General features: G+C 35.5%; 2 protein-coding genes across 3 annotated transcripts; one reads left to right on the top strand and one right to left on the bottom strand.

The window, feature by feature from the left end:
• The first annotated feature begins 26,399 nt into the window (after window positions 1-26,399).
• LOC107647597 (uncharacterized) lies at window positions 26,400-29,125 on the top strand. Its single transcript, XM_016351665.1, has 3 exons — window positions 26,400-26,837; window positions 27,727-28,663; window positions 28,974-29,125. The coding sequence occupies exons 1-3, from the start codon at window positions 26,400-26,402 to the stop codon at window positions 29,123-29,125; spliced, it is 1,527 nt and encodes a 508-aa protein (XP_016207151.1).
• Window positions 29,126-44,353: 15,228 nt separating this feature from the next.
• On the bottom strand, window positions 44,354-50,228 carry LOC148562964 (uncharacterized). 2 transcript variants are annotated; one of them, XM_088492125.1, is made up of 21 exons: window positions 49,927-50,228; window positions 48,916-49,191; window positions 48,300-48,802; window positions 48,004-48,227; window positions 47,820-47,897; window positions 47,667-47,732; window positions 47,520-47,588; window positions 47,370-47,444; window positions 47,243-47,296; window positions 47,000-47,086; window positions 46,851-46,919; window positions 46,704-46,769; window positions 46,526-46,621; window positions 46,337-46,402; window positions 45,769-46,252; window positions 45,595-45,681; window positions 45,352-45,480; window positions 45,127-45,261; window positions 44,879-44,991; window positions 44,715-44,808; window positions 44,354-44,629 (listed from the first exon to the last, which is right to left on the bottom strand). In XM_088492125.1, exons 1-21 carry the CDS (start codon window positions 50,111-50,113, stop codon window positions 44,456-44,458), a joined length of 3,132 nt encoding a protein of 1,043 aa, XP_088348251.1. In that variant the 5' UTR covers window positions 50,114-50,228; the 3' UTR covers window positions 44,354-44,455. The 2 variants fall into 2 exon arrangements, with proteins under 2 accessions (XP_088348251.1, XP_088348252.1); XM_088492126.1 differs by lacking the exon at window positions 46,851-46,919.
• Between the last annotated feature and the right edge of the window lie 21,861 nt (window positions 50,229-72,089).

Consider the following 72,089-nt stretch of genomic DNA (forward strand, 5'->3'; position numbering starts at 1 on the left):
GGATTTATTTGGTCCTTCCAGGACTATGAGCTTTGGTGGCAATTACTATGCTTTAGTTATTGTTGATGATTACTCTCGATTTACATGGACCTTGTTTCTAGCAAACAAGAGTGATGCATTTCGAGCATTCAAAAGATTAGCCAAAGTTATTCAAAATGAAAAGAATTTGCATATATCATCTATTAGAAGTGATCATGGTGGAGAATTTGAAAACAATCTTTTTGAAACTTTTTGTGAAGAAAATGGCATTGAGCATAATTTTTCCTCTCCTAGAACACCACAACAAAATGGTGTGGTTGAAAGGAAAAATCGTCATTTAGAAGAAATGGCGAGAACTATGCTCAATGAGGCTAATATTCCTAAGTACTTTTGGGCGGATGCGGTTAGTACCGCGTGTTATGTTATGAATAGGATTATCATTCGACCTATTCTTAAGAAAACACCGTACGAATTGTACAAAGGAAGAAAGCCAAATATTTCCCACCTTCACGTCTTTGGCTGTAAATGCTTTATTCTAAATAATGGAAAAGATAACTTAGGCAAATTTGATGCTAAGGCTGATGAAGGAATCTTCTTAGGCTACTCTTTAACTAGCAAAGCTTTCAGAGTATATAATAAACGCATCATGACTATGGAAGAAAGTATTCATGTCACTTTTGATGAAACTAACCGTTGTTGTGCTAGAAAAGATTTTGATGAAAATGTAGAAAACTTTGATTCACTAAATTTGAATGGTGAAGACAAAGAAAAAGATTTAAATGAAGCCTCTATAACAAAGGATAGTGTTCAAGTTGAAGAAATTGAACCATCACAAGCACAAATAAATGCACTTCCAAAGGACTGGCGTACTTCAAAGGATCATCCTCTAGACAACGTCATTGGTGATGTTTCGAAAGGGGTAACAACTCGATCTACTTTTAGAAATTTATTTACATATAGTGCTTTTGTTTCTCAAATTGAACCATCTACCATTGAGTCCGCAATTGATGATGAACATTGGGCTATGGCAATGCAAGAGGAGCTTAACCAATTCAAACGAAATGACGTTTGGGAATTGGTGCCTAAACCAAGTAATCAAACAATTGTAGGAACAAAATGGGTTTTTAGAAATAAACTCGATGAAAATGGTACAATTGTTAGAAACAAAGCTAGATTGGTAGCTAAAGGTTATAATCCAGAGGAAGGCATTGATTATGATGAAACTTATGCTCCCGTAGCTAGATTAGAAGCTATTAGGATGTTACTTGCTTTTGCATCCTCTTATAACTTCAAACTTTATCAAATGGATGTTAAGAGTGCCTTTCTTAATGGTTTCATTCAAGAAGAAGTATATGTTGAACAACCTCCCGGTTTTGAGGATTATGAAAATCCTAATCATGTTTTTAAACTCAAGAAAGCTCTTTATGGCCTTAAACAAGCTCCAAGAGCTTGGTATGAACGTTTGAGCAAGTTTTTAATAGAAAAGGGTTTTAGAAGAGGGAAGGTTGATACAACTTTATTTATCATGATTGAAAACAAAAATATCCTTTTGGTACAAGTTTACGTCGATGACATAATATTTGGTTCAACTAACGAATCACTTTGCAAGTTTTTCTCAAACCTCATGCAAAGTGAATTTGAAATGTCCATGATGGGCGAACTCAACTTCTTCCTTGGTCTTCAAATCAAACAAGGAAAAGAAGGAACTTTCGTTGGCCAAACCAAATATTGCAAGAAATTGCTCAAAAGATTTGGAATGGACAATGCTAAGGCAATGGACACACCAATGAGCACTACTTGCTACCTTGACAAAGATGAACAAGCCATTGTTTTGTAGGTTTATGAGTTGATGAATGAGTGATTAATCTTGAGGTAGATTGAAGAATTTGAAGATTATAAACAATGGAGGATCAACAAATTGAAGATTTTTTTAACATCAAGTCACTTTTTATTGCTTTATGTTTATTTGATTATATGAATTGTTAAACTAACTCCTAGTAAGCTAAGGATTTCTATTATGGTTTTAATATTTTGATATGCTCTTCATAATTTTGTTTAATGATTAATGCTTGTATGCTTATTTGGTGAATAACTCAAAATAGGCTTGGTACCCCTATTTTAAGTTAATGAGCATGCTTTAATATATTTCACTTATTTAGGGGGAATTATGCATGCTTGTTTTATATATAAAAAGAGGAAATCAAATTCTTTTTGAAAGGGGGACATATCTATTTTCATTGTTTTATGCATGCTTCTATGACACATTTCAAAATCCTTTCTTTTTGATAATGTCAAAAGGGGGAAGAGAAGTTTGAGGATATTTGAAATTTTAAACTTTTGAAAAAGAAGAAGTTTAAGGATTTGAAAAGAAGAAATAAGTTTGCGAAACAATTTTTTCAAAAAGACTTCCGCTAAGCAAAAACTTTGATATCTAAATTGTTTTCTTTGATAAACGCCCATTAAGGGAACAAATGCACATATTTAGGGGGAACTCCTGCAAAATTTTTTTGTGAAGTCTTCTCCAAAGCTTTCTATAAAACAAAGTGCATTATTGTTGCTTTCAAAAATCATTTATAAATGCATATCCTCAAAATTGGTTTGTCATTATCAAAAAGGGGGAAATTGTAAATCATGTTGCTTGTATGCGAAGTTTGTATTCATAGGTTTTGATGAATGACAAACCAACAAACGACATGAAAGACAAACCAACAAACAACTTGAATGAACAAGCATATTGAAAGATCAACCAACATTCAACGTTGAGGAATGAAGAGTTGAAAGCAACACAACAACAACAAGAAACTCAAGTCCACAACATTTGAAGACAAGTATAGTGTCTTAGGACTTAGGTAACTTCTTGTTAAGAACCAATTGCTAAATCTCTCAACACACACTCACAAAATGTTTTGATGCACATCTTGCAATTCGATGCTAGCCAAATGGTTTAAAAACTTGTTTTCAAAGGTACAAAAGCATAGGAATTGACTCCAACAAGTTTGAGATCAATCCTAAGTATTTTGAAGTGATTTTAAGCCATTCTTTAAGGTTTGCATCGATGCACACTCATCTTGCATCGATGCAAAGCATGCAACGACTTGTTGCATCGATGCAAAGATGTTTGCATCGATGCAACCTAGCTGAAAATTCAAATTTCAGCTTCAAAGACACATTTGCATCGATGCAAAGTGTTATGCATCGATGCAAATGATTCAAAAACATAAAAAACGGCTAGTTTTAACAAAACGGCTCCATCCCATTAACTCCCAAACGTTTCTAAGGTTTGGGAAGTCTATAAATAGATGGATTGAAGCCTTATTTCAAACACGGAAGTATTTGCAAACTATCTTGTTCATATTCTTTCATTCTACACTTTTTTAAGGTGTTATAATACACAATTTGAGAGAGCAATATCAATTGGTTCAATAGTGCTAAACTTGTAATCATACACTCTTCTAGAGAGTACTCATTTCATCTCAACAATTCTTTGAGAATTGTTTTCTTGTAACACTTTGTAAATTGGAGTGTGATCTCCAAGGTTGAGTCAAGAGTTATAAACACTATAGTCGGTGAGGATACCAAAGAAGTATACTAAGTACTCAAGGCAAATCTTAGAGGAGGTATCTCTAAGTGGAGTGGGTTAGTATACGAGTGGTGATCATATACCGTGAGGTGTTAGAAACTAAGGACTCGAATTGTAAAAGGTTTTGCGCGAGCACCTTGAAGCTTGGCAATAGTGGAACTTCTCAATAGCGATTGAGAAAGAAAGTGGACGTAGGACAAGGATTGTGCCGAACCACTCTAAATAGCGTTTGCATCTCTCCAAACTCATCTCTTCAATATTATTGTCTTTTACCTTTGAGCAAATAAATTGTGATCGAAAAGTAGCTTCGTAAGTACTTAAGGAATAGCTTAAGTCCGATTGGTGAAAAGCTTGATCAATTTATTTGAGTTGGTGTCTATTGGAAAGTAAAAGCTCCTTATAAATGCTTAGCAATTGAGTTAAGCTCTTGGAAAAATACTAGTACAATAACACTTTTATATATTGTCTTTAACTTTTGCAAAAAGATTCATTGTTGTTGCAATACTCAATTCACCCCCCCTCTTGAGTAATTGTGCATAGGTTCTACATATTTCTTTATGAAAACGCATGGACAGATATCATCATTCTTGAATCCATTTTTGGCCAGATACTCAGTAGGACGATTATACCACATTCGTCTAGATTGCTTCAGACAATATAAAGATCTTTGCAATTTGACTGAGTATAACCCTTGCGAATATTCATTGGATGGTTTATATATCTTTAATCCTTCAGGGACTTTCATATAGATATCACGATCTAATGAGCCGTACAAATAGGCTGTTACCACATCCATTAAATGCATATGCAGTTTATGATATGCAGATAAACTGACCAAATAACTTAATGTTATCGCATCCACTACAGGGGAATACGTTTCTTCATAATCTATACCAGGCCTTTGTGAAAAACCTTGTGCCACAAGTCGGGCTTTGTAGCGCACAACTTCATTTTTCTCATTTCGTTTTCTCACAAATACCCATTTGTATCCAACAGGTTTTACATCTGCAGGTGTACGGACTACAGGTCCAAAGACTTCACGTTTTGCAAGTGAGTCTAACTCAGCCTTCATGGCTTCTTTCCATTTTGGCCAATCATTCCTTTGTCGACATTCTTCGACTGATCTTGGCTCAAGATCCTTACTTTCATGCATGATATTTAATGCCACATTATATGCAAATATTTCATTGACAATTATCTTATTTCGGTCCCATTTCTCTCCTGTAAAGACATAATTTATCGAGATCTCATCATTTTCACAATTTTCAGGTACCTGAACGTCTTCTGGCGTTAAAACTATATTAGAATTTTGGACAACTGCAGGTGTCTTTACAATGTCTTTTTCAGTAGGAATAGTATTTACCTCTTTTCTCTTTCGAGGATTTTTATCTTTGGAACCGACAGGCCTGCCACGCTTCTGGCGTGTATTTGCTTCAGTGGTTATTTGTCCTACTGGGACATCAATTCGAATTGGGACATTTTTCGCCCTGCCACGCTTCTGGCGTGAGTTTGCTTCAGCGGCTACTTGTCCTACTGGGACATCAATTCGAATTGGGACATTTTTCGCTGGTATATAAGATTTGGTTATCCTCTTTGTATCAAAAAATGTATTAGGCAATTCATTTGCTATTCTTTGCAAATGTATAATCTTTTGAATTTCTAGTTCACATTGCCCTGATCGAGGATCTAAATGCATCAATGATGATGCATTCCAATTAAGTTCCTTTTCAGAAAGCTTATTCTCTCCCCCTAATGTTGGAAATTTTGATTCATCAAAATGACAATCCGCAAACCGGGCTTTAAACACATCTCCCATTTGTATCTCAAGATACCTCACTATAGAGGGAGAATCATATCCAACATATATCTCCAATTTTCTTTGGGGTCCCATTTTGGTGCGATTAGGTGGTGCAATGGGAACATATATCGCACACCCAAATATTCTTAAATGGGAAACATTTGGCTGCTGGCCAAAAGCTAATTGCATAGGAGAGAACTGATGGTAACTCGTTGGCCTCAAACGAATAAGTGATGTGGCATGTAAAACTGCATGCCCCCAAATCGAGGTTGGGAGATTTGTTCTCATAAGCAAGGGTCTAGCAATTAATTGGAGGTGCTTAATAAGTGATTCTGCTAACCCATTTTGTGTGTGAACATAAGCTACTGGATGTTCAACACTTATTCCATTAGCCATACAATAAGCATCAAAATCTTGGGAAGTAAATTCACCAGCATTATCAAGGCGAATTGCTTTGATTGGATTTTCTGGAAATTGTGCTTTTAATCGAATAATTTGAGCCAGTAATCTTGCAAACGCCAGATTGCGAGAAGATAATAAGCACACATGTGACCATCTCGAAGATGCGTCTATCAGGACCATAAAATATCTAAAAGATCCACATGGTGGATGAATAGGTCCACATATATCACCTTGAATCCTTTCTAGGAATTCAGGGGACTCAAATCCAATCTTTACTGGTGATGGCTTTAAAATTAACTTCCCTTGAGAACATGCAGCACAACAAAATTCACTAGATTTAAGAATCTTCTGGTTCTTTAGTGAATGTTCATGAGAGTTTTCAATAATTCTCCTCATCATGGTTGTTCCCGGATGACCCAATCTATCATGCCAAGTTATGAATTCATTTGGGCTAGTAAACTTCTGGTTTACAATGGCATGTATTCAATTGTACTAATCTTGGTATAATACAATCCAGATGAAAGTGAGGGTAATTTTTCTAATATAACTTTCTTATTTGAATCATGAGTTGTGATACATAAATACTCATGATTTTCCTCATTCATTGTTTCAATATGATATCCATTTCGGCGAATATCTTTGAAACTCAACAAGTTCCTCAAGGACTTGGTAGATAATAGTGCATTATTTATTATAAATTTTGTTCCTCCAGGAAACAAAATTATAGCTCTTCCGGAGCCTTCTATCACATTGCCTGAGCCAATAATAGTATTAACATATTCTTCTTTTGGCACAAGATGGGTAAAATATATATCACTTTTAAGAATAGTGTGCGAACTTGCACTATTCGCAAGACAAATATCTTCAGAATATGTCCTTGCCATTTTTCTTCAAAAACAAATAATAATTATAAAATGAGTAGAGGTACATGCACAGTCAAATTATTCACATGAATACTTAACAAACACATACACATATCAAACTATTCCATCATTGATCAAATAGCCAATATTAGCTTCAGAATCCTTAAAGATATTAGATACATCATAATGAGTGGTGGAATTTTCATCATTTGAAACAAAATTTGTTTCCTTTTCTTTGTCATCCCTTTTCAATGATGCTTGATAAAGATCAACTAGGTGCCTTGGGGTACGACAGATACGTGACCAATGGCCCTTTCCACCACAACGGAAGCATTTATCCTCAATTGATATACTTTGCCCATTATTTCTTTCTTTATCCCACTTCTGGTGAGATTTTTCTTGTGAACATAATTTTTTTTTCCTTCCATAATTTTCTTGTTATCAAAATCTTGCCATTTACCTCTTCTGGGGTTATAATTTGTCGCATTTGCTTCAGGAAATGGGGCGGCGCCATCTGGGCGCGCTTCATGATTTCTTAAGAGCAACTCATTGTTGCGTTCAGCAACAAGAAAGCAAGAAATTAGCTCAAAATATTTTTTAAATTATTTTTCTCGATTGCTACTGTAGGAGCACATTCGAGGCATGGAAGGTTGATAAAGTTTTCTCTAACATATCGGGCTTGAAGAGGTATCACCGTCTTTTGATGATTGTACCTTTCTTCAAGGTCTTTCCACAGATCTGCAGGATCTTTTAATGTGGGATATTCATTTTTCAATTATACGTCAACATGATGACGAAGAAAAATCATGGCTTTGGCTTTATCCTTCTGAGATGCATTATATTTCAGCCTTAATGGTATCTTCAAGATCCATTGAATCAAGATGGATTTCAGCATCTAATATTCATAATAAATAATTGTTTCCAGATATATCAAGAGCATTATATTCAAGATGAAAGGGTTTCAACATAATAAAAATTTGTTACCTGGAGTCTTCCTAAAATTTGATCAGAGTCTCGTGCTGATAACGTGTTGTAAAACAACTAAATAAATAAATAAGGAAGATATAATATAAAATAAAGAAGTGTTGATAGAAGACTCTAGCATTAATATAATTAGCTCAATAAAAATTATTCATATATTTATATGTAGTAATAAAAGAGAGAGAGAGAAACTATGTATAAAGAGAGAGTGATATTTTATTGCTTCTGTGTGTGTTGTACGTAAGGCTATGAAACCTTATTTATAGCTGTACAAATTCAACCTTTATTAAAGATTGGTCTTTAAATTTCTCTTTTGAAAACTTCAGCCTTGTGGGAAAATGGGCATCCACCTAGGCTATCTTATCACAACAACTTTTTTATTTTCTACGATATTTTTTGATTGAACCGACTAAAAATTAATTTATCATAGATTTAAGTTTTATTTAAAAATTATCATTGACTAATGAGTTACTCTATATATAGGGTAAAATTTAAATTTTTAATATTTATTTAAATAAACGAATAAACTTAATCATTTCACTAACCTAAATTAATTAAAAAAAATCCTTTTTTTTTTACAATTCTCAGTTTAATTTGTACAAATATTTACGAAACAAATTAAAGATAGCAACATAATTAATCATCAGCATCAAATAGATCTAGCTTTAATTTCTGATAATATTTGGTCTTTTAACTCAACTTGATCATATTAATATAAGCACCAAAAAAACTAGAGAACATATATTTATAACATCAACATCATGATGACACTTATTATGTTAGCTTAGACTATTAATTGTTTAGCAGTTCTCCCTCAGATATACGTATATATTTTTCACTACATGTTATATATCATCTTAAGTTGCGTGGATTGGACATGTAGTATGGCATTGTATATATACACACGCGTGTTGTATCGATGTTATCTTAGTATAGAAGATATCTATGCGTTAATATGGATTCTAAGGATTACATAAAAAATAAAATGGTATAAATTTAAATTCTTAAAAGTTGTTAGCAAAATTATATAAAAATTGTTGAGATTGAGTTAATCTAATTTTATATATATATATATATATGAATGCTACTCAATCCTTTCTAAAATAACGTGTAAGTTACCCTTCATTATGTGTCACATTATAATTGGTCTTTATCTTAACCATAGTTGGGGCGCCAACGTCATCGCCATTTACTCCCTCCCACACAACCTCTCTTCCTAGTATAGCCAGCGCCTTTTTTTTTTTTTTTTTTTGCCATGGATCACTTCTTACCCACATAATTAATAGTTAATTTGGTTATTAAATTTTTTTATTAAAAAAACATATCTTTATTTAATTACATGATGGAACATATATTTATATGTAAAATATAATTAAATAATAAAGTACGAATAAATTAAAAATTAAAAAAATAAAAATACTATAAAAAATACTTGTAAGAAAGTTAGATTTTATCATTTTAAACTTGTGTTATTAATTTTAACAATTTATTTTTTTAAAAATAATTTATGTACGATAAAAAATATGTTTTTTTCTGATTTTAATGATACTTTTAAGTACTCTAAATAGAGTTATTATATTATATTTTACATATGAATATATGTTCTATCGTGTAATTAAATAAAGATTTGTTTTAATAAAAAAATTTAATAACCAAACTAAACATTACTTAGGTATGTATTTCATATTTATCTCTTAAATATTTATACAATTTATTTTTTAAACTGTTATATTCGTCTCTTCTCTAATATAATACAAAAAATAAATTTTCATAAAAATAATTTGTTTAATTATTAATTAAATAATAAAGTACTAATAAATTAAAAATTAAAAAAATAAAAATACTATAAAAATACGGTAAAAAAGTTGAATTTTATCATTTTAAATTGCTGTTATTAATTTTAATAATATATTTATTTTTTAAATAATATATGTATGATAAAAAAATATGTTTATTTGTTTGGAGTACAAATTTTATTATTATATTTGTATGTTCATGATTTTAATTATACTTTTAAATACTTTGAATAGATTTATTTTATTATATTATATTTTACATATAAATATATGTTCCATCACGTAATTAAATAAAGATATATTTTTTTAATAAAAAAATTTAATAACCAAATTAACCATTAATTATGTGGGTATGAAGTGATCCATAGCAAAAAGAGGCGCTGGCTATACTGTGGCGATGACGTTGGCGCCCCAACTATGGTTAAGATAAGGACCAATTACAATGTGACACATAATGAAGGGTAACTTACATGTTATTTTAGAGGGGATTGGGTAGCATTCACCATATATATATATATATATATATATATATATATATATATATATATATATATATATATATATATATATATATCCAAAAGTTGAGTGTATGTTTTCTGTACCTGCAAATAATTGTGGAATGGGATCTATTAGAAAAGATAAAAGACAGCAATAGAAAAAGATTTTGTGTTTATTCAAGTTGTGTAAAATGATACAATATAAAAAAGGTATATATAGGTGTTAAGAGTATCGAAATAGTAAAGACATAATATCTTATAATAAATATTTAGATATGTTAAATAATTATAATAAATACTAATTTATCTTAATATGTTCTAACATCTCCCCTCAAACTCAAGTGACAACTTGAGTTTGAAATTTATTTAAAACCACAAAATAAAAAAAAACTGCATAAACTAATAGAAACGGGTACAGACGGAACTGTCGGAAAGAAGCGCAGACAGAACTGCCACAAGGAAACGCAGACGCTGCAAGGAATGCACAAACGAAGCTGCCGTAAGAAAGCGCAGACAAAATTGCAGCAATAAAAGCGCAAACGAAGCTGTCGCAAGAAAAGCGCAGACGAAGCTACCGCAAGAAAAGCGTAGACGAAACTGTCGCAAAGATGGCGAACTGTCTGAAAACTGCTGAAAAGTGGTAAAACTGTGAAGAGATGGTAAAATACCGGAGGATGATGAAAAATATTTACTTTCTCTATGAGAATAGGTAAGCAGCAAATGACAGTAACGTTTGATTCATTAAACTTGAAAAGACACAAGACGAAAATGATAGACTAATTGGTGAGGTAAAAAAAATCAAAGGAGTGACAAAAAGTAAAAAAAAAATGACATAGAAGAAAAGTGTAAAGATTACGATGATTTCACCAGAAGAAAACAACATATCCTCTTCAAGAAGGATACCATGGCTCTGATACCATGTTAGAAAGGATAAGAGAGAGCAACAGAAAAAGAATTTGTGTCTATTCAAGTTGTCGAAAATGATACAATATAAAAAGGTATTTATAGGTGCTAAGAGCATCAAAATAATAAAGACATAATATCTTATAATAAATATTTAGATATGTTAAATAATTCTAATGAATACTAATTAATCTTAATATATTATAACGGGATCTGAATAACATTCACTACAACAATTCCAGCAGATAGCGGCGAAAATTTTGCGGCCGCAAAATGACAAACTACGGCGCATATCGCGGCGGTTAGGGGTGGGGCTACAATCAGCCTTGTATTTAGCGATGGTTTTCCTAGAACCACCGCTATATGTACCGTTGGGTGAATTATCGTTTTACATTTTGCGGCGGTTTTCTTCCAAACGCCGCAAAATGTGTATAACCACATATTTCAATGTTTTCTTTAGTAATAACCATGTGGGTATAATCTAGTTATTAACACTACTACTTTAAGCTACATAAGTTTAAATCATTGTTACTTAAACTCGTAACACTTTTTCTAGATTCGTTTTACGTAAAAAATTTCACAAGTTAAATAAGCTATATATGTTAACTCATGTGAACAAATTTACCAATAAGATTTTTTTGTTTACTTTATTGTCATTTAAATTTGCATTCAAACATAAATGTAAAATAAGAAAATAAAGTCATAGTCTGAATTTATAAAGTTAAAATAAAGTTCTAACGAGCATAAACTAAAGTTACTCCTCTTTGAAGTTATGCCTTACTAAACCTAAATAAAAAAACTCTAAAAGTAGATAAACATGTAAAATTGCAACCCAAATCATTAAATTAAGGGAATCAACGTAACTCTTATAATAAAAGATCAAAATTTCTCTTCAACATTGTATTGACCTGGCGAAAAATACTCTGTCAAGAATCTATGGGCTTTACGTTTTACAGGATCTGATATTTTATCTCCATACCATGGCTTTTTATTCAGATTAAAGCACATTTTCTTAACATGTATATCATTTTCTCTTTGTTGGTTATCAGCAGTATCAGGTGAACCTCAATTAACATAAATGAATCAAAATTAGTTTATTTTTGAACAAACAGTAAAAAAGACTCAATCATCAACAAAAACACATACAATTTATTTCTGGATCCAAATGAACTTGAATTAAACTAAGAAATGAACCGAAATTACTTAAGGAATAAAAAGTTTGGTCAATACTTATCAGCAGCATCAAGTGATCAAACTGCATGGATCTGCCAATTCTAACAGAGGAGATATCATCTAAATTGTCTTCTAAATCAGACTCTTCCCTATCTAGACTATCAGGAACTATTTCTCCAAAATATTCAGGTAATACTGAAAATATCAACATACATACCACAAAATAAGTATACCCAGAAGAAACTGAGAACTCCCAAGTCATTAGATACTGACTTAGAAAAAAACGGACGGCAATATGCCAAGACAATTTTAAAACTAAACGCAAATTATCGACAATTACCATTTTCTTTGTTGGTAGTTTGGGCAAATTTCTTAGACAGAAGCTCTGTAGCGAATGTTGTGCTTGTAGAGGATGATGCAAAGTCCTCAATTTTTATTTTTTCTGTTTCACTGTCATATTATGTTCACTAATGTTTTAAAAACATAACACTATTGGAATTGATTTTGAATATTAGATATCAAGATTATCAAAACTGCAACATTAAGAACAACAACAACTGCAGCATTAACGTAAACTAACTTTTGACGAAAAAAACCGTTCAAAGAAACGGAAAATCTGCTTTTACTCATGAAAATTCACAATACAATAAATACTTAACTGCAAATCGAAAATACACCAAGTTTTTTGTAACCAAAGAAAACAACGTACAATGTTGAGTTTATTTAACTTAGTTCATGACACAAAGATCCTTTTAAAATTACGTTAAAATTTTTCATATAAGCATCACGCAACATCATCGATATTCTCTGAAGCATTTTCTGTGGGGTCTTCTATATCATCCTCCCTTGTCAACTGTAAATCTCCAATGTCACCTTCCGCTGACATGTTCAACCCTGGCTGTGGAGAAAAACCAACTTCAGTTTTTTCATTCTCTTTTCTCATGTCATACAAATCTCGTGGTTTCACATGAACCACAATACTCCATTCCTTAGCTACTTCATCATCCAGATAGTATACAAGCTGAGCTTCTGAGGCCAATATGTACGGTTCATCTTCTTCTCGATCACCAGTGTGTATCGGACGAGAGAAATTAACATTGGTAAGGCCTAAATGGTCTTGTTTGATGCCTCTACTGGTAGTGGTATCAACCCAAACACATTTGAACAATACCACCGTGAAATGACAGCTATAATTCAATTCAACTATGTCTACAATTTTTCCGTAATACAGAACACTACCAACAGACACTCTATTATCACGCATGCTTACATAACTTCTTGTATTAAATGATACATATACTCTACTATTTCAGGTTTTCAACCCGTCTTCCTTTGTGATAGTTCTAAACTCGTACCTGTTAACGTTATACGCCCCAAAATGCCTTGCCTGAATCACGGGACCGCACGCAAGCAACTTCATTTCTTTCGAATGAAGCGTACTTTCCATTGGAACCTAGAACCACATAACATTCATGCTTTATATTAAAATCGGATTTCATAAAGTACTAATTCTAGGCTAAAAACACATTGGTCAGGTTAATACTCTATCAATCTCATGCTTGAACCACCGAGGAAATTCCGCATGCACAACACTGTCTATCTTAGCTTGCGACCTTGTCTGAGCCCGCAAGCTCTGCTTTTTCTTTTCCCTAAATGTACTTTATGAGAGAAAAGAAAATTAGTCCAACTAGTCACTGGGAGAAAAGAGTTATATTGGTGTTTTAAAAATACATGTGTATACTTACTCAACAAACGGAACCACGGTATCGCATTTGACTAGCACATGATGATGTGCTTGATATTTTTCTATTGGAGTGAGTTCGAAATGCGAAATAGCCCCTAATGCCTTTCCAATAGCTGGGATCATAGTTTTCTCGGAATTATGTGTAACATCAACGGGTTGATCATCAACTCGCCCTGGTCGGTTGATTCTAGTCTCAATATTATCCAAATATCTAGAACAGAAAGTCAAGATTTTCTCAGATAAATAGCCTTTTGCAATTGAGCCTTCTGATTGTGCCCTATTACGAACATATTTCTTTAAACGTACTAGATCCCTATAGTTTCACCGAATTTTCAATTAGGTCCCTATACTTTTTTTCTTTTCAATTGGGTCCTTGTACCTTATTTTTTTTTTAATTAAGTCCCTGCCGTCAGTGTACCGTTTCAGATAACAGAATATTCTTCATAAAAAAGGAATATTCTTGGCAATTAGCTGTAGAGGCATGGTGAAGTAATCTGAATTTTTCCCTAATACCCAAATAACCCCTCACATTTCATTCCTAAGAAAAAAAGAAACCCTAAGTTTCTCCTATCTTCTTCGTCTCCTGCCTTCGTCGACGGCGTGTGTGTCTGCCATCGACTGCAACAGTCGGTTGCTGGTGTCTGACGAATGGATTTTTGACGGTTTAGAAATTCACTAATAAAATCTCGTTGTAAAGTATAGTTTCTAAACCAAGCAATAATCCTTTCATACAAAAAGTTGTTTGTCACTAGTACAAACCCCTAAAATTTATAAACCGAAGTATTGGACCTCGGGTCGTTCTCCCTAGGAATTACAATAAAGTGTCTCGTTATTGGTTGTGAGTTATTTTGGGGTTTTGGATAAAAGGCATGAAAAGTAAATGGTAATGAAAATAAACTAACAACTAACAAGGCTCTTGGCAAGATGTGAGAACTAGAAGTCCTATCCTAGTTATCCTTCTCAATTGTGATGAGAATTGTTCATTGCTCCCACTTAGTCAACCTCTAACCATGGAGGAAAGTCAAGTGGATGAATCAATTTGATTCCTCAAGTCCTAATCAACTCCTAAAGGAATGGCTAGCTTTAGAGGCATTCGAATCAATTAGCAACTTCTAATTATCAATCAATCAAAGGAATTAGATAACTCAAGAGTCACTAATTACTCTACCAAAGCCAAGAGGGACAAAACCTACACTAGAATCCAAACAAGCATTTTATCAAACACTTGGTAAGCATAAAAGAAAAAAACATAGTAAATCAACAACAAGAATGAAGTCTAACAACGATTATTGGAAGGAGTTAACAACAACAATCAAAGGGAACACATTTATTATGAATTACCTTTATTGAATTGAGAGAGAGTAAAAGGAACAATACTAGATCTATAACAAAATACAAGAACAACATAAAGGAAATTGCAATAAAAGAATGGAAGAAGAATCAATGTAACTACAAGGAATTGAGATGTAGAAGTAGAAGAACATGAATCTAAATCTAGATCTAAGAACTAAACCTTATCCTAATCCTAATTCTAGAGAGAAGTGAGAGCTTCTCTCTCTAAAACTCTAAACTAAAAGTGATTATTGGTTGAAAGTGATGATGATCCCCCTTCCCCTTAATCCTTCATCCTTTTATTTCTTTTCCTTAGCAATTTGGCGCCAAAAATGGGTTCAGAAAACCTCTCAAATCGCCAGGCACGTGTTGCATTAATGAGGTCATGTGCCATCATCGGCGCGTGCGCGCATGGTACGCGTGCGCGTCCTTGGCCTGTTTCGCAATGTGCGCGCAAGCGCCTTGTGCGCGTGCGCGTGCATGGCTCTGATTTTGCTTCTTTGACTTTTAATGCTTCTCTCCACTTGTATGCTTCCTTCCTTGCTTCCTTTGATCCATGCCTAGCCTATTTCATCCTGAGATTACTAACAAACACATCAAGGCATCTTATGGAATCAAAGAGGAAATAGAATTCATCAAAATAAGGCTTAAAAAGCATGTTTTTACACTTAATCACAAATACGGGAGAGATAACAAAATCATGCTAATTCCTAGGCTAAATGTGACAAAAGGTTATCAAGATGCTCTAAATTCAATACAAAACAAACCGTCAAATTGGGGTTTGTCAACCTCCCCACACTTAAGCCTTAGCATGCCCTCATGCTAAAATAAGAAGGTACTAAGGGTTATGATATGGAATGCAACTAAACTACATGAATCCTATCTAAAGGCAACTACCTAAAGCAATTGGAAGTGCTTAGTTCAAACAAATCAATTCCCAAGAGAGCATGTGTAAGCATAAGAGCTAGACAATAGGGATTAAGTCCAAACCACAATTGCATTGAATTATCAAAAAGAGTTCAAACTTGCAAGAATATAGGTAATATAGGTGAACACATATGATTGAACTTTTGAACCCTCACCGGATGTGTATCCGTTCTATTCACTCAAGTGTTTAAGGGTTAATTCACTCAATTCTCTTCTAATCATGTTTTCCAAAATTTGATTTTCTTCTAACAATCAACACTTATTCAATGCATGCATACATTCATCATGAGGTCTTTCATTTAGGTTGTAATGGGGTTGGGGTCAAGGTAGGATCATTTATGGTTAAGTGGACTAGGATTTGAATCTTTGATTAGCATAGACTTTTCCACCTAACTATATAATGGCCTATGCAAGTTCAAACTACTCTAACTACCCATTCTTCACTTTTTCTTACATATGCATGCATTTCCTTTTTATCTCACTACACTTATGCATTGACTCTTATTGAGCTTCACTTTGGGGCATTTTGTCCCCTTTTACTATTTTTTCTTTTTTTTTTCTGTATACAATTTTTTTTTCTTTTCTCTCTCTCTTTTTTTTTTTTTAACTATGTACAAGAACATCAATGCATAAGGTCTATACATTTAATCAATACATGAATATGTACCCAATTCCTAAACATGAAAGTGTACTACCCATTTTATCCCATCCAATGTTCCCAACCCTCACCAACTTGAATAATAAACATTCTCACTAGCCTAGGCTTAATCAAAGATCCAAACAAGGACTTTTCATTGGTTTTCCGCCTTGGGCTTGTAATGTGCTAAAATGAGAGTAAGTCGGTTAAGCATAGGCTCAAAATTGGCTAACAATGGAGAGTAAAAGGTAGGCTATTTGGGTAAGTGGGCTAATGAAATATTGGCCTCAATCATACAAATGCATGAATACAAGAAATAATTGGATATATAGAATCAAGCAAATCAAGGATCACAATCATAGAAAGAGAACAATTGCACACAAGAATGGAAAATAAGTGGTTATAAAAATGTAACCACACCATAAGGCTCAAGTCTCACAAGCTTGTGTTCTTAATTCAATACATGCTTCACAAAGTATGAATTCAAGCAAGTTTCACCAAAAATTTTCTTCAATCAATTGGGTTGGTGTCCTATGTTCTATAATTAAAATTCTTGGAAAATCTCAATATTTGACTAGGCATTGTTGTGATTGAAGAATTCAAAAATTATTTTCCTTAGTTTACCCTTTTCTTTTTCACTTAAACCGATTTCTTATGTAAGAAGGGTGACTAAGTTTTCACTTAAAACATTATTTCTAATCACAACCACAAACTAAAACGAAAGATATACCAAAGAAGATATGCAAAAATGTATAAAGAAAAATCCAACTAAAATATGGAATCTAACATCTAAAATATCTAAAGATATCCAAAAGCATCAAAATATCTAAAATCCAAAATAAGCAGTAAAGGTATCCAAAATGGCAAGAGTATCCAAAATAAACTCTAGATGCATCAAATATATACAAGAGCTATGCAAAGTAAGGTAACTCAGAAGGTAGCCAAAATGTTCACCGGTCCTCTAATGATGCTACCGGTGACCTCCCCACACTTAAGACCAAGCATCGTCCTCGATGCTAAACCGGAGGATCAGCGGAAGGTACAACGGTAGCTGCTGAATCAGTCTGAGGCTGTGGAACCGGCTCCTCATGGGTCTGTGGGATCTCTGTAGTGTTAGGAGCAGTTGGAGGTGCATCCCGCTGAAGTGGCTCATCCGCATCCTCCTCCTGATGATCCTGCTCATCGGAGGTCGGAGAGTCTGGAAGCGGAGGTAACTCAGCGCCAAGGGAGATGAGTGCCTGATCCATCCGATCCAGTCGGCGTCTGACATGGAGCCTCTCGCGCTCCAAGAACCGAAACAGACGCTGAACCAGTAGGTAAGTGGGCTCGGGTGCTGAAGGAGGTGGGGCTGCTGTCAAAGAAGATGGTATAGCTGCCTCGACTGCCGCTCTAGCTCGAGAACGGCGGCTAGTCGGGGGCCTCTCGTGCACCCACACACCCCAGGGAATAGTAACTTCCTTGTCGTCGTCATCTGGAGGTGGTGGTGTCACGTCATTGTCCTCCCACGGGACATCAGCCAGCTCAGCTAAGCTAGTAACCAGTGTCGGAAACGGTAACAAGCCGCGAATATGAGCTCTCCACATGCTATGCCTAATCAGTCGGGGAAAATATACTTCCTTCCCCTCCATGACACACCCAATCAAGACTAGCATATCCATGGGAACCTCTGAAAAGTGAGTGGTAGGGAAGACATAGTGGGCAAATATTTGTTGCCAAGTCCTAGCCTCCCTAGTCAGATATGCAAATAGCATGCCCTTGGGCTTTGTGTTGCTCGAATCCATTACCCAAGAAGCATCTGGTGTAGCAATCACGTGCCTAAGCGCCTCATAGTTGAAAGTCATGAAGAGGAGAGCTACCTCTGCCTGCTGGTAGGCACAAGTCTCAGGAGTACCAACTCTGCAGAGCAGTGCATCCCTCAAGGCATCCTCAGTGATCATAATCTCTCTACCCCTCAAGTATACTAAATCCAAGCTTGGTCGAAAGAAATTGCAGTAAAATTCCTTGACCCACGAGATGTTAATCCGTCCCAAGTCCCTATCGACGAAATCCAAGCCCAGCTCAGAAATACGGGCGTTTATGGCACGCCTCACATCATTGGGAAGATTCAGCTTCTTCTCAATATTCAGATTTTTCTTTGCATAACGGGAAAGGCGTAGCTCGCAGTAGAGATTTGGAAATTTGGTTGGATCAGTGGACGGGAGTAACTGATTTTCTTTCTCCTCCTCATTCAGCGGATTCCTCGCATAGTTAGCAGATGGTGGGGGTGTAGAGGTCTTGGAGCGCTTCCTTTTTTTGGAAGCAGTGGCGATAGCTTTTCCTTTATCCGACATCCTGAAAACATAGATAATATAACATTAGCCTATAGCCAAGTAGATACAAAACGCTCAAAGCAAAGCATATTCATGAAGTGAATAAAGGAAGAAGGTTTCTTGAAATGCAAGCAACAGAATACAAAATTCAAATCGAACTTCAAACCAAGAATGCAAACCATGTCTTGCACATTATTCATTAATTGAGCTCGGAAAGCACCATATCCAAAAGAACGACATAAAGAGTTAGGAGGAAAACCAAAAGGAGTTAGTTGGTTGAACGAGTTAGACTTAGAAATCAGTTTGAAAATTAGTGATATGGTAATTACTATCTCAATTTGAAATGAGTGAACAAAACAATGCTGTAAGCACGTTCACAATCATGAATTGCAACAAGTCATTGATGATGAAATATGATATTGCTAGAAAGCAACTAATATGAAACAAAACATCAATCAATGTGAAGGATCACTAGTAATGTATAACTTCCAGAGAACTACAAGCAATGGTCAATCGAAAAGCTTATTCAACCATGCAATGCATAGAAGCAAATCAACATGAATAACAAGCAGGAATATGGAAACATGACCAAAGAACTTGTTCCTGAGGAGTTTTCAAAAACCATGTAGGCAATAGAGCACTAATTGAACAGAATTCATCAACTAGGGCTGTTACATTCATCAAATAAGTTCAATATAAAAACTGTGGTTAATGAAAATCCGGCAGCATTTCAGCAGCAAATTGGCTAATCCCCAAAATTAAACGGTCGCACAAATTCCATACGGATTCATTAAGGAATCAGAAACACAGAAATCAGGTTTTGAATTCATGTGAATGGGCGAACAAGCCAGTAATGCAGCACAAACAGCAATGAAACAGAGCAACTCCACAGTGACAGGAAAGCAAACAATGCCTAAATCCACTACTCAGCCCAGATTCGCTAACCACCTAAATCAAACTAAACTAATTAACTAACCTAATTCTAACTACATTAACAAAAATAAGAAGAAGCAGGAAAGGGAAACAGAACAGGGGGGTATGGAACCTGGGGTGCTGAAAACTGAGCGGAGCAAAAGGGAAGGAAGGTGAAGCGGAGTGGTGAAAAGAAGAACTGGCCGGAGCAGCGCGGTTGAACTTGCGCCGGCGGCAGCGGCGGTCGCGGCGAGTGGCGCTGGGCGGCACTGGGACGCTGAGAGGCAGATGGGTAGAGACAGAGAGGAAAGGTGAGTGGAAGAGAGGGGGCGATGAAGGAAGAAGGGCGAGGCAATGATGGCGGCGGCGGTCGCGGCGAGTGGCGCTGGGCGGAGGTTGCTGGGAGTTGAGTGGTGGGAGAAGAGAAATGGAACGTTAGAGGGGAAGAAGTGTGGTGCGCGAATGCGCTAGGGTTCGCGTCTCTGGGGTAAGTGAAAATTCGAATCCGCGCGCGCGCGCACTGTGCGCGTTCGCGTGAGTGGAAGGAATGAAAGAATGGCGCGGAAGCGCCAGACGCGCAGGCGCGTATGTGAAGGAATCGGGATGGGCGCGGGCGCGCAAGGTGCGCATCGGCGCGGATGTGCTGGGCTGGAGGCTTAAAAGAGGCCCAGAGTTGGCACAACTCTCGGGTCCTTTGGCCCTGGGTGATGCTAATACGCATCGACGCGCACGCGCACTGTGCGCGTTCGCGTGAGCTGCTTAATCTTATTGGATGGGTGCGGAGGCGTGAAGTACGCCAACGCGTGAATCAGCGAAACAGAGAGGGGTGCGGACGCGTACAGCGTGCGTTCGCGTGAGTTGAGTTGAGCTGGGGGCTTAAAGTTGGCCCAGATCCAGCGCAACTCTCTGGATATTGGCCCAGAAGTTCTAGCAGCGGGTCGACGCGTACGCGGCAGATGCGCGTACGCGTGCGTTTCCTTATAGCTGTATGGACGCGCACGCACGTAGTGCACGTCAGCGTGGAAGGAATTGGGCTTGGGGCATAACGCCGGCCTAAGAGAGGCCCAACTCTCTGGAAAATGGGTGATGAGGCGTCCGCTCAGGGGCGCGTGTGCGTATGGTGTGCGCACGCGTCCTTCCCACCCTTCTTCTCTCTTTTTTTTTTTTTCAAGGAGAAAAATTATGCCCAGGAGCTCCCTAGACTACTTACAACTCTTTATTCAACCAACCATCATACAATTCACAAAAATGCAATTTGATATTATTCATCTACTACGAAACACAACATACATGTGACTAGGCTAACAATTAAGTTGTACAAACAAATTATGTGAAACATCTACCTACAATGGTAACTCAAATCACTTATTAGGCAAATTTAAAAGAGAATGGAAAGAGTTTACCATGGTGGGGTGTCTCCCACCTAGCACTTTTAGTTTAAGTCCTTAAGTTGGACATTTTGAGAAGCCTATTGTCATGGTGGCTTGTGTTTGTACTCGTCCTTGAATCTCCAAGGATCTTTGCTTCTCAATTGGTTGATAGAATTTCCAACCATGTTCATCAAGCTTGGGCACAGTTCTACCCAAGATATGAGTCCCCATAGTTGGTCTTCACATAGCGAACCGGGATCCCATATCTTGTCTTCACACCCATCCGTTAGTTGAGTTTCATGGTTTTGTCGGATGAGCGGTTGACATAAAGGTGATTGACACATAGAATTCTCTTTACTCCACCAATGCTTCCTCCTAGATCCGTATAAAGTAATCCTTGTCCCAACATCATCCCTATACCTTGAGGCCTTGGCCTTGATAAGCTTAACACCTACTTTCCAACCACTACACAACTCATTTTTACTTTTAATTCCACAAAGAGTTCTAAGTTGACCATCATTTTCAATCAAACCATATTCAAGTGAGAGATTAAAGCTCAGGGATAGAGATTTTACCCACTTAAATGTTGTATTGGATGGTAATTTGGGGAGAGAGGCTTCCCCACACTTAAACCATGCAAGGTCCACTTTCTTGTGCTTCTCTTTAGTTGTTTCCACCTCTTCACAATTCTCTTCACTTTCAACCTCATCCTCTTTGTTACGTGGCTTGGTGTTATCTTCAAGAACTTCATCTTGTTTAATGAGAGGCGATTCAATTTTGGATAGAAATTCATTGATGAACGAGGTCATCTCTTGATCAACCTCTTCATATTCTTCAATTTCAATATACACCATGCCCTTCTCATCTTCCTTGGGAGGTTGTGCACACTCTTCTATAATTTCAACTCCATGTCCAACGGGTGAGGATTCCATTGTAGAGAGCAATTCATCTATGATTGAATCCATTTCTTGATAAACCTCTTCCAAGTCTCCAACGATGATATGTCTTGGAGATTGCGCACCCTCCTCAACATCAATATCAAGCTTCTTGGAAGAGTTCTCCATGATGCTACATTCCCATGGACTTTCAACATCTCCGAGATCTTCAACCACTTCTCCCCTTTCTTCAATGATCATAGGCTTCTCCAATTGTTCCAACACAAAATTTGACTCCTCCTTCTCCACCGAATTTTCCAATTTCTCCTTCATGCTTTGCTCTTCTTTTGACTTTTCACGTGTGGTCACGGAAGTACCTTGAGTATTCAAGCATTGGTGGGCTAAAATGTGCACCACCTTGGTCAAATTGGTCACAAACTCAAGTGTATCCCGCTTCATGGCTTCTTGTCCTTGGAGTAACAAAGTGAGAGAATCGTCTATTGGGGCTTGTGGTGGGTAGGAAGGTTCGTCGTTTTGGAGAGAGAGAGTTCATAATAGGAAGGTGGTTCTTTTTGGTAAGGTTGTGGAGATTGTGTGTATTGAGGTGGTTCTTGGTAGTAATCTTGATAGGGTGGTGGTTCTAAGGGCTCTTGCTCATGATGGTCATAAGAATATGGTAGGGGTGGTTGGTTATATGAGGGGTAGGGATCATAGGAAGGTGCTTGGTATGGGAAGGCTTGTGAGAATGGTTGAGGTTCATGTTGAGGGTGAGAGTCATAGGCATATGGTGGCGGTGCTTGGAGGTCACAAGGTGATTCACCATAGCCATTGGATTGGTATGCATCATAGAATGACTCTTCTTCATAGTGCATTGGTGGAGGTTGTTGCCATGAAGATTGATCATATGCATATGGCTCCTCCCACCTTTGGTCATCCCATTCTTGATACACATCTTCATTATAGTCCTCATTTCCTACAACATGTTGATAACCAAACTCATAGCCAAGGTGAGAATTCATGATAGCAAGAAGAAAATGAAAACAAAATCAAATAAGAAGCAAGAAAATTAAATCCTAAAACTAGCAAGAGCTAACAAAAGCAAACATATTCACATTATTCACATATATACAATAACCAATAACATAACACCATTGCAATTCCCCGGCAACGGCGCCATTTTGACGAATGGATTTTTGACGGTTTAGAAATTCACTAATAAAATCTCGTTGTAAAGTATAGTTTCTAAACCAAGCAATAATCCTTTCATACAAAAAGTTGTTTGTCACTAGTACAAACCCCTAAAATTTATAAACCGAAGTATTGGACCTCGGGTCGTTCTCCCTAGGAATTACAATAAAGTGTCTCGTTATTGGTTGTGAGTTATTTTGGGGTTTTGGATAAAAGGCATGAAAAGTAAATGGTAATGAAAATAAACTAACAACTAACAAGGCTCTTGGCAAGATGTGAGAACTAGAAGTCCTATCCTAGTTATCCTTCTCAATTGTGATGAGAATTGTTCATTGCTCCCACTTAGTCAACCTCTAACCATGGAGGAAAGTCAAGTGGATGAATCAATTTGATTCCTCAAGTCCTAATCAACTCCTAAAGGAATGGCTAGCTTTAGAGGCATTCGAATCAATTAGCAACTTCTAATTATCAATCAATCAAAGGAATTAGATAACTCAAGAGTCACTAATTACTCTACCAAAGCCAAGAGGGACAAAACCTACACTAGAATCCAAACAAGCATTTTATCAAACACTTGGTAAGCATAAAAGAAAAAAAACATAGTAAATCAACAACAAGAATGAAGTCTAACAACGATTATTGGAAGGAGTTAACAACAACAATCAAAGGGAACACATTTATTATGAATTACCTTTATTGAATTGAGAGAGAGTAAAAGGAACAATACTAGATCTATAACAAAATACAAGAACAACATAAAGGAAATTGCAATAAAAGAATGGAAGAAGAATCAATGTAACTACAAGGAATTGAGATGTAGAAGTAGAAGAACATGAATCTAAATCTAGATCTAAGAACTAAACCTTATCCTAATCCTAATTCTAGAGAGAAGTGAGAGCTTCTCTCTCTAAAACTCTAAACTAAAAGTGATTATTGGTTGAAAGTGATGATGATCCCCCTTCCCCTTAATCCTTCATCCTTTTATTTCTTTTCCTTAGCAATTTGGCGCCAAAAATGGGTTCAGAAAACCTCTCAAATCACCAGGCACGTGTTGCATTAATGAGGTCATGTGCCATCATCGGCGCGTGCACGCATGGTACGCGTGCGCGTCCTTGGCCTGTTTCGCAATGTGCGCGCAAGCGCCTTGTGCGCGTGCGCGTGCATGGCTCCGATTTTGCTTCTTTGACTTTTAATGCTTCTCTCCACTTGTATGCTTCCTTCCTTGCTTCCTTTGATCCATGCCTAGCCTATTTCATCCTGAGATTACTAACAAACACATCAAGGCATCTTATGGAATCAAAGAGGAAATAAAATTCATCAAAATAAGGCTTAAAAAGCATGTTTTTACACTTAATCACAAATACGGGAGAGATAACAAAATCATGCTAATTCCTAGGCTAAATGTGACAAAAGGTTATCAAGATGCTCTAAATTCAATACAAAACAAACCGTCAAATTGGGGTTTGTCAGTGTCCCCTTCGTCGCCTTCTCTCTGCGCTGGGCCCTTGTGCGTTGTTCTTCTCTGAGGTCTTCTCCACGATTTGTCCGGCCAAGGCGTCTTCCTTCCGTCGCGGTGAAGGCCCTCGCCTGGAGTCACCGTGCTGCATGTTACCGAGCCTCCGACCACGCCTCTGCTCCATCTCCCTGCAGTCGAAGTTTCTGCAAGTAAGTGACAAAGAAAAATCCTAATTTTTTCAGTGTTAAAAGTTGATATTTATGTTATTTTTTTCAAAAAAAAAATATGGCATTGTTTGATTGTTGTTGCTGTGATGGTGGTGCTTTAAATAGATTCTACTTCTATTTTTATTAAATAGATTTTTCTTTCAATGGGAGATTTATGAAAGTGTAATGTATGCTGATGGTTTCAACTTATGATAGTCTGAACCTTTTTTTCAAATTATGTGATTGAATGGAGCTTCTATGGCATTGGATGATGAATTTTGTTTATTCTTGAATGTTGATTGTTGTGGCTGTTCCGATGTTGCTTTAAATGGATTATGTTTCTGTTTTTAATACCTGTAGGGATGGGGGACTCGGATTTTACCATAGACATACACCATGGTGGCAAGTTTCATGATTTAGGGAACATGCTAGAATATTTGGGGGGAAAGGTGTTGGAAGATATGCATTATGAGCTCGATGAATGGAGTTTGCAAGAAATAGTTAGTGAGTTGCAAAAGTTAGGGTACAAAGGGAATGCCATGATCTGGTATTGTGAACCAGGTTGTCAATTGAGCTCGGGTCTCAGAGAGTTGATGAGTGATGGAGATGCCATGAGAATGGGTAGGTTATTAGTGTCGCAAACTGTTAAGCATTGCTCGGTGTATGTTGTTGATGGCTGTAGGGAAGGTAACGGTGTTGAGATATGTTCGAATGATAAGGACTATGTGCCAACTGAAGCTGAGTACAATGAGAGTGGTTTCGTAGAAGTAGAGGTTGAATGTGAATCAGAAGCGTCTAATGAGGAGGATAGATTTGATGACAGTGCAGATAATGGAGACCACGAGGATCATTTTGGATTTGACGTTGAAGATGGAAATGATGGTGGAGTTGGAAATGCTTTTGGGGGATTTGATGGCCCTTTAAATGAACATGACAATGCTCAAACTGGTGGTGTTGATGCTGCTGTGAATGACGCCGCCGTTAGGGATGATGTTGAGGTTGGAGAGATTTTCGAGGGTTATGAAACTGAAGATATTGATAGCTATGAGGGAGATTCGGATGATATGATTAAGAAGAGAAGATATCCTAAATACAATGAGGATGAGATGAATAGGGAATATGTGTTTAAGGTGGGATTGGAGTTCAAGTCACTTGGTCAGTTTAAGGATGCTATTAGGGAGCATGCTCTATTGAATGGAAGAGATATTAGGTATATCAAGAATGATAAGGTTAGATGTAGAGTGGGCTGTAGAGGAAAGAAAGGGAAGTGTAGGTGGATGGCGTTTGCATCCAAAGTTGGTGGTTCCGATTGCTTTCGGCTGAAGACCCTTAACGGAAAGCACACTTGTGGACGAGATTACAGCGATAGGCTTGCATCAAGTAGTTGGGTGTCTCAGAAGATTGTTACCAATATTAGTAGGGGGAGGAGATGAAGATTGCAACAGTAATTCAGACCATTCAGGATAAATACATGGCTAATATTTCAGTCACAAAGGCTTATTGGGTGAGGAGAAAGGCGAGGAAAGAAGTACATGGCAGGGCTATTCTACAATATGGCAAGCTCAGAGATTACTGTGTAGAGATTATGAGGACAAATCCCGGGTCTACTACTCAGATTTTGGTTGACAGGCCTTCAATTACACACCAGCCAAGGTTTATGAGGATGTACATGTGTTTAAATTCTGTCAAGCAAGGCTTTTTGGCTGGTTGCAGGCCTATCATAGGAGTAGATGGCTGCCACTTGAAGGGTGATCATGGTCAACAACTGTTGGTGGCTGTCGGAAGAGATCCAAACGATAACTATTTTTCAATTGTTGTTGCTGCTGTAGAGGCTGAGACTAGAGACAGTTGGGGTTGGTTTATAAACCTGTTATTGGATGATATTGGAGATATCAGTAGAAGGAAGTGGGTATTCATGTCCGACCAACAAAAAGTTAGCATTTGCTATTTAAATCTGTATTAACCTGCTGTGTAAATGGTTAAGCAATCCATTATTTTTAGTTACGTGATATATAAGACCCTTTGGCCACATATACTTTCCACAAGCTTAAGGAATTACTAGTCTTATTCTTGTAGTCATTAGGTGTGTGTTCCCGTGCACATTATTTGTTATAGAATGAATGCTAACAAAATTGAACCACAAATGAAGTGTATAGTTACATAGTAGTTAATGAAAGAATGAAACACAGAAGAATATTCATATCTATAGCCAGAATGGAAATCTTCTTTGACCCCAACATGATTGTATGGTGTTAACAAGTGGCTTTTGGTTTGGATTTTGGTCTTGCAAGTTGCAAGTGGATGACTTATTAAAACAGTTTTTTATTTTTCAGAAATTATCATTGGCCACACAATAAATATTGCTATTAAAATATATCTATAGTGTAGATCTCATTAGGCACTAGAATAATGCATGTCACTTTTCTTATCAAGTTTCTTTATTTGATTTTTGAGATTATTAAAATGTTCTGTCAGTAATCATGGTGGACCCTTAAATCATAGATGTACAAGTCTCATCTCTTTTGGATCGATTCATCATTTGATTATGACTAAATTTGAAAAGTTATTATTATGGGGAAAAACAAAAACAGTGATATAAGATTTACCTTTTTTTAATTTATTTATTAATTTATTTACTTTTAATATGATATGTTGCAGCTACTGAAAATTGAAATTTAGCTCATATGTTGCTGCCTTTTATAAGTGAATTATATATGATATGTTGCAGCTTTATAAAAAGTTATTATATATGATATGATGTAGCTATATAAATCTGAATTATATATGCTGTGCTACAGGGTTTGATGCAAGTTTTTCAAGAGATGATGCCGACGTTAGAGCATCGACTATGCTTGAGACATCTGTATGCGAATTGCAAGAAAGCATATGGAGGTGGGACTGTTTTGCGGGATCTAATTTTATCAATAGCTAAAGCTACATATGTCGAGGAATGGGAGAGGAGGATGACTCAACTAATGAACATCAACCGTCAATGCTATGAAAAGTTAGCATCATTGGATCCAAAGCTCTGGTGCAAGAGCCATTTCACGTTTCTTGCTAAGAGCGACATGTTGATGAATAACATATCTGAAGCTTTCAATGGTAGGACCTTGGAGGCAAGAGACAAGCCCATACTTATTATGTTCGAGTGGATTCGGTGTTATTGGATGTCTCAGTTTGCTGAAAAAAAGAAGAAGGCCGAAAAATATGAGGGTACAATCATGCCTAAACCCAAAAAGAGGCTTGATGTCATTGCTACGCGAGCTATGGAGTGGCAAGCAAGATGGGCTGGAGGACTAAAATACGAAGTTTCTTATAAGAACCGGATGATTGTTGAGAGGTTTGTGGTTAACTTGTTGGCTGGAACGTGTAGCTGCAGATTTTGGGGTTTATGTGGAATGCCCTGTCCGCATGCTTGTTGTGCTATATTCGAGAAAAAGGACAGTCCAGAAGATTATTGCAGCAACTTCTATAGCCAAGTAGCCTATGTTGCAACTTATGGTAACTTAGTTTCTCCAATCAATGGAAAAAATATGTGGCCGAAGGTTGAGTGTGACACCATCATACCTCTCATCTTTAGGGTGAAGCCAGGAAGACCACAGATGGTGAGGATCAGAGAACCTGATGAGAACCGTTCTCAGACAAAGCTAAGGAGGACGGGTTCATCTGTTACATGTAGCAACTGCGGCCAATATGGACATAATAGAAGGCATTGTCCCAATCCAATAGTGTCAGGTATCATGCAAATCTGAACCTACAAACTGTTGTTTTACTGTTTTAAATTCGAAATTATAGGGTATTTGAGGTGTCTAGTGGATTAAGTTGTGATTAGTATAACGTATGGTGTATGAAAATTTATTATGCTGTGTTATAAATTGTTGTGAATTGATTTGGATTGCAAACAGATTATGCTGCCTTATAAATAGACTATAAGATGATTATCAATTGATTATGCTGTGTTATAAATAAATTGTAAATGGATTATAAATTCATTGAAAAAAGAGCTGAATATTCATGTTGCAATCTGCTGTTTACTTGATTTCAGAACCTGGTGTTGCTGCTGCCGCCAACGGAGAAGATCTGAATGCTACTGACACTATGCCTACTGCTGCTGCTGTTGCTGATCCTGCAGCTGCTGTTGACACTGATCCTACTGCCGACAACAGATCCGGTGTGAATATCCGCAGATCTGAGTGAATAAGGCAAACATGGGTAGGCAGGGGAAGAGGAAGGGGCAGGGGAAGGGGTAGAGCTGCATCTTCACAACCACTCCCCACCACACCTGCATCTTCCTAACAGCTACCCGCCACACCTGCTGTTGCTGTCTCCACTCAACCACCTCCCATACTTGCAACTTCAGCTTCTCAGGCTCCAACTACATCCACCGGTGCAGTGGCTCCAACCACAGCCACCTCACAACAAGCCTTACCTCTTGAAGGGCCAGCCTCCCAGCCTCTCCTAGCTGTGGTAAGTGCAAAATCTCACCAAGCACCTAAAGAATCTTCTCAACCTTTACCAAAGACAAAGGTGTTTGGTGTAAAGAGAAGTGGGCGGCTGAAGTTAGGAGTGATGAAGCAAAAAGGAGCACCTAGTCTACATATAGACCTAAGTAATGACTGAAGTCTCTTTATATTTATAGTTAGGGTTGTTGGGGTTGCTGTTAAATAGTATATCTTGTGATGAATTGTGTCTATGTGGCCACTGTTTATTATGTGGATAGGACCACTATTTTGATATTTTGTAATCAGGTTGGACCACTTTTAATTGTTGCACTTCTTGGATCTTTATTTTGGCTTAGCTATATGTGGCATATTATATGACCACTTATGTTATGATATTTTGTGTAAGTATGATTTAGAGGAACACTTAATGAAAATATATGTAGCATATTTTCTGGCCACTTCTTGCTGCAAGTTGTTGTCAATTGTGAAAATTTAAATATTCACATTGATAAAGTTGCTTCCCAACTATCATTTGTTATACACACAAAATACATCAAAGTGCAAAATTGATTCAAACTAAACTTAATTAACTTTAATTGGATTGAAGCCATACAATCTCTTATATTACAACTTCATAGCACAGATAACTCTAAACTCTTGCAAACCACATTCCAATTATTAAGACTAGCAAAAACATAAATAGCATATATTGTATTTTACATTGAATTTTCATATTGTCATCCAACCTCCCAACTTGTTCTTGGAGAATATTCAACTCATCACATAATCTACCCACACAAGCATCTATTTCTTTGGCTTCAACAATTAATCTCTCCATCTCCACGTTTAGCAGAATTTTGTGTTCCAACAACTCCAACAGCAGCAGCAGACACGTTACTTCTTGCACCAACTTCATCAACCCACTCAAAAAAGTTTGCATCTTCTGTTAGGGCAAGAAATAAATCTTCTATTAGGATTCTTTGTTGTTCCTGAAATTTGAAGACTCAGAGTGTCACCACACAAACAGTTAACCCGCCTTTCCTTTTCCTTTGGCCACTCATTCTTTGCACCGTCATCAACCTCAATCCAATCAAAATCATCAATCCACTCAAAAAAGTTGCATTTTGGTATCTTCCCACAAGTAACATACCTCCTACCATGGTTAGAAACGGCTGAGAAACGGCGGATGGTTACTGCCTCTCCACAGAAACACAGATGTCTTCTTTCCTTCGAGTACGAGCTCCTGGAAACACAGCTTTCCGAAGAGAGAATGAACGAGGTTCCTTGACTATGAGCCATAAAGTTGGAGAATATGAAAACTGAAAATGGAAAAGGGAGAAGAAGAGAAACCTCAGATACTGCAACAAGAGTGTTTATAGGGAGAAGACAGGGGTAAATAAGTCATTCCACAACTCACTAACGTTTTTTTTAACGTCAAACGTTAAAGGGACTTAATTGAAAAAAAATAAGGTACAGGGACCCAATTGAAAAGAAAAAAAGTATAGGGACCTAATTGAAAATTCGGTGAAACTATAGGGACCTGCAGAATAATTAAACCTTAATTCAACTGATTGTATTAAAGGGGTTTATCAGCAAGCTAACCTTTCTATTGAATACATCCACCGATAATGTACTGGTCCACCAAGAGTTACCTCATCAACGAGATGCACCGTGATGTGAACCATAACAGTAAAGAAGGATGGAGGGAAAATCATTTCCATCTAACATAGGTTTGCACAACATGATTCTGAAAGTCAGCAAGCTGCATAGGGTTTATGGATTTCCCATAAAATTCTCGAAAAAATGATGACAAATTTACAATCACATTGGACACTGGACTCGGAAGTGCATTCTTCACCAAAATCGGAAGTAATTGTTCCATTAGAATATGACAGTCATGATTTTTCAACTCAGACAACTTACGCTGTCGTAAATCAACACAACGAACAACATTGCTAGAGTAACCATCTGGAAAGACCATATTCTGCAGAGTCTTCAGAAATACATCCCTCTGTGAATTTGAAATCGCAAATACAGCAGAAGGATATTTACCACCTTCGTCCGGCCACAATTTAGGCCTTATGCCCATGCATTGTAAATCTCTGCGAGCTTTAAGATTGTCTTTTGATTTGCCGCTATCGTTGAAGATAGTGAATACCCCATTGTCACAGACATTTTTCTCTACATGCATCACATCAAGGTTATCACGCAACATCTGATCCTTCCAGTATAGGAGGTAAAAGAAAACACTCTTCTTTTTCCAATGAGAGTCATCTTCATCCGCATCCTAACCATTGCGTCTTTTTTTTGGATGTCACATTTGAAATCTTCCCAAATGAAACGTGCACATTAGACTGTTGCCTCAATACATCTGTTCCGGATAACTTCTTCGGTGGATCTCTACCTTCGACTTGCTCGTCAAATCTATTACGGTCTAGTCTGTATTTGTGTCCCTGATTTAAAAAGCGGCGATGGCCCATGAAACACCATTTTTGACTGTCTTTCAGCCGATGAGGCTTAGCATCCAAGTTACACTAGGACAAGCTAACCCACTGTGTGTATTCCAACCAAATAGGTTTCCCAATCCTGAAAAGTCGCTAATATTCCACATTAGTGCCGCACACATCTTGAAAATGTTTCCCTCTTTGACATCATATGTTTCAACGCCATCCCATAATTGCTTCAACTCATCTACCAAAGGCTGCAAGTAAACGTCTATGTCGTTAGCTGGCATTTTTGGCCCAGGACTAAGTGTGGATAGAATAAAAGATGTCTGTTTCATGCAAAGGCAGGGCAGAAGATTATACGAAATAAGAATCACAGGCCAGATAGAATACTTTGTGCTCATATTCCCAAAAGGATTAAATCCAACGCTTGCCAAGGCTAGGCGAACATTGCGTGAATCTTTTGAAAAGTTATTATACTTTGCATCAAACTTTTTTCATGCTTCAACCTCCCTTGGATGCCTAAACAAACCATCGTTATTACGCGCCTCTTTATGCCACAACATGTCAATTGATGTCTTGCTGCACATGAATAACCATTGCAGTCGTGGTATGAGAGGAAAGTAACGAAGAGTCTTGGCTGCTATAGGTTTTCTATTTCTCTTCACAGGTACGTTGAGCCTAGCAATAGAGCCCTTTTTAGTCTTATGGTTCCATCTTGAAGACCCACAACGCTTGCACCTGGTCAAGTTTTCAGCATCACCTCGATACAACAGACAATCATTTGGACAAGCATCTATCTTGGTGTATTCAATACCTAACTTTCTTATTGTCTTTCTGGATTCATGTACTGTCTTTGGAAGTTTTGGTTGTTCGAATGCATCCCGTAGTAAGTCAAGAATCATGGTTATTGCCTTGTCACTCACACCGCATATACACTTAATATGATAAAACTTCACTAAGAATGATAATTTGGAGTACTTTGAGCATACGGGATATAACTTCTGCTCTTCATCGAACAGTAGATCGTTAAAATCCCACGTCGTGTGACTTGGACCTTCATATAAGTACAGCAACACGTCTTCATCATCTTCGGCATGTTCGATTGTTGTTGTGTCTTCACTCCCATGTTGAAGCGTGAAATTGAATGCCTCGTTGACCATTTGGTGCATTTGATTCACTTGGGATATCAGATTTTCATTTACTCGTCCCAATCCAGATCTCTCTTCAACCGGCTTCTCACCATGATGCAGCCAAATAGTATATCCAGGGGAAAATAGTCGTAACAACAGATGGTCGTATGCATCCTTTCTTGTTTGCATAAGTTGAAACTCACATTTAGGACATGGACACTTTATCATGCCATCAGAGGATGCATTCGCAAATGCAAAGTCTAAATAACTGTTCAATCCTTACCTATATTCCACACTATTCCGTGACTTTGAAATCCAGCTTTTATCAATATCTAATATATTATCAAAATATATCGAACTAATTAATAGTGATATACGAATTATGAGAAAAAACTTGTAAAAATTTTCATCCATCAGAATGATCCCAATTTAGTTTATTGCTTTAATTAAGTTTAGCGAATTGCAGTCATTATGAAATTTACATAGGTTTTACACAATATTTAAAATGTCTTTCCTTCACTTACTACTATTTTAATGGGAATAAATGTGACAAATAATATTTAAAAAAATACAACAACCAATAGTCTTATGAAATTTTTTTTATGTTTTTAACGTTGTTATTATTTAAAATTCTGTCGATGTACGTTAAATATTTAAATGTGTACCTAATGTTTATATTAAATATTTTGTTAATTCTATTTGTTTTACATAAATTGTTTTTTACATGTCATAATACTTGGTCGTATGTATTTTTATTTTAGGTTAAGTATTATTAATTAATAATTAAATTAAACTCCAATATATTTTAAATGTCCCACTATTCATGCACCTTGATTAAAATATCTTATATTACCTTGTAGAGAAATTAATGGTACTTATTTAGGGACGACATAATAAAATTCCTAAAACAACTGACGATTATAAAAGATTTTTAGGATTTTAATTTATATGTTTCATTTGTTTAAAAACTGCATATGATAAATGTTTGATATAGGTATTATTTGGACTCGCACTAATTGACTTGGTTTTAACTTAATAAAATTATTAAGTATTTGTCAATTAAGGTAATTTTATTAGGACTAATTTATTTAAATTTTTGTTAATATTTTTGGCTGTACTTTTTTATTTCCTCATATTTGTATTGCATTTTATTTTAATATAGTTGAACTTAATATTCATTTTAATTAATCAATTATTCGGTCATATTAGCTTTTTTTTAGGATTTTTTTAAAAATAAAATAAAAAAATAATTATTTTCCAAAACCCCATTTTTTAACTTTAATTTTCTAAATGCGATTTTTTTCTATATTTAGAGCAAGTACGGCACACCGCCGACGAATTTTATAATTTTTATAGAGTTCGCCTAACTCCCGACGAACTCCACTTCAAATTCTAAAAAAAATGGCTAACTCAAATTCTTAAACTTCACAATGGACAATAGCAACCATTAATTTGTTATTATCAAAAAATAATAAATAAATTTTTAATAAATGAAATAGACCAATAACAGTATTTCCAAAATAATAAATTTAACTTTTTTATCCATAAATACATACATCTTTTAAAATTAACGTATTATTAAAACTATTCTATTCATATTTCAAATTATAGTAATTAAATTCAAAACATAATATATCTATTTTTATTTTAGAAAAAACTATAATTTCAAATCAATAAATATTATTTTACAATCCGCCATTACCTAATTTAGAATACAAGATCTAAAATGGTATCATTTGAATTTTTCAAGTATTATTTTATTATATAAAATTATATATTTTCTAATTCTATACCATTTTTAAATATAATTTAACATATGATAAATAATATAAAACAATTATTATTCATCTCTACCATTATATATAACGTCTATTCCAATTAATTTGTTGGGTAAAGATTTAATTATTACTATATAACTTAAAAAATATAGTACCGCTTAAAGAAATGAAAATATAATAAAAATATGGCCCACAACACAATAAATACACTTACTAATAAAATAATAAAAAAAATAAAACCCAAAACCCCAGCACGTCCCCTTCCCCCAAAATCCCTTCCTTTCGTGCATTTGATTCAAATTTGGTCTCGTCACCCACAAAACCTCCCTTTTCCAGAGTTGAAAAACCAAACCCTCCCCCCCAAACCCGATTGCTTCAACGTTGTCACGGCCGCCGTTCGTGGTTGTCATCTGTCTGGGGCATCGAGTTGGTCGGCATAGTCTAGTGTTGATCTTGTCGCTCGCCGTCGTCTCGCCACTCTCCACCGTTTCGCCCGGTCGCCGCCGTATCGCCGCTCGCCGCCGTATCGCCGATCGTCGTCGTCTCTGCGCTGTCATGTTCCCCGTTGAAGGTTAGTGGCATTATAGTTTTTGGGTTTTGTGTTGTTTGATGGCTGTTGGTGAAATTATTTTTGAAGATGGAGAATTTACTATGCGATTGATGTGTTTTAATTTCTATGACTTCTTTTGAAATATTTATGAAAATCAGATTTGACCATTTGTGAGTCTGCTGTTGTGAACAAGGTTTGATTTTAGAAATACGGTGCTAATATCATGCTGTTTTCAATAATGCTTCTTCAAACATTTTTCTTAGCTAATTTGGTTGCCCTAATTTATAATAAAGTCATAAAGTCATATATGTGTATCTCATACTCTCAACATTCATTCAATTGGTAATGTTTTATGCCAAATTTATTATAATAGAATTTGAGTTTTGGTCATTTGACCTAGTTGAAGTCTTACATGTTAAAGAAAAAAAATTACTATAATAGACTATAACAGTTTTCATAATTAACTTTTGGCAACAATTGAATTTAATATTATTTTAAGTTTTATTAATTTTTTAGATGAAATTTTTAGATACAAAATTAATACATTCAATAATTATTGGTGTTATACGAGGTCAAAGTTTTCATCTTTTAAGTTTCAAGCTAAATTCCAAACAATTATAATGTTATGTATTATTTATATAAAACAGGGTATCAAATAATACATACATGAGACGCAGCTAAATGTTTACTTACCTGGTTGAAGATCCATATAACTGTCTATTGGTGTGAAAATTAAGGTCTTCAAAAATATGAAAAAAAAAAAACAAATTCATCATGTGAAACCAAAACAATTTTATAAGATAAAGAAATAATTAAAGCACGAAGAAATAAACTAGTCACGGAGGTGAGGTGCATAGGGAGTGCATAGGTGAGGTGCAACCACTTGGTCAGGCATCTGGACTATTCAGTGGTTTCTTAGGGAGTTTGGGCGCCGATTATTCAAACTTTTCCATATGTGAAGAGAGTTGGAAGCATGTGAACAAATTCAAGAAGGAACATGCATACGACATGATTAAGGTACATCTTTAAGTTTTAACATATTAAGCAAATTTAGTATTCAAATTTTTTTTTTGTGTAAAAACTTTTGGATGGGTAAATTAAATTGCTGGTTAAGTTTCCATATTTTTTTTTCACATGTTTATGTCAACATATCTATATTATACGTAACTACGACTTCTTGTATTGGATTTGAGTGTTATACTTTTTTCAATTTAAAGTAGCTTGTAATGGTTGTGGATATTCTTCAAATTATCAGTATTATGCTTGTTAGTTGGTTTTAGTTAATGACAATGGAAACTAATTGCAGCGGGTCTTTCACTATGAGAACGATATCGGAGGAAAAATAAAGCGCGAAATTATGCAAAGGATAGGAAAGAACTGGAAGGATACAAGACACAACTTGTATCATAAGTGTTACAAAGAAACAAGGACTTTTGAGAAAAATCTTGAGTATCGCCCGTCAGGAATAGAAGAAAATGAATGGAAATGGTTCCTTGAATATCACCAGAAGGAAGAAACAAAGGTAAGCTTTGGTATTTTTTATTATTTCCACAAAAACATACATGTGTATACCTATTATACCCCTTAGATTTTATCTTCAACATCCCATCACTCATTTATATTTGTTCTATTATTTGTTCATAGAAAAAGTATAAACAAAACGCTTTAAATCGGAGCAAGCAACTTTACACACATACTGGGGCTCCAAAACATTGGCAAGAAAAAAGACGAAGTGGTAATAAGTAGTTATTTACATTGAGATTTTGATTAATCTTCCTGAATATGGTGTTGTTATTTATATAATTGTGTCGGTATCAATGATATAGGAGAAAGAACAAGGAAGGCCCGTAGGTAGAGAAAAGTTGTTTATCGTCACTCATAAGAAAAAAGATGGCTAGTATATCCATCCCGACTTGTTAGTGTAAGTAATGTCTGAAATTTTTAAACTTAGATTACTGTATATATCGTGCTAATTTTAAATCATGCCTTTCGAATTTCTTGTATATTTGTAGGAAGCAATTGCGAATGTTGAGAGGCAGGATGAATCCTCTAAGCACCTTTCACAAAATGATTCGTTAGCACAAGTTCTTGGAAAGGAGCACCCATGACGAGTTCGTGCCTTAGGTGCTGGACCATGTCCCACCCAAGTATTTGGTAACGCTGCTGGACAACCGTTGGGTTTTGGTGAGCCAAATCAAAAGTATGAGAGGAGGATTGCAAAATTGACTGCTAAGATAGAAGAAGAGCAGGCGAAGAAACAGTCGATAGAGAAGGTTTTGGGATATATTATCCAACAACAAGGAGGCAATTTGCCAGCTGACGTTGCTGCAGCGCTGAATGATTTGGGTAGTACACCAACCTCGTCGCGCGCAAGGCCATCTTCATCTGGCAACCATGACCCGCAACAAAAATAGTGACTTTCAATCAATGTTATTAGCCACTATTAAATTTAAGTTGGTTTAGTGGTTTATGTTTATTTTCTTCAAATTATGAAATTTTACTTTATATTGAATCATGCACTTATGACAATCTCATTATATAAGTTATGTTTGCATATATATAATTTGGTTTGTTATATTATTTAGTTGTTTTATTTGGTTGGAAATTTTTTAAATTAATCGGTAACTAATAAATTAAAGTTGAATAAACATACTATTTTAAAAGAGGCAAAATAATAAAAAAGCTAGAATTTTATTGGAAATCCTGAATTTGACGGCGGTTTCTAACCGCTACATAATAAGCATATTGTATGTTCACCGGCATTTAGCGGCGGTTTTCAACCCCGCAAAATGAACGCCATTTTCAATTCCCTGCCATTTAGCGGCGGTTAGCGACACCATTTTTGTTATGCATCGGTTATTCCAGTGGTTAGCTAGAACCGTCACTAACCGTTTACCCGCGGGCCGCAGCCTATCTTCCAGCGTCCGCCGCAATATAGCCCCAGAACCGCCACAAAATACTGGTTGTGTTGTAGTGATTAAATTGGAGGAGATAAGTTAGGCGGTATTGCTAAAATAAATTAAAATTATTTTATATATTAACTTAAACACTGATAATTATTTATATAACAATCTATTAATTAACGATAAATCTTTAAATAAATAAAATTCAGTTTTACGATGGAATAATTTTTAATCTATTCTGTTGAAAAATACTATAGAAAACCATATATGTATATCATAAATTTTATATAAAGGTTCAGGTATCAAACAATTATACTATATATGAACAACTTGTCAAAGTGGACAATCTGATATGTTCGATCTCCTCCTCCAAATGTATTCAATTCATAATATTAACTTTAATGTATTGTGATTAATTAAGTGATGATTTAAGAAATATAAGAATATTATAGCTTTGTTGCATCCCTAAAAGAAACTCCACTTTTCTTTCCCACTAAAGGATCATGAACAATTTAAAATGTTAGACAACATGCTAAAGTCACATTTTGATTAAAATTTCTACCAATATTTTAATAGAAATGAGTGATATTAAAAAGATAAAAAAAATAGTTAAAATTTATTTTATTTAATATTTATTAATTAATATAATAATTAATAAATATTAAATAAAACAAATTTTAATTATTTTTAGCTAAATTTTTTTTATTATCAAATATTTTTTAACAGAAATAATATATATTCAAGTATACATATATACATGGCTAGCCTTCTTGGAAAAACAAGTCAAATTTGAGGATATCAATTTGGGATCTAATATCAATATATAATAACACGTGGATGACCTAAATTTGCGACAAATGGATAGCATTACTATGGAAAATGTCAACTCTAAGCACTTAAAAATCTTTGGTGTTTAGGCCATGATTGGATTTGATAAGATGGGATGAAATTAGCACCACGCATATATTTTGCTAATACATTTTCCCAAGACAAAATGCTCCTAATACATTTTAAATTGCGGTCATTATAGTCTGTTTATGATATGATCTGAGGCAATTCGATGCAGACTTATAGTCTACTATATAATTATGTCGCTCTCTCTAATTATGTAATTTTAGCATCGTATCAAGATACAGTTATAGTCTGATATTGTTGTGGTGGTGGACCGCAATTTAAATAAAAATTTAATTTTTATGTCCTAATAGTGTAAAAAATTTTATATATATTATTATGTATTATTATATTATTAAAAGTAATTAACTTTTAAATATATTATTTAAAATTATTTAAATATATAAATTAAATAAATAATTATATAAAAAAATTAGTTAATATTATTTTAAAAATACTTGATAAATTTATTATTAATAAAAAATTTTAAATTTTTTATCTAATAAATATAAAATAAATATATTAAAATTTTAATTTTTTTATATTTTAATAAAAAAACTTAATTTATAATTTTAATATATATTTTTAAAATACAAAATAGATAAATTCTTAATTAGAAGTATACTATGGGCAGAGAGACATTGATGTACGTTCATCATAGCAATAATTATTTATACAGTATACAACATATTAAATTAATTAACTGAACATACGGTGGTCAATGTCTTGATTTAATCGTTTATACTTTATATATAGTTTATAATGTTCTATGTATATGTGCATTTGCATGTTCCTATGTGAATTCTGCACAAACCTAGGTAGAGAGATTCATATGTATGTAGATCGTTAGCTACATAGTCCAATGAAGTGTTTAACATGCACGTTGAAGTTATCATCGAGTGCATTTTTTCAATTTTGGATCTAGCTTAGCTAGTACATATAAATTAGTGGTGTCTAAATGGATCCCACACGTCGAATTCGTCAAAAAGAACGAAGCGAATTAAAATTTAAAATCCACCAAATAAAAAAAATTCGCCAAATCCACACTACTAAATATGTAGGTTTTGCCCAAAAAAAAATTATTAAATAAAAAAATAATTAATATTATAAAATTTAATAATTATATAATTTTTAAATATTTTTTATTTTTTATTCTATTTTTAATTATTAATTTTATTTATTTTATTTTACACTTTTATATATATACTTAAATTATGTGACTTATTTTTTAAAATAAAGATAATTTTATTGACGAATATTATTTTTAACAATTTTATTGAAGTTAAAAATTTAAAAAAATATTAAAAAAATTGTATTATAATTTTATTATTTTTTATTTATATTTATTTTTTTATTTTTTATTAATTTTATTATATATTTTTTAAAAGAGTTAAACGGATTAGTCCGTTGATCTGCTAACTCGCCATAAAAACAGAATCAACTAGTATTTTGAGCTCACTTTTATAATTATTTATGTATTTTTCTATCAACTTACTTTTTTAAAAAAAATAACGGAAAAGCTCTGCATACAAGCCCTAATGGCTTGTATGCCATACAAGTTCATTAAACAATAAGATCAAAATACGCGCTGCTTCAGGTACGTTGATTACACGCGCTATATAATATCGCGCGTATATCTAACTACCAGATTTAAAATATTTCTTTCCCTTTTCGTTTTCGTTATTTTGAGATTTCGTTCTTCTTCTTCTCCCGCGTTTACCCTCCTTCTTCTCCATTGTTCTTTTCTTCTCCTTTTCTCACTAGCATCTTCTTCGTTTAGGTTACCTTTGTCTCTCTCTGCAACTCCATCTTCGTTTTCTATTTTTGATTTGTTGTTTTTCGAAATCAAAGTTTGATCTCGTTTTGAAGATAATGGATCATACAACCTCAGATTGTCATCTGAATGCAGGCGAAGTGGATTATGAGTCAGAATCTAACGAAGTCCCTGAGGTTTGATTTACATAGGATTAGTATGAAATTTCTTTCAGTAATTTGTATAGCATTGTGTAGTTGAAAAATTGCTGAACATTACTGTGAAAGTAACACGTTTACGTGAATCTGTCGATTCAATGTATTAGTTGTGATTAATTACTTGGAATTTGTAGCAGACGCTCGGGTGTAGATCAATTCTTGTTTGGGTGTACTTTAGCTAGAAGTGTGGGTGTATCTACACTTTACTGGTTTTTTGTTATTTTAATTTACTTGTTGTTGTTCAGCTGTATTATAACAGACATGATTAGGTGTGTTTTTAGAACTGTATTATATCTGCATGCTGTGTATTTACAGTTTATTGCTTTAAAAGTCATTCTGTAGTTGAGTTGTTGCGGTTAGGGTGTATCGTATTAGACATGATTGGGTGTATTTGAATCATATCTATGGGTGTATTTACAGTTCTGACACGGTGTCTTTTGCAGCCTGTCTCAGTTGTTGATGACGAGCTTGTTCCAAAGGTTGGAATGACCTTTACTACCCTTGAAGATGCTGGAAAATTTTACAGGAACTACGCCAAGGCTGCAGGTTTCTCTACAAGAGTTCGGTGCACAAATAGGAAGGGAAACGAGATTAAGAACCAACTGATTACATGTAGCAGAGAGGGAAAATGGAAATCTAAAATATCTCCGGCCGAGAAGACCAATCCGACAGCCGGTCTAAACTGTCCTGCAAGAATTTATATACACACATTGAAGGATGTCGGTGCTTGGATCATTTCAAAGGTTGTGCTGGATCATTCACACCCCTGCTGTCCAAGCAAAGCAGAGATGCTCAAACAGCACAGGGAACTAAGCATGTCCATTCGTCGTACGATAGAGAATAACGAGGAGGCCGGTATCAGACCAAGCAAAACCTACCAATCATTTGTTGCGGCTGCCGGGGGTCACCGCGAGTTAAATTTTATCGAAAAGGACGTGAGGAATTACATTACCAGGGAAGTGCGGAATGTTTCCGAACAAGAAGATGCAAAGGAATTCGGGAAATATTTGTTAAGAATGAAAGAGAAGAATCCGAATTTCTTTTTTGAGCTCCAACTCGAAGAGGATCAATCGATTAAGCTGGCTTTTTGGGCCGATGCAAGAAGCAGAGCCGCCTTTGAGTATTTCGGAGACGTCATTTCATTCGACACCACCTACAACACAAACAGGTAACAAACTGTCCCTGTTTATGATGCCAAATTAATTTATTTTTACGAATCCGCAGTAGAGGTGTATATTGGCTGTTTCATTGGGTGTATGCGAAGCATTTGTTAGGGTGTAGCTAATGATTTTGCATTCTGGACCATGGTAATTTGTTTCAGGTATAATTTGGTCTGTGGTTCTTTTGTCGGGGTGAATCACCACGGTCAATCAACACTTCTCGGATGCTCTTTGATGAAGAACGAAGAAATTGAATCATTCAAATGGTTATTTCAAAGCTGGATTCGTTGCATGGGAGGAAACGCTCCGAAAGGGTTTCTCACCGATCAGTGCGCATCCATGAAAAGGGCTTTAGAGGCCTGTATGCCAACAACAGTTCACCGCTGGTGCATTTGGCACATCATGAAGAAGATTCCAAGCAAATTAAACGGGTACAAGGGACATGCCGATATCGAACAAGAAATGAGCCAAGTTGTTTGGAACTCTCAAAGCAAAGACTCATTCGATAGGAATTGGAACGATTTTCTGCTGAATTTTGGTCTTGGGGACAACAAGTGGCTTTCAGGTAATGTCTTTTTAAAATCTGCATCAGAGGTGTAAGTTACATATTTTCTCGGGTGTATTTATAGACTGTCTTTGGGTGTATTATGCAGATCTGTACGAAGACCGTCACATATGGGTTCCTATCTATCTGGATCACCATTTCTGGGCAGGGATGAGAAGCACACAAAGGAGCGAGAGCATGCATTCATTTTTTAACAAGTATATCACCCGGAACAGCTCGCTTATTCAGTTCGTCAAACAATACGATAATTGCCTCGGAAGCAGGGAGCAAGCAGAGAGAGAATCAGATGCTGCAGATTTTCATACGGTCATACCGTGTGCAACGAAATCCTGCATTGAAGCTCAGTTTCAAGATGCATACACTCACGCAAAGTTTAGGGAAGTCCAAGCGCAATTCAGAGGAAAGGCGAATTGCATCACCAGACTGAAGAATTCCGCTCTAGGCTATTCAGTATACGAAGTCGGAGAACAAGTTTCCAGCTCAATATTCAACAAGTTCGTGGTTACTTACGACTCGGTTGCAGCCGAGGTAAAATGCCATTGCTTATTATTCGAGTCGAGAGGGATACTGTGCCGTCACGCACTAAGCGTGTTAAGCTTCGAACAAGTAAGCCAAGTGTCACCGAGATACATACTGGAACGATGGAGCAAGAAGGTAAAGAGGCGACACACACACATCAAGAGCAGCCACGACGAGCCACTAATGGAGCCAAGAAGCAAGAGGTTCGACCAATTGGTTTTTCGTTCGCAAAATATATGCGAATTTGCCTCCGAATCGGAGGAGCTGACTGCAATTCTGCACCGCGCGTACGATAACGTCATGGCCGAGATGGAAGCATTAAAAGCCAAAAGGAAGGGGACATCTTCTTTATCCCACGAAGACGCCAACTTGGAATCCGTTAACGAGCTTCAAAGCCCGCCAAGGATTCGAACAAGAGGACGTCCAAAAAACAGGCTAGGTTCAAAGCTGGAGAAACAGATCGCAAATGCCACAAAGAAGAAGAAGACGAAAGTTTTAAGCGAGGTAAAAGTAATGTTCTTTAAATTTGTGGCGATTGAGTTTATTTTTCTCGTTAATAGTTTAGGTAATGTGTGTGTGTTATATTTCAGATAAACCTGTTTGATGCTGCATCAGCGGCGCATTCAAATTGCAGCCAATATCAAGGACACGTTATGAGTTATCAGTTCAGGGTACCAGCAGCAGGGGATAACTGGTTGGGTGTATAGTTTTTCAGAATATGGGTGTAAAAGCACCGTTATTTTGGGTGTATTTTCGTTAATTCACAATTTAGATATAGACACATATATAGATATATATAAAACAAAAGCTGTAAAAATTCTCAGGTTATGGGTTTATATTTGATTTGATTTTTTTCTTCATATTTTAGTACATGTAATTCATACATTTTGAATACGGTGCAGACAGTTTGGGTGTATATTTTTATACAACCTTGGGTGTATTATTAGACTTGCGTTGGGTGTAGCAGTTTATAGTTTGTGTTTATATATGCCTTGATTTTTTCCTTCATATTTTACCACCTGTAATACAGCTTTTGAATACATCACAGACAGTTTACCAGCACAGATAATTTAACATGGAATAGAAGTTGTTGATAAATGGGAAAAAATATACATGGAATAGAAGTTGTTGATAAATGGCAAATATTTACATCATTTGTTCAATTTACAAACTACCCACTTTCTATATCAGTAGAATTAATCTGACAAAATGGACTTAATAATATAGAGGATGGCTTCGACAGCCTTATAGCACTACTCTCTCTAATTGCCTGATCTCTCTGTGTATTCATCTCACTGAATAGTATACGGGATGCGTATTCCACTCTATAGTGGTCCACCTCCTCCTACAATAAAAAAGTATATTCTGTTTAAACAGCAATATTAATTCAGTAAAGTAATACAGAGTTATATGGTTTTAAAGACAGTTACCTGTGGCCAATTATCCCATTGATACTTCCCCTTTTTGATGTTTTCTGGCTCAATTATCTCCATCCATTTCATAACGTACACAGCGCAGTCATAGCTGAAAACAAAGAATATAAATTACAAATCTCATTTACAAAAGTTTAATGTTCAGACTCACAAATTTATACCTTGTTTTTTGGCCTGATATTTTAACATATGGTGATTTAATTTCCTTCTCCCTCTCCCCTTTCTGAAGAGGTTTCCCGCCGGCATATGTTATCAATCTTGAAAATACGTATCCCTTAAATACGAAAACAAATCAGTAATACACCCGAATGAATGGACAAGATACACCCAACTGAATGGACAATATACACCCATCACAACTAACGAAATAGACCTATCTATTAAAGTAAAGAAGACAGAGGCAACTTACAGTGAATTTATTAATGGTCTTTCTCTCATCAGTGGGAGCTATTTTGTGTAGCGGGTCAAGTATTTGACATTTCCGCTTTCTTGTATTTATCAGCCATAACCACCAATGCCCGGCGTAGCAGACAGGGGCAAAAATCTGAAGGATTCCCACACATGAACAGTGTGTTATTTTATTTTGCAAATAAGTAAATAAGCGTAGTAACAAATTTAGCAAACGAAAACTTACATATGGGTGCGAAGTCAATTTTTTTCTATCTATGAAGGGAATGAAACTCGGGTAGGCTTCCACCCTGAATTCCTTTTTCGTTTTTGGTGATACGAATTCCCCGTTTGGGTGATCCGAAAGCGCCATGCACTGCAAGAATGGGAAACGAGAAATGAAACACTAAACTTACACCCAATGGAACGTGACAAATACACCCAAATCAATACAGAAAATACACCCGAAGATCGTAGAAGTAAGACTTACCACAATATCGGGGGGGAGACAGTATATTTGTTCTTGAAATCTCTTTTCATTTTTGTTGTTGAGGATGAGGCAGACGGCAGATACAATCTAGAAATATATGCCGAAATCAATTTTACATTAATAAGCATTGTAATTGACTTTGGTGTAAAAACAGTAATCTTATTCTAATATTACCTGAGATTCTATATCACTTTTTGCCTGGAGGGAAGCAAGGTGCATTCTCATCAAAATGTATTCTCCTTGGCCAATCAGAGTGCACATCTCCTCATACTCGTTAGTATTGCCATCTGCATCTTCCTTCAGTCTCGTCCCCCAGATGTAGCACTTTTGTTTCATATCATCCGTAATCTGATATAATCCCCGAGGAGTTTCAAACTTTGCAGAACTTTCTCCCCCAGTCTCCCTCTGAATTTGTGGACTTGTGTTTTTTCCCTTCGTCGCGCTGCTTGCTATTCTTTGGACCAAACTGTCCAATTGTTCTATCAAATTCGCAGCTTCTGGAGATTTTTCCATTTCTGTCTCCTGCGTTGACGCCCCCTCCTGGCTTGAATCAGTCAATCCAAGGCTGAATGATGGCACCCCTGGATCTGTTTTCGGAACATAGGAAGCTGTCCGTGCCATCATCAACAGGGCAGCAGCGTCTTCTGCGTCTGGATGACTGCGTCATCATGTATAAGAATAAGAATAAGAATAAGAATATACAGATGATAAGCAAAGATTGATTTTAGTCTGATGAACTTACACTTTAGTTGGAGCTGGGGGAACCGTGGGTGTGGTCTCTTGAAGTTGTTTGGGGGTTTCAGGAGTGCTGCACAGTTACAAAAAATTAATCACGGCGTAAAAGAAACTAATCAGGAACAATATACACCCAAACTGTTAGCTAATATACACCCAAACTCCAAACAAATATACACTCAATACTATTTCTTACGTTTCTGTAGTCCCTTCAATCTGTAGCATAGGGGTTGGTTCAAAATCTGTCTCTGTGGTTGTTTGGGATGCCGGCACAAAAACCTGAATCGGGACTCTAAACAAGAAGAAAAATGAAAGGTTAACAACGCCTTTGAAAATAATAAGGTTATAAGGTTGAATATTATTGTAAAACTCACATTGCAAGCGCTTCGGACGGTGTCTGTTCCCTCACAACCATCATATTCGAATCAGACGGACTCAACCTAAAATACACCCAAAGAAATTCAAGAAATACACCCGAACAATTCAAAAATAAGACAGGCTTTGTTTTTTTGAGAACTTACATACTTGCAGTTTTTGCTTTTTTTTCCTGCCTTTTTTTTCTTGAATAAAATAATAAAGGGCTTTTTTTTCTAAAAAAAAATATATACAGAATTAGAAGTAGAAGGGTAATAGAAGAACAAAAGTAACGGTGATTTGAAAGAGAAATTACATGCTCTGTGACGGCTGGTTTACACTACTCTGTTCTGTGTTTCCTTGAGAGGAAGGAGCATCAGTTCCCAAGTTCACAGCCGGTATTCTAAGACAGATTTGATCCAAGCAACACAACAAAGTTAATATTCCAACTTATTAGACAACATACACCCAACTTGATCCACTCAATACACCCAAATGGTACCACAAGACACACCCAATTCATGATAACAAGATTTTATTAAATAATAAAGCTTCTTACGTTTCAGACGACACATAGCGACCTTCTGTCGATCGCAGGTCAGGTTGGTTCTCCCTGCAAAACAAGAAACAATTATTAGCATGCAAAACACAAAAAAATATGAAATAGACAGCCCATCAAGACATACCCCTCTGCAGCAGATTTATCAACGTTTTGCCCTAGCCATTCATCCAGTTCATCACTTGATATTTCATATGTCTCACTACATTCATAAAGGAAGATGTTAACAAAAATAATTACGACGATAGACGGTAATATAGCTTACGAGGTACTGTACCCGTCAAAGTATTGGTCTTCTTTAGGAGGTGAATCCTCCACGAGAACTTTTTTCTTTTTTGGTTGTGTTCTGGGTGGAAAAAAAAGAGTACCAATCAGAAATAAAAAATTAATTTTATCACAGAATATTATGCAAAGAAGTGCTTACTTTTTTGGTGTTGTTTTTGTTTTTTTCTTTTCCTTCTCCTTCTCTGCAGGTGATGATTCTTCACTCCTATAAGTTAATAACAGACACTTCAGTTAATACACGAAATCTTTATAATGAAGCCAAAAGAAAGGAGTAATAATTTCAGGACATTACTCATCACTTTGTTCAGATTCAGATTCTGAATCAGAATCTGGCTCCTCTTGCCTCTGCTTTCTTTTTCTGGAGTCCATTCTGGAAGGCAAACAGTGATTATTTAGAACATAATAAAATACACCCAACGTGATCAACAAGATACACCCAACTCGAAAAAGAAATTACACCCAAGTATGGTACTTACTTTTTCCCCTTTTTGATGGGGTGTTTTCTTGCTGAATCCTCCGAGTCTTGTTGACTCTCAGACTCAGAGGTAGTAGTGTCACTGTCAGTAGCTGTTTCTGTCTCCGAAGACGATGTTGGACTCGCCTTCCTTTTTTTTGTTTTTTTGATTTCTTGTGTTTTTTCTTTTTTTTCTTTTTCTTTCATTTTTTCTCTTGCTCTTGTCTCCGCCATCTTCACAATCCCCTGAAACATGAGATATTTTAGCTAGCAGCATTCAGGTAAATAAAATACAAGCAACATATTATGTTTACTTACCAAAGTTTCTTCTTTTTCTGCAGTCATTCTTTCCACCAACTTCTCCTTAGTCCAGTTGGCAATCCAAGGCTTTGGTGGTCTTTCGGCCCTCTTCTTGCCTTTGTTTTCAGAAAGATGAAAGTATATTATCATGAGGGCAAAGAGGCAGCCATCAATTGCCTTCTTCTTCTTATCCTGGTAGTCTGTGATGCCTTTGATCAAGAAGGTCAAAACATGCGCCCCCCAGTTTCTCTCTGATATGCCGTCCATCTTAAAAATTGGGGCGAGGTGCACGGGCGATATTTTGTTTATCGTCGTTGGCAAAAGGAACGCCATCTGTATGTAGAGGATGAATATCCTCTTGAACATCAGGCGTTCCTCTTCGCTGCCAACGCCGATTTCCATCATTTCATCGGTAAGACTTTTGAGGGTCTTACCCTGGAATCTTCTATAAATTATTTTGTCATCATCAGAAAGTTGCTTATAAAGTTGCTTATACTCAACTTTCTCAGGAAACAGATTTCCTACAAAAAAGAAAACAACAAAGTATCAAAATCGGTTCAAAAACACCCAAGCATCAACCTTAAATACACCCAAGCATGAACTTAATATACACCTATAATTTTGAGCTAGTTACCTGTTGCATTGATGCCAAGCGCATCACCTATTGTCTTTGGTGTTATTTGGAAAGAACCATATCCTGTCTTCAGTTTGTTCTCCCCAAGTTTGAAGTTGTTTGCCAGTTCCCTTAAGAGTTGGTGATCCACCCTTAGAGGTGGGACGTGCATCAACCCACCAAATCCGAGATCCCTGACAATTGCCTTCTTCTCCTCAGCCATGTTTCTGAACTTATCACTCAGGAGATGTGTGGCACACTTAAGGTCTTTCGTTTGGTTTCTTGCTGCCATTTTGTCTGAAACAAAAAATACACACAAATATACTCCCATTAGTAACAGTAAGATACACCCATATGTAAGAATCAGATACACCCATTGATAACAGTGAGATACACCCATTGAAATTATTCAGATACATTCATATATATCAGTCAGATATCAGTCAAACATGTTTCAATATCAAGCAACATTACAAGGTCTAATAACAGTAAGATACACCCATATGTAAGAATCCGATACACTCATTGTTAACAGGGAGATACACCCATAGATATTATTCATATAAATCCATATATATCAGTCAGTTATCACTCAAACATGCTTCAATATCAAATTAATTCAGATATCAGTAAGATACACGCATATATGAGTCAGATACACCCATTGATAAGAGTAAGATACACCCATATGTAAGAATCAGATACACCCATTGATAACAGTGAGATACACCCATTGAAATTATTCAGATACATTCATATATATCAGTGAGATATCACTCAAACATGCATCAATATCAAGTCACATTACAAGTTCAAACAGTATACAACCCCCAATCTACGGAATAAAGCCCCAAAAATCAACAACAGTAGCAAGAGAACTTAGAACAAGAATGTAGAACGACGTAAAACTTAGAAGAATGACGTAGAACTTAGAACAGTGTGACAAAGAAGCAAGAATAATAGCACAGTAAACCCTAGAGAAGAACGACGTAGAAGAAAACTAAAATTGGGAGGTTTTCTTGATGAACTTACGTTGAGTGTATTTGCTTCGTTTTCTCTTCAGATTCTTCACGTAGAGTTTGATGTTGTTTTGATGGAGGTTTCGAACAACGATTTCTATTTTTTGAACTTTGATTTTTGCTCGAAATTGGGAGCGTTTCCTTGGTTTCGAAGCGTTTTGAGAAGTGGAAGAAGTGGAGGAAGTGGAAGAGTCTGCCATACGAACCGTTTGTGTTGAGCGCGTGATTTTGACGCGCCATGTTATGCTTCCTTATGCGCGTGTCTTCGATTTGGGCTGGGCCAACTTGGAAGCTTGGATACTTGTATGTGTAGCTGGGCCCAAAAAATAATATCGTAGTATAGTATTAGAGTTTCTATGACCGAAAGATCTAGAATTCAATCTTTGTTAAATTTTAAAAGAAATAATTTAAGTATAAGATAAATATAAAAAATATATAAAAAGTAATTCAAATAAACCCAAAAGATTTTCTCGAGTTATCACTAAACCAAAAAAAAAAAAAAAAAAAAAAAAAAAACTTCTAGGACATTATTTGTAAAAGTATTGAAAGAGATGAATCGCTGAGAAAAAGAGTATGAATTGTGAATGTAACGTTGAAATTGCTATATTATTGAGTGTGTGTGATTACATATGTAGCTATCTCTCTTATATACACAATGAGTGTGAATGATGGCCACTCATAAGTAACCAACTATCAACAGATTCCATAACAGATTCTAAACTCTTAACTAACTTCCCAATGATAACTAACTCAAATAGAATTTCAAAAGGACTTTTAGAAGGTAGAATTGGTGTAGGCAATCTGTTTATTAATACACAGTAGTAATAAAGACAAAATTCCAATGTATTAGAAGTATACCAATTGTAGTTAAAAGAGAAAAATTAATTTTTGAAATATGTCTATATTTTCTTTTGATACTCTCTTATTGTTGGTGAGTATAAAGATATGATCATTTCTGAAAAATGTCATTATCTTTTTATAAATCTTGTTAAGTGAATAATGAGAGATGCGAACAATGTGAACAACAAGTTACATTTTAGGTTTACTAACCATTCAATTTTATTTTTACCCTAAACCCACCAGTTTTACTTAATTTTACTTTGACCTAATTATACCCCCTCCTAACCCAAATCCCTTTTCACCGCAGCCAACCGTCTATCACCTACCCCAGCACATAGTCCCCCTCGCCGGCGAGAAAGCTCCTAAGTGCCGCTGTCTCCCGCCATCATCAACCCCAAGTGTAGGTAAGCCGTTCCATATTAAGAATAAATATCTCATTCGTATGAAGAACAAACATTACATTCGCATAAAAAATAAACATCCTATTTGCATGAAAAATAAACATTCGCATGCACGATGGAGGCGATGGGGCAGAGGCAGTCACCGCGGTGCGATGAAGGACGAAGCTAGGCTGCTTGCAGTGGCGCGATGGAGGTGCGACGAGGCTGGGTTGCCTGCAGCGATGGGCGGGATGGAGACGTGACAAGGCTGGGAAGCCAAAATGCATGCGATGGTTCGCGAGAAATGGCGGGGGTTGTGGGGAGTAGGGGTGGGACGCAGTGTGGGTGTAGGGGAAGGGTTTGTGGTTATTGAAAGTCAAATTCAAAACAAGGATTATATCTAATTAATTCAAAATTTAATTTTTAAAATTAAATTAACTTTTTTTTAACCTATTGTTTACATTGTTTAAAAAGAAACGTTATTCTCTGTATATTCTCTTTATTAAAAATTGTGTAAAAACTTTGGACAGAAGCTCTTATCCATTATCACTCTAAAGGGCTTTAATGCTACAACAGTTTGTTTTTCAAATATAAGCTTTGTAATTTTTGAAAACTTCTAAAGCTTGACTTTTACTAACCAGAAGATATATGCAAGTAGTTTTACTATAAGCATCTAAGAAAACCAATACAGTATTTGAAACCATTAACAAAATTAAAGGGAGCAGGGTCTCAAATGTCAACGACATATACAAACTCAAGTAGCATGCTATACACTGATTCAGATGATTGAAATAGCAAATGTTGTATTTTTGCCATTGTGCAAAATTCACAGACTCTATGAGATTCATTTTTAGTTGATACACTAACCACATTCATTCATCACCAAACTTATTGTCTTTACAGTACTGTGGTCAGGCCTTTTATGCCATAGTGTAACATCACCTGAAATTTTAGTCTAAATACCAAAAGCTACAGGACAAGAGCTAGCTATGCATTTTGAATTGAAATCTTCCTTTAATTTTGCATTAACACTATTGGAAGTACCTAAAGTAAAATCAACAGAATTTAAACTCGAGATAGATAATATAGGCAAAGAATCTGATTCTAAAAAATTTCTCATTTTATTACTTGTCAAAGTATTATTGACATGATGATTATTATCAGCACTAACATATCTATTACACAGATGAATTTTTCTTAGTCTTTTGCACTATAAAGGAATCTTTATTATTTAAACTAGCAAGATTACTTTTTGAACTAAAAGGTAACAGATTAGAAGTATTATAGGTTCTTAATTAAAGTAGCAATCAACTGTATAGCTTTAGGAATAATTAGATGATCAAAGGAGTAAATTCTAAATTTATCTATGCCTTATTATAAGAGAGGTTTTTTGGTAACCTCATCACGAACCGCACAAAATTTAAGCCATAATTTAAAATAGATATGATTATCTTTTGTAAACTTTGATACACTTAGTAAATTTTGAGTAATTAAAAGAACATGAAACAAATATTGTAATATTTATTAAAAAGAACAGTAGAACTATAATGTAAAATTGGTACTCTTTGGTAATTACCCACAAATAGTTGTTCAGGAGTTTGAGAAGGGTATGAGGAGTTCAAGAAGTTGGCATGTTCAGCAGTGATATAATGGGAGGCTCCGAATTCTGCATACCATGCATTGTCATTTGCTGTTGAAGGTATGGATGTGATCATCTTCTTGGATTGGACAGTTGAGGTTTTCTTGAAAGCTCGAAGCTGAATTTTTAGGTTTTGAGTTCGAGTTCTTGATGATGTGATGAAAATATGAGTGATCATCTTTCACAATTCTGCAAAAGTTGCATATTGAACCACTTTGTTCTTGTATGTGATGTGTTGGAAATAAGTAGTACGACGACAATCTAATTTATCATGTGTCAAATAATTTGTTATTGTTATTATATTAAATGGTTAATATAATAAGGTTTTTGATTAAATTTAGAGATTTATTATTATGATAGTAATCACAATAATGAGAGATAAATCTTTTATAATTTAATCTAAATTGTTATTGGTCATAGAATTATTAAAAAGAATATTAATAATTTGGACAGATCAATGTATATATATGGTCTTTATTCACTACGAGAAACGTGGGAATTTACCACACAGGAAGATACCCATGAACGAGAAGTAGTGGCAAATCTGCATGACCGTGGTAATCGTTTGCAACGTCTTACATCTTCGTAGCCAAATTGTACGGAAATTTCCTACGTTTTTATTTGTTCGTAGCCAACTTGAGCTAGACTCTCTCAATTGCCACAGACCAAATGTTCACCGTGGCAAAGTCAAATCTTTCTACCTCCAAATTCTACGTGTTTATCAACGAGTGTTTTCTTCAATCTTTTCAAAAATTTTATAAGCAGTTTCTACTTTTTTTTTTTTTCAAATTTAAACCCTAATAATAAATTTAATTTTTTAGGATGGGTTTACTCAGTTTGCTGATAGTTAGTTTCTTCTTTCTCCTTCTTAGTGCTGCAATCTTCAATTGATAAGGTATGCATTAGTTGAAATAGTATAAAAAGAATACATGATTATAGCTCTAACTAATTGAGGATGAATGATGCAGGAGCATGTATCTTTATGTTTGTGTCATTAATTAAAGTATTCTAGTTTAACATATATTATTTTATTGTGTTATGAGTTAGTCCCACATCGCCCGAGTTATGAAAGTTTCCCCTCCCCTACTAGTATAAATATGCGTATGTACCCCTTTTGTTTATTAGTTGAATTGATTTTTATATATTGAAATAAGCTGTGTGCTTATTTTTCTCTAGGCTCTTTGAGAATAAGAGGCGCATCCTTGGTTTAGCCAATGGCTATTTTCACCATAATGTGATTATTAACCTCGCCAAGATTGGTGACCCAAGCGACGTCCTGGCATCAATGAATGTTAAAGTATAAAATTCATGTGAATTAAGCACTGAAATAGTATAAAATTCATGATTAAAAAAACACATTTTTTAATAATGTGTTCTTTCTGTCAAAATGCAGTTACAGTACCTAATTCACAATATGTATTAGTTGAAATAGTATAAAAAGAGTACTTATTTATAATTCTAACTAATCATATACAAACAATTTAACTCATTCTTTCTATTTTTTTTATTTTTATTTTTTTTACTATGCACGTCTCTTTTGTCCATAGGCAAAATGCAATTCTAATGCTTAATTCACAATATGCATTAGTTGAAATAGTACATATTTATAGTTTTAACTAATTCTATAAACTACTAATTATGATGAATTGGAATATTAACTCATTTAATTACTAATTAATAATTAAATTCATGTAGGTCTAATAGTTGAAAATAATATATTTATGTCTATTTTACATTTGTCTTTTGTTTTTAATTCATTATCCCCAGTTTTACAGATCAACCAATTAATTTCAATATTAACTTAGTTTTGATGGCTACTATTCTATGTAAAAATTATATGTTAGTATAGTTTAATTTATTTTAATAGGGAGGACGATTTGAATTGGGGTATGTGAAGTGAATCAAACTTAATGTTTTTTTATGTTTTATTTAAATTTATATATGTTTTAAATTGTTAAATGCTATAGTAGATATTATGTTATTTGGTTTGTTAACTGTTGGAGTTAATCTATAACAAGAACTTCAAAGACAAAATAACATCCTCATGTCTATTAATTTTTTAATCTTTTATTAATTTATATGAATCTGATTAATTGCCTTAATTATCAAAAAATTGACTAATTATATTTTTTATTCATAATAAATTATCTATTATGTAAAAGACAGTACTAGAAGTTCTGATGTTACTATTGGAATTCTGCTAATGGATAAAGTGACACTTCTTCGGATTAATTTGTGTGGCATCATTTTGTTTTTTATATTTTTTTTAGTCAATAATGTAAGTTAATTTTAGATCTTTTTTTTTGTTATCTCAATATGTATTCTTTCTTTTGTTGCTCGCTGTAGATAGATTCTAAACTACCAATTAATATTTTGGAAAATATTATACAACTGGCAACGGAAGGCTGCAATGCAGTTGCAAAATACATTCAAAAAGTAAGTGTTGTACCTTAATTTTTATGATCATCCTTGAAGGAGTCAAATCATGGCCTATTAATTTTTTAGCTTAATTTCTTATCTCTGTCTTGCTCATCAGATGTTATTGGAGCACACAAAAGTAACTGTGGAGTATCGACGGGGTGTATAATTTTGTGGCTGAAGTTATGTGTCTTTTTTGCTATATACATGAAAATATTTTTGTATGTGGGTTGTCTGTGTAACAAGAAATGCAGAGTTTAATAAATTCATTTTGTGTTAGTACTTTTAGGCTTTCAATTTTCTGTATCATTTTAGTAAAGTCTGATATTTGTTTTGTAATAGTTTCTTTTGGATATTTTTTTAACATTAAACCCATTTAATCTAGGATATTTGTTTTTCAATCCTAAGTATTAGTTAATTTCATATTTTTATACTATGGATAATACGTATAGGAATGTGATTTTTTTAATATTATATGATGTAATTTTATATTAAAGAGCATTTTTATTATGATATTTTTTTAATTTAACTTTTATCGTTAGCCACGGAAAAAAGTGTGGCAAAAAAGTCCGGCATGGCCAATTTTGTCACGGATAAAGTGTGGCAGAAATAATTATTTCGTTGTGCATCCTTTTATTTTTGCCACAGAAAAAAGCGTATCTAAACGTGCCAAAGTTGTGGCTAACAAAATGTTTTCACGGGGTTAAAATTATGGCTATTGGAGTAAAAAGCGTGGCTAATTAAAAATGCGTCGCCTTCTTTAGCCACGAATGTTTATTTGTTGCAAAAGCGTAATTGTCACAGTTTTTTTGGAGTTTAGTCACGGATTCTTCTGTGGCTAAACCCCTTGTTTTTTGTAGTGATTGGATGAAGATTAATAGATCTTATTTATTAAATTATATATATAGATGGTGCATGTAGATATATAGCCACTGAATTGACTCACTCTAAGAATTTCTAATGGTTATAATTATCACAAATTTGTCAATAGGATATTTTCAATATAAACATTATGGTACTAGAGTTTTTTTGACCTGCGACGATCATGGTAATTAACAATGTGTTTATCATACTTTGATTCCGGACATCTAATAGCTTTGGGTGCTAGTTGAATGGATATTGGGTATGATTTAAATATTTGTAGAATTAATGATTAATCAATATAAGAAATTCATCAACTCTCAGTAAAGAGTTTGAACTCTATGATTATAATGACGGAGATAAATAAAACTTTGGTTAAAAGAATTGAATGAATGAAAAAATAAGTTTTTTAGGTCATTCATAGTTTATTATAATAATAGTAATAAGTTAGAGTTTGACAACTAAACCATATTCTAAGGATTATCTAAGAATTGAAAAAATGAAAAGAATTATATTTTGTTTTTTTTTTTTAATTTTTAGTAAAAATATATTATCCCATATCATCGAATTGTTAAAAAATATTGTTAAATGTAAACCTTAATTAATAAATTTAGTATAACTAATTTCTTATCCGTTTCGTGTTGAGAAGATAATGAGCTAGGCAGGAAGGATGGAAAAGATCAGAATTCGGTAGTAGTGAAATGGTAGGAGCGATTCGGGTCTGAGATGGAGCTATTGCAGTGCAATCCATGTGGCGGTAATCAGAGTTCATAATTGAATGTGGAATAGAACTTTGTAGGTTGGGGTATAAAGCACAAGAAAGAATAGATGGTGTAGCAACAAGACCAACGTAGCGGAGGGATGTACGGCACCGAAGAATAGATTGGGATGATTGCTCTTGTATCTAGAGAATCCATTAAAGTGATGTTTGGGTTTATTTTAAAAACATAAAAAATTTTGTTGAAAATTACTAAATATAAAATACAGAATTATTGGGGTGAATCTATAACTATTTTTGACCGTTTTATCCGATAGAGTTCTCTATAAAAATTCTATCAAATACTTTGCTATGTATATAAACTATTTAAAAAAACAAATAAAGGCTCTCTATATATAACATTAAATATTATCATTAATTTGTTTTTCAAAAATAATATTTACTTTTTTATATTTTTTTTCAATAGTAGCAAAAATATTAATTTTAGTGACTATGATAGTGATTGTTGTGATTTGAGAGTAAAAAAAATAGAATAATAAAAGAAAAAAAAAATGATGATGATAGAAAAAAAATGTGTTTAAAAAAATTAATTTTAATTAAATGACTAAAATAAAACAAGATAAAATATTTAGATATAAAAATAAAATATTTTAAATGTTAGATAAAAAATTAGAACTTAATCAACAAAACTAAAATAATAATTTATTTTATAAATAAATTTACTGAAAACATGATACATGACAAAGCGCATGCATACGCGCACACATTATGTAAGTATGTATGCTAATAAATACTTTAAAGTTAAGAAAATGACTAAAAAGAAATAATATAAAAACACACAAAAAAAATTAAACTTTAATCGTATGCGCATTGATTGCATTTTTTAAAAAATTATGTGTACTACTATTTCTAATAATAATAATAATAATAATAATAATAATAATAATAATAATAATAATAATAGAGGATTTAATCAAAATATTAAAATTAAAATAATATTTTGCTTCGTAAATAAATTATGAACACGTACACGCGTAATCACACATATATATATGCTAATAAATACTTTAAAGAATTGGCTAACAAGAAATAATATAAAACGGGTCATTCTTAAACATTTTTTATTAAGTATAGAGTGCTGTATTTTTTGTTAATTCATCAAATTTTAATTTTTTATTTATTATATTTTATATGAATTGTGTGGATTTAAAAGATAACTTCTTAATCAAGATAACCATTTTTTTTTGTAAGTTTTGGATTTTCTTTTGTAAGTTTTAGATATTAGGCTGAAATTCAAAACAAAAAAGTATATGAATATAAAAAGCATCTGTCCAAAAAAAAAAAGCAACTGGACTTTAGAATTGAAATAAATAATACATAAAAAATAAGTTGAAAATCCATACACCAAATCCAGAAGCAGAATCTCATCACTTCGAACATCCACAACTAGCAACATCAAGTAGCAGCGGATAACATTGCTACCCAACAAGAGAGACAAGACCAGAGAGGCTCATAGGACCAAACACAGCGGCGAGAGACTCCGACACACCAAACTAGGTTTCTTAGCAACTGTTCCAATTTGGGGGAGGGTAGCGAAAGATACATGGCAAATCGATGTGTCTCTTTATCGTCGGCGGAAGTCTAATGGAGTTGGCTAACCATGGACATCGTCATTTGAGAATCAGCGCAGTCATGGCGTCTTCGAGGAGACAGGTGTTCTTCTCCAAGATCGGTTTTGTGCTTGGAGTTAGCCAGACAGCAGCGGCGACGGACAAGTGCATCTCCCTCTTCGGTGGCAGTGATTTCTTGGGTTTTAGGAGGTCATTCATGACAAAGGCAGAAAGGAGTGGATTCAAGAGCTTCTAAATCTGTAGCCACTCAGAATGATCGTCGGAGCGCTGCCAGCCAACAATAAAGATATTTGAACACTGGAGTAATAGAAGAGTTCCATCAAATCCTGCTTCGCTGGTGTAATAGTCGTTCTATATTGGACAGTGTTAAGGGTTTGTTTTTTTCTTTCTCTTTTTCTTGGTGTGTGCTTTCGTTTAGGCAATAATAATAATAATAATAATAATAATAATAATAATAATAATAAAATTTATTTAATAATCTTTGATAGTAAATTAATTTTTAAAGAGTGCTACACTCTCTATTTTATCTAAAATGTACTAGCTTTTGTCATATAAAACACCAAAAAAAATAATAAACTTTAATATTATGCGCATTAATTGCATTTTTTAAAAATTTGGTGTGAACTACTTTTTAGTATATATATATATATTTTTTTGGAAATATTTGGTTATTAATTTTTATTTTTTTTTCATTATATCACTTTTATAATTAAAAGTGGAGTTAAACTCTATTTTAATCTTTGAAATGAGCAAATTGCATTAAAATGATTTTCGACTTTTTAATTACATTACAGTAGTTATTGAGATTGAAAAAATACACTTGTAATTTCTGAAGTTGGTCCCTATCAACTTGACAGAAAAGGGGAAGGGATTGATTTGAATTGAAACTTCATTTGACCATTATTCTCTTAACGTCATTTCATTTATTTCCCTTTTTTTTATAATTTTGTGAAATATATCGCTTGTTCCACGATATATGCTCCAAAGAATCGATTATTAGTATGTTGTCGATTTTAACTGCTCTTAGATTATTGGACCTATTTGAGTCGTCCAAAACACAATAATAGGCAATGAAGAAAGCTTACAAGATTACGTCTTCTCTTTGTCTTCACTTTATCTTTTATTTTGTTGTTTTGCTTCGTTTAGGTCGACACCTTTGTGTGTTGCTACTTGCAACCAAGTAATAATGTATACGAAAAATCAACATATTGGAACTAGCTAGTGGGGTAGGGGACCGTGAATTTGTGACGATACAAAAACAATTATAGTCATAATAAAGAGGCGAGGTTGATGGATATGGGTTGGGTTTGCCAACTATACTATTTTATATTTCTTTTTCTTTAGAGGAAAGAGGGGAAATGGACGCAAAGTAATTTTTAGCCGGAAATGGATCCTCAAGCCAAATATCATTTCTCTAAATTAAACAAACTTGACCATCATTGTTATACTAACTTGGACATGGTTGCCTAGTTCCTCCAAATTAATGTGTCACCTACCTTAAAAATTGGTATCTTTTTCGCCTTGAAGCTAATCAACTTCCATATCATATGGACCATGAGTGAAGCCAACTAAGCTAATTTTTTTTTGAAATTTAAAAAATTAGAGTAATAGGAAGTTTTTTTTTATAATGAATATTTTTTAACTAATTAGTTGAAGTTGGTTTTATGCCTAATTGGTTCTTTAGTGAAACTGTAACTAGCCAAAAAATAACAACAAAAAACTACAAAAATATTATTAGTACACTAAAATAAGCTATTAAAATTGGATTTAGATCCTCTAAATTTTAAATTTTACTTTAGAAGATAAAATGTGATCTATCACCATTTATTTCATAGGTGGGACTAAGAGAAAATATGAGAGAAAAAATATTTAATGGTGAGAGATCTCACTTTATTCTCTAAAGTGAAAATCTAAAATTTAGAGAATCCAAATTCATTAAAATTAATCACCAATGTATTTATGTATAAAGACATACGTGATTTAATTTATTTTCAATATCTATTTATATTTCAACATGTATTTTATGTTAGTAACTGACTTTGATAGCTGATTTTAGTATATACGTAGCGTAATAAAAAAAAAACTAATACTAATTAGCCATTACTCAGTGAAAGAGCTGAAGATTGATGGTTTAGAAGTTATAGTAAACTCTCGTTGCAAGTATAGTTACTAAACCAAGCAATCAACCTTTCTTACAAACGTTTTGGTTGTCACAAGTAACAAACCCTTTAAAATTGATAATCGAAGTATTTAAACCTCGGGTCGTCTTCTCAAGGAACTGCAGGGAAGTATGTTCTTATTATTGATTATGAAGATTGTAAATTGGGGTTGTGAAGATGAGGAGCAAGTAATTTAAATTGCAATTAAAATAGGTAAAAGACTGTAAAATAAATAAATAACTGTAAAATAAACTTTTGGCAAGGTATGAGAAATTGGAAGTCCTATCCTAGTTATCCTTATCAATGATGATGAAAATTGAACCTTAATTCCACTTAGTTAACATTTGCTAGAGTAGGGGAAAGTCAAGTGACTAATTAGTTAGATCTTCAAATCCTAGTTAATCCCTAAGGAAAGATTGAGATTATTGAAGTTCAATTCAATTAGCAAAGATAACAATTATCAATCATGTTGAGTTTGATAACTCTTGAGTTACTGATTTCTTAACCAAGACCAAAAAGAGAAAAAGTAAATCTACCAGAATAAAAATGTCTTCAGACTGGAAGCAACATTAATATAAATAAAAGAAACAATTGTAAACTGAAATACCTCAATTAACATTAATTCAAAGAATAATCTGTAACATAGAAGAATTCATAAGTTAAATTGAGAAGATAAATAAAAGGAATATTGAACCTGATAAAAAGAGATAATCCTGAAAGCGAATAAAATCATAAATCTAAATCCTAAAAGAGAGAGGAGAGAACCTCTCCCTCAAAAACTACATCTAAATCATGAAAAGTAACTAATTTGAGACTCTCTCTGAATGGATGCATTCTCCCACTTCATAACCTTTGATCTGTGCCTTCTGGACTTGGATTTGGGTCAAAAAGGCTTCAGAAATCACTGGGGGCGTTTTCTGTAATTTCTGGTGCGTGGCCTCTGTCACGCGTCCGCGTGGGTCACGCGGTCGCGTCATTTGGAGTTTTTCTTGCCACGCGGTCGCTTCAATCATGCGTCCGCGTCAAGCACGCGGTTAGGTCACTGCCATTTCGCGCTGGCATGCGATCGCGTCGTCCATGCGATCGCGTCGCTGCCAGTTTCTTCAAAAACTCCGTTTTATGCTTTCCTTCCAATTTTGTATGTTTCCTTTCCATCCTTTAAGTCATTCCTGCCTTAGAAGATCTGAAACTACTCAACACACGAATCACGGCATCGAATGGAAATAAAGGGTAATTAAATTAATTACTTTTTAAGCATAGGAAACATGTTTTTCACATACATCACATAATAAGGAAGGAAAAGTAAAATCATGCAATTAACATGAATAAGTGAGTGAAGGATTAAATAAATCACTTAAATTAGGCACAAAATATATCATAAAATATGGGTTTATCAACCTCCCCACATTTAAACAATAGGATATCCTCACGCTAAATTCAAGATAAAAAGAGTAAGGTAAGGTTGAAGTGGTGGAATCTCATGCAATGCAATTTATTCTAAATGCAACTACCTAAATGAATCATGCAATTCTAATTTTTATTCACTTGTATATAAAACTTACATGTAGTTGAATTAATTCACATTTCTCAAGGAATCATATATGCATAGCCAAACCTTAGATAATGATAAAGCACTTTTACAATTGAGATGGAAAAGAAAAATATTTTACAAACTTGCAAGACAATTAATAATTTAAGCACAGATATATGTTGATGAGCTATTGAACCCTGACTGAATTTTGTGTCTAGTCACTCAGTATTTATTGGGTTAATCACTCTATTCTTCTTTTTATCCTTACTTTCTATAACTTTGTTCTTCATCTAACCAATCAACAATTATAGAATATAGGCATACAAAAGTCATGAGGTCTTTAATTAAGGTTGTAATGGGGCCAAGGTAAAGGTAAGGGTATATGTATAAGGCTAAGTGAGCTAATTAAGCGAATCCTTGATTAGTCTAAGATCTCACCTAACATACATACTTTGTAAAGTAAAGCTTCTTTACCTACTTTACCCATATTTTCCCACTTTTGATGTTACATGCTCATATTTCAATTTTTTTTTATCCCATGTGCATTGCTTTATTTTTGTATTTGAGAAATTCTTTTGTATTCCCCTTTATTCAAAAAAATAAATAAATATTTTTTTTAATGCACATGATAATTCAATTATTTTGATTTCACATGAGCATGCTTCCCAAAAATTTTTATTTTGAATTATTTTATTCTTTTCAACTTTCTACCCTTTATTTTTACCATCCATGTTCCCAATAGGTTTTCCACACTTAAACAATTACACAATTTCTATCTTAAGCTAACCAAGAATTCAACTTGAAATTTTTATTTTGTTTTTCTGCTTAAGGCTAGTAATGTGGTTTGTAGAATAAGAGGGGATTTAAAGGCTGAAGGGGGCTAACAAGGGTGATGTAAAAGGTAGGCTAATTTGGGATAAGTGAGCTAAAATCAAACAATGGCCTCAATCACTCTCTTGGTATGTATTTCTATTCTATAATCGGACATATAGATTAAAACAAAGTAAAGAACACCAGAATAAATAAGAAGGGCGGAACACACAGGAATAAAAATTATGGTTTGAATGTAACCATACAATTAAGCTCGAAACTCACAGGTTGTGTATTCTCTAACTCAAAAATCATATATCAGTTATGTATGTCATGCAAGTAAAATTAAGAGTTCCCATTATTCTCAATGTAAATCTTAAGGTGGCTTTAAAGTTCTAGTGTTTCTCCTTGATGAAATGTTGTTAACTAACTAACATGGAATGCTATATATACAAGGTGTGTGGATCATTTCTATTATGTTCAAGTCTCTAGTTTACTTCCTTTTATATTTTCAATTTAAACTAAGCTATCTTATGCTAAAAAGGGTAAACTATACTAATTAATCCACATTTTCTATAACTAATAAGTTAGAATTGCAACTAAACTAACTAGCTAAAATATGAACTAAAAGTGCAACATGCAGAAATAGAGTAAAAATACATGAAAATAGTAATGTATAAGTACCGAGAAAATAAAAATAAAAATAAAAGAGAAAAATACAGAAAAAGAACAAAATAAAATAAAAAGGGTCTGTAGTGGTTCACCAAAAAGTACGCCAGAGATGGCGACCTCCCCACACTTAAAATGAAGCATCGTCCCTGATGCTCACTCAAGCAGGGTGTGAAGGGGTGTCATCACTAGAAGGGTGGGTAGTTGGGGTCTCTGTGGTGGTAGTCTGAGGATCTGCCTGCTGCAGAGGAGGTGCTGACTGAATAGGGACCTCTGGGTCTGCAGCCTGAATCTGATGCGGGGCCTCCTGATGTGAAGCAGCCTGCTCTGTGCCTGCCTGCTCAGCCTCTCTCTGTGAATAGGTCTCTGCCTCGTGATTATCCGCCTCCTCCTCAGATGGCTCTGATGGTGTGTCAGGTTCGGAGGGGATATCGCCAGATCGTATCATCAGCTTCAGGTGCTCATAGCGTCGCTTGCTGCGACGCTCAGCTCTCTCATATCGGCGCCGGTTGCGGCGCTCCATCTGGTCTAGCTGTCGAAACAGGCGGTGCACTAGGTGATAAACCGGCTCTGAGGCAGGTGGAGGTGCAGTGGTGGTAGCAGGGGTAGCTGTAGAAGAAGAGGGGCCGGCAGATGGTATGACTGTCTCATCAGTAGGAGTGAGGAATGGAGGTATGTAGCCCAAAGCCAGAAAGTTCCTGCTGTGAGGAATGATTTTCTTGCATTCTGCAGCAGGTGGCTTCTCATCAGCATCCTCCCAAGGCACGTCAGCTCGACGGCCAAGCTGTGTAATCAGATATGGAAAGGGGAGAGTGCCTCGGACGTGGACCCTGGCCATGTAGTATCGAATGAAGCATGGCAGGTACAGGTCCTTACCCTCCATCACACATTATAGGATGGTGATCATAGCGGCATGTAGCTCCGTCTCGTGAGTACTCGGCATAATAAAGTTGCTTAGGATCTGATGCCATAGCCGAGCCTCATCGTTCAAGTATGCCCGCTTGATTCCCTTAGGCATGGTGGTGTTCTGACCCATGACCTATGGAACAGTCGGGTCAAGGGCTATCCTTGCCTTGACGGCATCCCAATCAAACTTCATGAAGCGCATATCCTCCTCAGCTTTTTGATAACCATCCAACTGATCGAATTTAGGCAGAAGCTGCAGAACATCCTCTATGGCCTCTTCAGTGACCAGTATCTGCTTCCCTCTTAAGTTCACTGCATCTAGGAAAGTTTTGAAGTAATTGCAGTAGAATTCCCTTACCCAAGATGCATTAACCTCAGTCAGGTTTCTCTCCAGGAAGAACCAGCCTTTTTGTTTGATCTAATCAGAGGTGTATTACTGGAGTTCTTCTGGGATCTTCAGAGTCCGCTCCAGGTACAGGTTCCTGGAGTTTGCAAACACCGGATACTTCAGCTCGCAGTATCGGTTTGCAAACTTAATGGGATCAGTAGCAGGGAGTAGCTGGTCAGCCTTCTCCTGCGGGATTAAGTGTTTCTCCCGCCAGGAGTCATCATGCATGAGGTCCAGGATGGACATGGAGGCTTCTCCGCTCCGTGTTTACGTTTGCCAGTTGTTGCCTTTCCTTTTCCTTTTCTTTGTGTGTCTGACATCCTGAAAAATAGAAAAACCAGGATATAATAAAAACAGGAAAACAAATAGGCAATTAACAAAATAAGCACATAGTGGCAAAGGAGCAGTGGAGTAAAGAAAATGAGTTAAGTAAATGTGCATTAAAGATTGAATAGGAGGTAAAAGTCCGAGAATAAAAATTCACAATCCAAAATGTAAAAGGATTCATGTTAAGTAGGAAAAATTATCATCATGCCTTGGTTAGAAGGTTAAGGAGAATAGTGAAAAATCAAGAAGATATATTTTGAAAGTTAGGTTGGTTAGGAATGAAAAAGAGGTTAGGGAGTTAAAATTAGTGAATTAGTAAAAAGTGGATTAGAGTAAGTGGCATGATGAGCATTTCCTAAATAACGAGAATTCACAAATTAAAGCAACAGATAACTCAAATTCAAACAAGGAAGTTAAGGATGAATCAAATGAAAATAGCAAAAAGTGGAATTGAATCATCCAAGATGCAATTTATAAACCAGGAAATGAAAAAGAATAAGGAAGCTTGCCCTGTCATTCATGAATTGGTTTGGTAAAAGCTGAGTAAAGTAGAGCGCAAGTTTGCCAAAACCAAAACAGGAATGAAAATCAAAATAATTTACAGAAATTTGGGCAGCATCCCGGCTAAAATTGGATATTCCCGGAAAATAAATAGCAATCAGAATAGCTCATATGAATTAAAATATAGCTGCAATTACATAAAGGGAATATGAACATGGAAAAGCAGTGTAAAAAGCAGCATGAAATAAGAAATTACAGCATATGAACAATACTAACATCACATCAACAGCAGAATTGCGAAAATAATAAAGCAAAAAACACGAACAGCGCAATTAAACAGGCCTAAATCCACTAACCACATCCTAGGCTACCTAACAACCTAGAATCCACTACAACATGCATATCTAACTAGCCTAATGATGAACATAAACAGAAAAATATGTAATTAACTGGGAATCGAAAGAAAGGTGGCGTTTGGCGAAACCTGGAAGGCGTATAAGAGAAGGTGGGGCAGAGAGGTGGCTGGAGAATGGTGGTGGTGGCGGCTGACGCGGTGGTTGTCGGTGGTTGTGCGGCGGTGAGGGGTGGCGCGGAGACAGGGGGTTTGGGGGGTAATGTGGGTAGGGGGAAGGAAAGGAGGATGGAAGGGAAGGGGGTGTGGGTGGTGGTGGGTGGTGTGGCTGGTTGAGGGCGGCGCGGTGGGGGTGGTGGTCGCGGAGGGGGAGGGCAGTAGTGGTGGAGGGAAGAAGAGGGGAGGGGAAAAAGAAAGAGAGGGAAAAGAGAGAAGGGGGTGGCATGGCGGTGCTGTCTGGGTGGTCGTCGGTGGTGCGGCGGCGAAGGGTGGCGCGGTGGCGAAGGGAGGAGAGAGAGGGGGTGTTTGCAGGGAAGAGGAAGGAGAAAGGGTTGGGGGCGCGATGGGTAGGGTTCGCGTGACTGGGGGGGTTAGTAAATTTGAATCCACGCGATCGCGTGGGGCACGCGGTCGCGTGGCTGGGGTGAAAATGGGGGTCGATGCGATCGCATGAGGCATTCGATCGCGTACCTGGAAATCGTGCGAAACGCATAATTCCAGCATCGTTTCAGCGCAACTCTCTGTCTCCTTTGGGGTGGTGTGCAATCCATGTGATGCGATCGCGTCGCTCACGCTGTCGCGTGGGATTGGTGTTGTGCAAGTGACACGATCGCGTCAGGGACGCAACCGCGTGGGTCGTTTTGTGCGAAACGCACAATGGCTGCAAGATTCCAGCCTAACTCTCTGGATGTTGGGGATTTACGCCGATCTCCAGATCACGCGGCCGTGTGAATGATGCGGACGCGTGGAGAGTGTTTTTCGCAACTGACGCGATCGCATGAGTGATGCGGTCGCATCGCGCACCCTCTCTTTTTTTTTTAATGCAGGTATGCAACTATGCAGTATGTAATGCGGATGAACAATATTCAGGTTCAACTGAAAAGGAAATAAAAATAAAAATAAATAAAACGAAATAAAACTGAAAAGGAAACGACCATACCATGGTGGGTTGTCTCCCACCTAGCACTTTTAGTTAAAGTCCTTAAGTTGGACATTGGATGAGCTTCCTGTTATGGTGGCTTGCGCTTAAATTCGTCCAGAAATCTCCACCAATGTTTGGAATGCCAATAGCCTCCGGAGTCCCAAACTAGGCATGTAAAGCTTCTGAGCAGCTTTAAACATATTCTCAAGCTCCTGGGGTGACGAATGTCAGAATAGATTCCAGGATCCCAAACTTTGCTTTTAAATCCGCCTTCGTCTTGATCTATATTTTTCCATCCGGGCGGTTTAGAAAGTAGATTTTTACCAAGATAACCAAACATTTTCCGAGATCCATTTGATAGATCATGATGCCAATCCGCACACTTCAAGTTGAAGCGTGGAACCTTATTGAACCTTGTGCACCAGCTCTGAGCACGAGCCATTTCCCTCTTACTCTTAAAGCCGCAGAGAGCTCTAAGCTGGCCATCTGTTTCAAGCAAACCATATTCAAGTGGAAAAGTAAAGATAAAGGTTAAGGATTGTACCCACTTGAAGCTTGTATTGGGTGGTAGTGGCCTTGGGATAGGTGTTTCCAGTGGTTTTGTGAGTTCTACTTCCTTGTGCTCTTCGGTGAATTTCTTCACTGTCTTGCAGACTTCTTCAATTGCATCTATGTCCTGATCAAAGCCTTCTATGTCTTCCTCGTCACTTAAGTCATAAACGGGAGGTTAAGAGAAATCTACCTCTGCATCGTCTTCGTATTCACTTGGGGAAGACTCTTCGATCTCAGAGAATTCACTTGCGGATGCAAGTTCATTACTAGGAGAACTTGACTTGTGACTATCATCATCAAGGAAACATGCTTCTTGGAGTATTCCGTCTAGTTCCTCATAAAAGACTTGCCTTGGGGGTTGTATACTATCCTCCTTAGCATCAATTGTAACGTCCTTGACAGAATTCTCCACAACTCTGGATTCCCATGGAGGCTTAGCGTCTCCTAAGTCTTCAACCAACTCTTCTTCTTGTATAATGACAGCTTCCTCTACGTGTTCCAGTACGAAGTCATGCCCTGTTCTGTCTACTGGAGTATCTAGTATCTCCCTCATGCTACGCTCATCATTAGATTGTCCACACGGAGTTGTGGGAGGTCCTTGAATGTTCGAACGTCTAGAAGATAATTGACTTATTGCTTGCTCCAGTTGATAAAGGGTTGTTTGAAGTTGATCTACTGTTTCCTTGAGGCGAACCTCTGATTCTCGGGGTGATGGATTTGGACGTGGCACATTGGGAAGTGGTGGTGTTTGGGAGTAATTGGATTGGAATCGGGGTAAATGAGGATCATATGGTGGCGAATGGTGAAAAGGAGCTTGTGAGTGTGGTGGTGCGAAGTTATGTTGAGAGGATGGCCTATAAGCGCAGGGTGGGGCTTGTTGGTAACCACAAGGTTGTAGAATGGTCTTTGTCCGTGATATTTTGGAGGGTGTTGTTGCCTAAAGGGTTGATCAGATTCTCTTGGCTCTATCCATCTTTGATTGCTCTAACCTTGATGCATGTTCCTGTTATAACTTTCACTCCTTTCAACAATATTAGAACCAAACTCAAAGCGAGAGGGGTGAAAATTCATAGTAGCTAATGGAAATAAAAAGAGAAAAATAAAGATAAATAAACAAGTAAAAGAAAAATATTTACAATAACCAATAATAAGGCACACGATTGCAGTTCCCCGGCAACGGCGCCATTTTGAAAGAGCTGAAGATTGATGGTTTAGAAGTTATAGTAAACTCTCGTTGCAAATATAGTTACTAAACCAAGCAATCAACCTTTCTTACAAATGTTTTGGTTGTCACAAGTAACAAACCCCTTTAAAATTGATAACCGAAGTATTTAACCTCGGGTCGTCTTCTCAAGGAACTGCAGGGAAGTATGTTCTTATTATTGATTATGAAGATTGTAAATTGGGGTTGTGAAGATGAGGAGCAAGTAATTTAAATTGCAATTAAAATAGGTAAAAGACTGTAAAATAAATAAATAAATGTAAAATAAACTTTTGGCAAGGTATGAGAAATTGGAAGTCCTATCCTAGTTATCCTTATCAATGATGATGAAAATTGAACCTTAATTCCACTTAGTTAACCTTTGCTAGAGCAAGGGAAAGTCAAGTTACTAATTAGTTAGATCCTCAAATCCTAGTTAATCCCTAAGGAAAGATTGGGATTATTGAAGTTCAATTCAATTAGCAAAGATAACAATTATCAATCATGTTGAGTTTGATAACTCCTGAGTTACTGATTTCTTAACCAAGACCAAAAAGGGAAAAAGTAAATCTACTGGAATAAAAATGTCTTCAGACTGGAAGCAACAGTAATATAAATAAAAGAAATAATTGTAAACTGAAATACCTCAATTAACATTAATTCAAAGAATAATCTGTAACATAGAAGAATTCATAAGTTAAATTGAGAAGATAAATAAAAGGAATATTGAACCTGATAAAAAGAGATAATCCTAAAAGCGAATAAAATCATAAATCTAAATCCTAAAAGAGAGAGGAGAGAACCTCTCCCTCAAAAACTACATCTAAATCATGAAAAGTAACTAATTGGAGACTCTCTCTGAATGGATGCATTCCCCCACTTCATAACCTCTGATCTGTGCCTTCTGGACTTGGATTTGGGCAAAAAAGGGCTTCAGAAATCGCTGGGAGCGTTTTCTGTAATTTCTGGTGCGTGGCCTCTGTCACGCATCCGCGTGGGTCACGCGGTCGCGTCATTTGGAGTTTTCCTTGCCACGCGGTCGCTTCAATCATGCGTCCGCGTCATATGCGTTTTGCTTAAGGCGCGCGATCGCGTCAAGCACGCGGTCGCGTCACTGCCATTTCGCGCTGGCATGCGATCGCGTCGTCCATGCGATCGCGTCGCTGCCAGTTTCTTTAAAAACTTCGTTTTATGCTTTCCTTCCAAGTTTGTATGTTTCCTTTCCATCCTTTAAGTCATTTCTGTCTTAGAAGATTTGAAACTACTCAACACACGAATCACGGCATCGAATAGAAATAAATGGTAATTAAATTAATTACTTTTTAAGCATAGGAAACATGTTTTTCACATATATCACATAATAAGAAAGGGAAAGTAAAATCATGCAATTAACATGAATAAGTGAGTGAAGGATTAAATAAATCACTTAAATTAGGCACAAAATATATCATAAAATATGGGTTTATCACTCAGCTAATAACTAACTACTTCCATTAAAACATTCAAATTTAATATCTCATTATCTCTTACACCTTCTCTCATCCATTTAAAATCAGAACCATAATTTCTTAATAATTCCATAGAATAACAGCCAAAATTCTTTTCACATTCAACTTATATTCCAAAAAAAAAATAAAAAAAATAGTAAAAAACATCCCTACTCTCACGCGCGCTCGCGCGCTTTCTCTCTCTCTTGTTCATGACTTTGGAATGTGCTAGGTAAGTTTTCTAATTTCATTCATCACTTTTGGATATGCTACACTCTCCCCATTCTTTTCCCTTGTTTCTTTTTGTTTCCCCCGATTTTGTTATATGTGTTTTGATTCTTTTCAAATGATTTTTTAGTTTTGTTTGATTGAAATAAATATTACTATTTTTTGGACGTGTTTTGATTATAAATAGAAAAAATGATGATGAAAAAAATGGTGAACTGAACCGTGATGATGAAAAAAGGAAGGGTGAATAATTACATACATTCGCACGACACATTTTGATTTATCATGCCTATCCTAACAACTTTTATTTTTTATAGGGAAGGTTACTATTTTATATATATAAGAGATATCAACACGTATATTGTTGTCATGTATACAAGGTTAACGGTCAAATAGGTTTTCGAAAGATTGGTCGATCGTTGTTTTTGTCTCTAAATAATTTTTTAATTAAATTAGTCTCTCAAAAATTTAATTTTAATCTCGTTTGTCCTTCAGTCAAATGTTTAACACATTCCATTAACAATTTTCTACATGTAGTGTTAAGTGACAACCTAACAATGATAAAACAATGTTGTTTTGTGGTATTAGTGTGTTTTGGTTAAATACAATGCCATTTCCTATTATAACTGAGATAACTCTTCATCTCCATTTAGTTATAGCTCCCAATTCTCAGTTACTCTTCTTCTTTCACTCAAAACAAACGAAACACAAAGAGAAGAGGAAGAAATCTAATCGTTGGAAGGGTAAAGGAAACAATCATCGGCGACACATAACAGACTGCAATTGCGCTTGGGTGTCTCGTTGGTCTCTAGGCCACTATTGCATCGTCGTGGTCTTCTGCTTTCAATCAAAACAAACGAAAGTCACCAAACACAAAGAGAAGGCGAAGAAGCTCCGATCACTAAAAGGGCGGAGGAACCAATCATCGGCGACGTTGTATAGAGTGTGACTGTGTTTGTTCGTCTGGGTCTCTGGGCCACCATTGCGCTGCCATAGTAGGTGGGGCGGTCTCTCGGTGAGAGGTACGAACCCTTGTGCGCGGATTTTTCTTTCCATTCTGTTGTTTTTTTTTTGGTTTTGGTGTGAATGTGTAGTTGCTGGCAGTTAGGGTTGAATGTTGGTTGTTTTGGGTTAAGATTTTTGTGCTAGACTTAGTTGTTGCTAGGATTTTGCAAGGATTCGCATGTTTTGTTGGTTGGAAAATCTGGATGCTCTTTTTTATATGGCCGAATGCAACTTTTTGTGGGTAGATGAAATTTTCGTTTTGTTTAATTTAGTTCATGTAAAGGAACTACAAGAAATGCATTGAATACTGTCGGATTAATCAAATAAATTCACCGGTAAAAAAGTTACCGTCGGATTTACCATTGTCCTTGAGTTGACGGTATAAATGTCGCCAGAAACTGCTTACCGGTGGATTTTTTGTCTGACACTAAT

Source organism: Arachis ipaensis, chromosome B6 (assembly GCF_059453495.1).
Source record: "Arachis ipaensis isolate K30076 ecotype BB chromosome B6, ASM5945349v1, whole genome shotgun sequence".
In the NCBI taxonomy this organism is placed as follows: domain Eukaryota; kingdom Viridiplantae; phylum Streptophyta; class Magnoliopsida; order Fabales; family Fabaceae; genus Arachis; species Arachis ipaensis.

Coding starts and splice junctions, on each gene's coding strand:
- LOC107647597 (XM_016351665.1), top strand. CDS start 26,400: ATGGCTAATATTTCAGTCACAAAGGCTTATTGGGTGAGGAGAAAGGCG. Junction 26,838..27,726: donor ATATCAGTAGAAGGAAGTGG/GTATTCATGTCC, acceptor GCTGTGCTACAG/GGTTTGATGCAAGTTTTTCA. Junction 28,664..28,973: donor TCCCAATCCAATAGTGTCAG/GTATCATGCAAA, acceptor ACTTGATTTCAG/AACCTGGTGTTGCTGCTGCC.
- LOC148562964 (XM_088492125.1), bottom strand. CDS start 50,113: ATGGCAGACTCTTCCACTTCCTCCACTTCTTCCACTTCTCAAAACGCT. Junction 47,733..47,819: donor GAATCTGAACAAAGTGATGA/GTAATGTCCTGA, acceptor ATTAACTTATAG/GAGTGAAGAATCATCACCTG. Junction 44,630..44,714: donor AATGGGATAATTGGCCACAG/GTAACTGTCTTT, acceptor TTTTTATTGTAG/GAGGAGGTGGACCACTATAG.